The sequence below is a fragment of the Lytechinus pictus genome, chromosome 1 (genome assembly GCF_037042905.1).
Source record: "Lytechinus pictus isolate F3 Inbred chromosome 1, Lp3.0, whole genome shotgun sequence".
Taxonomy (NCBI): Eukaryota; Metazoa; Echinodermata; class Echinoidea; order Temnopleuroida; family Toxopneustidae; genus Lytechinus; species Lytechinus pictus.
The window spans coordinates 14380329-14452417 of NC_087245.1; the positions used below are offsets into that span (position 1 = coordinate 14380329).

A 72089-nucleotide genomic window follows, 5' to 3' on the forward strand; every position below is an offset into this window, starting at 1 on the left:
ACTCGCCGTACGGCCGGCCGCCATAGAGCAAATGTGACTGAGGTCTAAGTTGTGCGTATAACTGCTTTGTGGGGAAAAATAAGCTTTAAAATGTCATAACATTCTTATTTTACATCCGATTTTGATGACATTTTCAGCGTTATGTTTTTTTTATATTCGAATCGAAATGTTTCTGGGATGGGCTTGACGAAATGTTACTATGTGTGTGAGAGAGAGAGAGTGAGGGGGGAGAGAGGGGGAGAGGGGGGGGGGAGAGGGGGGGGGGGACAGCAGACAGACATAGAGACAGACATAGGGGAGAGAGAGAGGGGAAGGGGGGATAAGATGATAACCTCTGGAAAACCCCGCAAAAGTGCATTCTAATTTAACTAGCAATTATGAAAGTGGTGGAGTGAAGCACGGAGTGAAAATGAATTATCGATACATAATTAAGTAGTCTGTTATGTTAATTGCGTCATAGCATCATATTCACGTAAAACCGATTGTTGGGGTGATAATTAATAATCTGATGATCACTTCACTCTTCACTGCCATACATTCCCACTGTATTGATTCAAAAGATGTTATTTGGGTTCTGTTTTATGAATGACACTATTGAATTTTTTTTTATCGAAAAATATGAAGAATATGGAGATAGAAAGAAAGAGAATTCTACAAACTGAATCTCATGAAGAGATTACAGTGATTAATAACAGATATATGTAAATATTATGATCGTATTATGGCACCGCTTAAGACAGGAATTCAATACACTATCGTAATAAAAACAAATATATTCTCTGGTTTGATAAAGCTTTGCATTGTTTTTCAGCTTTTGTATTTATCAAATTGTAAACATCCTGAAGTAGAATGTCTGTTAATAGTGTTCACTAATTGTAGAAGGTCTATCTATGATTTTTTTTTCGTAACCATTGGTTCTTCATTCCAAAACAACGCGAGCATTTTGGAAAGTCGAATTCGAATCATAATTCAAATTCCAGTGGTTTACTAGTGCAAATCTCGGGTATAGGGCGGGAGTGAAAAGATAGGGATACACCCCCACCGTAACTTTTCAGTTTAAGAGACAACCTCTGTGAAAAAAAAAATACATAAATGACACACTTTTCAAGAAAGAAAGAGGGTTTTTATTTTACCAATTTAATGATATGGATAAATTCATTTGACTTTTTCTTTGAACATACATTTATATGTATAAGCCTGTATGGGCTAAATTTCACATTAAATGATTGCTCTCGCTCAGACGCTTCGCTTCCTCGCACTCATCACCCCCCATAACTTGAACATATCTCGGCCACTAAAAGATCACATGGCCTTATTAAATAGGTTATGTCAATTGCATCATCAGAGTGTGGTAACAAATGGCAGTTTGTTTTAAATGGTAACTTGAATCGCATATATCGCTTTACGGAAATAAAATCAGTTACTGATGCTGATCCAGATTTAAGAATAGCACTTGATTTATTTTGGTGTCATAACTTCAAGTTTCAGCTCACAGTGTAAAAGAATGGTTTCTGAGATTTTCTGAAAGTGTTAAAAAAAAAACTTTTATCAGCCGAGATTACAAACGTATCCAATGTGTGTATTATGTTTTGTCATATTTCGCGTTATGAATCTCTTTCAATTTACCACAAGCATTATTTCATTATCATCACAGACTCTGTGCTACGTTGCTATTGGTGCCGGTGCATTCCTGTTTTTCCTCGGTGAGGTTTTTCTAGCTTATATTTTGTAGACTGGTCAATTCAGTACACAACATGTTACACAACAATCAATCTCAACCTAATTATCGTTCATCCAACAGCGTGAGGATTATTACATAATGATTGACTGTCATAGTGCATCATTCTTGGAAAGAAGTTTCATATTATGATAATGACTATTGTTGTTATTATTATTATTATTATGATTATAATGACGATGATGATGATGGTGATGATGATGATAATGATAATAATATAGTTTGATATACTGTAGCGCTTTTCCCATATACGGCTCAAAGCGCTTTCCAGCAGAAAGATGATTTTTATGATGATGACGATGATGATGAGGATGTGGATAATGATAATGATAATGATGATAACAATGTGTATCACCGCCATTCTCTAATCTTAGGTCTCGTCGGATGTTGTGGAGCTGCATATCACAATGACTGTCTCTTGAAAACGGTAAGTAAAACTTGCTTTTTAATGTAAAAAAAAATTATAAAAAGCACTCCTCATAATGCATTTGGTTAAACATAGTGATGGATTGTATAATCAAAGTTAAAGGAGAAAAACTGAAAAAAAGTGATAACGTTGATTGCCACACTGACCGTCTTGGGGTGTGTTGCAAAAAAGAACTGTGTTTGATAAAATATTAATATGAAATCACTTCGAATACGGGGTTGGACTAGTTACTAGTAGTTTGCCCAAATTCTTTGGCGGCGTAAGCATAAATACTTAGGGGACGCCAATGGGGAGGGAGGGGATCTTCATCATTTTTGTCTATTATATTTTTTCTTGTAGTATAATTTTTCCCGGGAAAGTCTTTCCAGAAATAGCCTTTGACCTCTTTTTCTTGTCAGAAAATCCTCTTTGTTAGCCGAGATCCTCCTCAGGCAAACCAAAAGTATAAATTTGGATATAATTTACCAATCTTACTCTTTACACCTGATATATTTTCTACACTTGAATATGATTTGCAACAATCAAGTTTCTTGGGTAAAATATCGAAAAATACAACGGAAAGTTTGGGCAATAATACGTAAAATAATACCCATATTTTTTACCTGATATTTTACACAACGAACATACTTCTTCCAAACACATCCAAACATGGAAAATCGAAGGCCTTTGGGGATATAAGTCTTTGGAAAATGGCATCAAAATAATTTATTGTGGAGCATGTGTAACAGCCTACCTCATATCAGCTCAATAACAGTCTTTGACAAATTCAAATCTATAAATATCTTTGTATTAGTCCTACAAAAAAAAAAAAAAAAACCCATCATACACATGGCATTATGCGTCTCTATTTATTATTATTATCATTATAATTATTATTATTATTATTTTTATCATCATGATCATTATTATTACTACTATTTATATTATTATTATTCTTCTTGTTATTACTATTATTATTATCATCATCATCATCATCATCATTATAATGCTTGCCGCCCTTCTTACTCAATATTGAATATTTGAAGTTAGTTTTTCCTGAATCCTAAAAATGTGTTTAAGAGTGTAATTGAATTAAACTGAAGTTTACTTCTAACTTGCTGTGCGATTAAATCATAATTATGTAATAATTTGCTTTCCCGCAGTATATTTTTGTGTTGATCCTTTTGATATTGGCGGAGATCGGAATTGGGATCTACATTGGACTGGGCTTCGGTGAAGACCAAGTAAGTAAACTCCTAATCTAGATGATAAAATTCTTAGGGATGGAGGAGTGGGGTGGAGGGGGGGGGGGTACTCACATTTGTTTCATGCGGCCGGGGATGAGCCAGTTGATCAGCCAATACTCTACCAACTTTCTCTTTGGGGACAAAAGGTATTGTTATTATTATCTGAATCATCATTGTATTGATGATTGCAATTCGTCTTTAGAATCATCGGACCTTTCACATGCTCACTCGAATACTGTGATTTGAATTCAAATTCCCGAGCGAAGGCGGTATGTGTCCTTGGTAACTTGTCAATCAAAGCACTGCATCGATACGATGAGTGCATGACAGTTGTATTATCTACGGAAGTGCTTGAAAGGACACGCGTAAGCTCCGCCCCCAAAATATGTTTAAGAGGTCGAGCCTTTCACACGTGAAATTCGTACCGTAATTTGAGTGGAACTTAACTTGAATTCAACTCTGGAGTAGAATTTGAAATTCGTGATTGTGATTAGCGTTCGTGATTATAGTTTGGTTTCACACGTGCAAAAATTCGTCATTAGCCTTATTTTTTTTACTGGAATCATCATTCAAATTACGATTTTTTTTCCCGTGTGAAAGGGCGGGAAATCAAGTGAATTGCCCATGTTTGATGTAAAGCAGGCGTAATGTAACGTACTTTCACACGGTAAAAAAAAATCGTAATTGATGATTCCAGTGAAAAAATAAGGCTATCGAATTTTTTAGTACGTGTAAAACCAAACTAGAACATGATTAGAATCACGAACGCCTGCAATCATCATTACAATGATGATTCAAGATTCCGGTGTGAAAAAGCCCGTAGTCCTAAGATTACTCAAGAAGCCTGAATAGTTTCTCTCCCTTGTCAAGAGCCGATAAAAATCTTCGGTGGTCTCTTTGGTACACAGATACAAAGGTGTCGTCTGTTCTATTTACACTACGATATACTGGTATTTCTGCAGTCCTTTGTCACAATTGTCTTCAAATATGTGCTCTGTATAAATATAGGGCCTTTCACACATGAATCTTGAATCATCATGATAATGATGATTGCAGGGGTTCGTGATTCTAATCATGTTCTAGTTTGGTTTCAAACGTGCTAAAAATTCGTCATTAGCCTTATTTTTCACTGGAATCATCATTCAATTAACGATTTTTTTCACCGTGTGAAAGGGCGGTTTATTAAAAAGGCATATATAGTACTCGCAGAATAACATAGATATTCATCTTTTAATTTTTGGCATTGTGACTCACAGACTAGCAACGTCTCCATAATTATGTGATTTGATTTTTTTAATGCCATTTTCTGCAAAAGAATGAAAGTGGTTGTATTTGCGCGGTAGATATTCAGACACACAGTTAATTCCATACCCCCTTCTTTGAAAAAATAACATTTTTCTTCATCATGTTCCTTAAAATAAATGTAATTCATTAATTTTATATAGAGGAGCTGTTGGCATTATGAATCGATCACGTGATATCTCAAAATACCGCGCACGTGAAACTAGCGAACCCACCCCCCCCCCCAGCTTCTCTCGAAAAGATATCCGTTTTCAACACAACCCTTCAAGACAAGCGGGGAAGGAGAGATTTCTCATATACCCATATCATTATCATCATGTTATTTAAAAAACAAAACAAAACATATTCCTTTCATTCTGAACTTTAGGGGAGTCACTTCATTCATGTTTTATTTCCACAAATCTGCGACGTTACAAAACTTTGATATGATAACATAATTATTCTACACAGCCCTTGCATGCATAATATAAATATGGAAAATAATTAACAAGCATTCTCAATTAGTATGCTAACATGAATGAAGTGCATAAACGGAAATGCGGAGGGAACTTTAAAAGCATAATGCTTGTAGATTCCCTTATCTATTTTTTTTTTACAAATGATTTTTATGACATTCGGAATAAAAACCCTGATGGAATAATCGAATTAAAACTTATTTGGTGCATGTACAAGAATGGAATTTTTCATTCTAGGAATAATTATGAAATATAAATGAATTTTATTACGTGCTTTCTAAATTGAATTATTCCTTCAGTACTCTCTGTAACGTGTATGTTCTAATATGTACTGTAGTTATGACACTTGTTGAAATATTAATAAGACATTTCAGGGAGTGTAAAAACTAAAGAAAATGCCTCCTTTATGTTGAAAATTTGAAGAAAAAAAAGGCTTTTCTTAGTCCTTAGTGTAGAACGCTCCGGATTCTACGATGTTTCAAAGCAACTGATAGATATTTTAAAAGTTATGTTTACATAATATTACTTTTCCAACTGTAAAATTAGGTAAGAAGCATATGGAACGGCATCGATGAAGGCAGCAAAGAAATTGTCTATGCCACGGTAAGTCTTAAAAAATGATATTTCGATTATCTTACCCTTAATAGATTGGAAGTGGCTAGTAAGATCACACTCCGCGATTCTTTTGATTAGAAACATGAATGAATGTCGTATTTAGATCCAATGAAAATGACGATTGTCACTTATAATACATCCAATGATTTTATTGCATAATGCGATTTCGATTTTCAAACACCAGGGCTAGCATTCCCCCTTTACGGAGCCCCTGACATGGCAATTCTATTTTTACTCCTACCAACGAATTCGTTCCTCCGAATAGATAACTCGTTCCCTAACGCGTTCCCTCGAGTTATCGAGGTAAATATCGAGGGCCCGTCTTACGTTTTATCCGATCATGGACCTATTACGAATAGGTCCATGATCCGATCGACCTCAACCATATGGAAATCCATCCACATCTTAATATTTTCTGCAGGGAATTTACACGATGTCCTTTGTAAACAAAGAGAAGCACACTATATTTTCAAGACATCGATGACTGTATGAGTGCCTACATCATATCCAGAAATTTCCGAAACAAACATGCATTTTATATGTTGACATTACTGGCTTTCTATAGCTGTGGTTGATTGGCTCACGGGCCCCTGGTCTGGACGGATGCAAAAGCGCAGTTTCATCCAAGTCCAGGATGGACGTTGTTATAGGGAATCTATCTTTCCTAAATTTTACGTAGAGGAACAGACTCCCAATAAGTGCTAATCTTCTAAGGCCACCCACAATTATTTCTCCATAAGCTAATGTTAAAAAAATGAGATTGGATAAAATCACTAACAATCATTGTTAATAATGCCGCGAATCATACCTTGGTACCTGATAGACCGTCAAATGTGCTTCATTTCCTTACAATATAAGGATATGTTTTTCAGCCCCCCCCCCCCCGTAGGGGTTGAATTAAACTAAATGAGCTGCAGCAGAAGTATTGATAGGTTTTCTTGAACAACTAACTACGTCCCAATAAAATACTCAAAGGACCAAAATATGATCCTACTTCATTGGGCTTATTTGAATAAGTCCCAACGTATTATGTTCATGTGATAAAAAGTTCTCAGATGTGCATTATTGATTTTATATGAATTCATTTCTATGTACTACGTCGATTAAGGTACGGGTCGGGGGAATCCCTGATAATGACCGGAAGTAATTAGTGATGGTGTGCATCCCTAGGTTAAAGAAAATGGGAATCGGTCCCTTTAAGTAAGCTGTGTGAAAGGTATAGCTTCTTCTTTTTCATCTCCCAATCTGCATTGATATAATCCCGGAACAATATAAAAATATATTTTTTTAAAAGTATTATTGGCAATTTTCATACCCTTTTATCATGTTTTATAACACAGGTTTATTTTCTCCCCGTAAAACATTCTCTTTAAACAGTTCAAATGTTGCGGAGTAGACGATCAAGCATGCGTTATTGCAAATCCTACTTATGAGGTAAGAAACGCATTGTTTACAAATAACTTCTTTTAATTTTCGGCCAATGATGATGTTTCCCCCTGAATTTATTTTTATTTATTTTGTCTATGTGGATGAGATCTGTCATACACTTAAGGTGCAAATGCTGATTTAAATTCGGGGTTATATAGATAAACTTCCAAGTTTACATTATTTTGTTAAACTTATTCATTCCAATTTTGTGAACAAATCGCTGTTAACTAACATCGTTATACCACCTCCCCCTTTCTAAATAAATAAAATCAATTGCAGGTTGGCTGTATTGGAAAGCTTCGGAGTGCTTTCAAAGAACTAAACATTGTGACCATTTGTGTGGCAGTTGCGGCAGCCCTGTTACAGGTAGGAACCATGCATATTCTTGAAAAAAAAAAAACTATAAAGGCAAGGTGTGGAGCAAATCCTTCCCAATACCATGGATGTATGACACAAAACCCAAATTTAATATATTTTTATGAACAAATTTTAAATCAATTATGATAAAAACATTGACTTAAAGAGAGTGAAGGCTAGCAGATGGTCTACTGCACTTGAAGTAAGCAAGTTATTGTTTTTTTTTATATTCAGTTTCCCATACAAGAAGGACGATTCAGATAGCCGAATACCATCGGCTTTTCCCATTTTGATCTACTATCCATTCGGTCCAATTGCCGAATGGTCTACTACGTACTTTGTCTAATACCCACTTTGTATAATTTTCACATAGTCCAATGCCCATGCAGTTGGTATAACTATATATATTTACTAATAATTATCAATTAATTATTTCATTTTTACTTTGACAATATTTTGGTTCATGAACAGTTCATCTAACTATTTGGACTAAATGGTGTTAGACCAAATGGATATAAGAAAAAATAGCCTAACTGTAAATTAAGCAGGATGAATGGGTTAATTGGCAAGTAGCCCAATTTTTAGTAGACGAACTTTTTGAAGGCAGACTAGGATCATGTGGGATGTGACTATTATTTTCACTATTATTTTCATTATTGTTATTATTATTATTATTGGTATTATTATTATTATGATTATTATCATTATTATTATTGTTATTATTATTGTTATTATTATCATTATTATTATTATTATCATTATTGTCATCATCATCATCATCGTCGTCGTCGTCGTCATCATCACTCGCATTACAAGTATCATTATCATTACTCTTGCTAAAATACCTTTTCATAATTATTGTTAACTTCTTTGTCATCTTCCAGATACTTGCTATCATCATGTCATGCTTTCTCGCCTGCAACAGAAAGGAACACGTCGAAAACCAAGTCGTACCTTTGCGTAAGTATTAGTTAATCCACTCCGTTTCAAAAACTTATTTAATCGGTCACTATGTAAAGAACAAAAGGAGACGCAACTTTTCTTTCTTCATTAGCATATTGTGATGCATTTATTTAATAACAATTACCTTGACTGTTATGTATCATGAATGTATAAAACAATAAAATGATAAATGGACGCTATCGGGGAGGGTCAATTGATATTCGCAAGATCCTCCCTTACCGAAGACATTTTCGAAATACAAAATTAAATATTAGCTGTTTGCTACAATCAAATATGTTACTCTATGCGGCTGTGGTGATTTTTAGTCTAGATGGGGGTACGGTGAAGGGGGGGGGGGCAGGGAGAAATCGCCTGGCAAACATATCGATTTGCCCCCATCCCTAATAATTTGACAACTTGGAAAATAAGATAATATAAGATGAAAACATGTTTTTAAACAGTATTGGAAGCACTTTAAACTATAAAACTTGGCTTAAAATGCTATTAAATCTATAAACTTGTCACTTTTTCGGCGTGCTTTTCGCCTGAAATTCTGTATTATAATTCGGCGTAAAAAATTTTCGACATTTTTTTTCTCGGACAAATGGGTCGCAATTATCCCCAATGAGGTCTAAAATACACTAAAATGCAGTCCTTTGAAATTTTCTATTGGGGTTGAAATCGCCCCCATCCTGTTATATTGCTTTAAAAAAATAAACGTATGTGACAAAGATTTTCAAGTTCAGATTGATTGCAATGTGATGACATAAGAATTGAGACAGAAAATGTTTGTACTTTTTATGGCATTACAAATTACATTATTATTATTATTATAGTAATAGTAGTAGTAGTAGTAGTAGTAGTAGTAGTAGTAGTAGTAGTAGTAGTAGTAGTAGTAGTAGAAGAAGTAGTAGTAGTAGTATATAGTTAATATAATAATAATAAGAAGAAGAAGAAGAAGAAGAAAGTGAATTAAAGAATTAATAGATAAAAATAAGAAATATTCTTGCTCGTTCGAAAATATTGCACTGTGAATAATCTTTGCATGTCAATCATGTTTGATATGCCTTTTCACAAAAATTAAATCTATAACTTTCATTTCGAGTTTAAACACTTTTAATCGTCTCATTTTTTTGGTTATACAGAGCCACGTGGAGGATATCGGTAAAATACGCAATGGAACCAAAACAATAATAAATAATTATTTATGAATTAACTAGTTGCGGAAATTAATACAAATAAGAAATAATAATTCGGGTAATTTATGCTTGGTAAGTGGATATTTTTTCGAAGTTCAATGGTGAGAAATATCACAAAGTTAGAGTTTCAAGGTTAGTTGCAGTGAATGAAAGGTTTGAATATTAAACATGAATATGAAAGGGGAAACTTCTATATTCAATGATGGTGTGAAAATGACCTTGAAGATTGTGAAGCAAAGTTAATATTGCGAAATCATAATATCTACTAAGCAAAAAGTTTACAACTAAACAATTGTAATTTAGAAATCAGTGATGAATGATATATATCACTTTATGAAAAACTGTTTTATTCCAAAATAATTGGTATCATTTTCACCAGGAGATACTGTTTTATACAAGAGATCCAAAATCAACTTGCGCCATATATTGCCTCTTTCATTAATTTTTTTTTTAATTCATAAAAACACGAAGAGCAGTACCGTAAAATGATACCAAATTGTTTGGGATGAAGTTCATGGGGAAGTTTTCTTTCAAAATTATGATGTATAATTATTTACAGTTCATCTAAAGTAATCGGCCATTAAGAGTTACCTTTGTTTTAAACTCCGGCGCCCGAAATGTTTGGTATGCAGTCGAGATTTTTATTTTTTCGGATTTGTGTATAGTGAGTGAATTAGCAGAACATGTTTGTGCAATCGTCTTTGTTTTTTTGTTCGAATTTCATATTCTTATTATGAAAAGTCCCTTACAGAGGTATGAAATTGAAAAAGATTCAGATAGTTCTACTGCAATTTTTTCGCAGGATATTCAACACAAGAACCCCGGATTATTATTCAAAGTATGATTATAATAGCTAGTTGCTTGGTGTACCGTCAAACCGCTATATACACTCTTTCTACTTCACCATGGAAACCTTCAGAAGTTTTGTGATATTTTTTCCGAGCAACATACATCATCCTTATTCTATTTAATAGGGTTTACAATGAAAATATCGTGAAAGAGTGCTGGTTTTAAATTAATCAATAAGCTCATACAACAAGCTGGGCTTATACCAATTGCTTTATAAATATAGATTTATTTTCTTGCTGCTCTCAGGGGCGAATCCAGGATTTTCCAAAAAAGGGTTCAGAAAATTCTGACAAGCAACACACAAAAAAAGGTCTTCACTTTATACGTATGCCAAACATTTAACTGAAAATATTTTCACGGCTCTCAATGGCGGGGGGGGGGGGGAGCACGAGCCGGATGAGCCCCTCCCACTCCACCCCCTCCACCTGCATCCGCCACTGGCTGCACTGATTTGATGCTTATAGCTGTGTGTTAATGCATTACTTTAAAAACAGAACCACAACAAATAAAGAGTTTCAATGGGTTATAGAATTTGTCGCATTATGCCGCCAAATCTTATTGGTCTTTTCTGTGCTTGTCATGCATGTATATTGCAGCTACTTGATCATGTTGATGTTATGCTTATCATTGGTTCTTTATTACATATGAAAACTACCAAACTCAATCCCCCCTCTCATTTTTCTTTACAATTTTAATTGAATTGTTATAATTATATTATTCTATGTAACTTTTCCGGCTGACATTATATTTTGCATTTATACCTTATCTTCGGTACTGTATATTGTAAATGGCTGAACAAATATTATTGGAGATTTATTTTTGACAATCGTCGAGTTTATTTGGGCGTGTGAAACGATAGTAAACAATATATTGTGTCCTCAAATGGAATAATTTTGTGTACGCTCTTCTGTGTGATAGCGAATATCGTGTAAATAATGTTGATTTATCATGTTTATATGAATGATAAAATAAATTATTGTAAATTTGTTGAAAATCTTATTTGCGTAAGCCTACTTGAGTGTTTTATAATTATACATTATGCAAGCGTGTGCTTTGAAAAAGCCCCTAAACAAACAGATACATTAAATACACGTATATGCACATTCATGTGTATAGGGCAGGAGAGGAGATTAGCCAATGACCAAACAAAAATCGTTATAATTTTTAGAAATTCACGTTTTCACTTTTGATCCGTTTCTTTGATCTAGGATATCAAGTATATGTATTAAGACTATAGCAAATCTGAAATTTTAATAATTTTACCTATTATTCGGTCCAATTAGCACGGCAATGTTGACTTTACATAAGGCTGATAAACACAACAAATACAAGATATTTCTCGTTGTAACATTCTTTTGATGTCGCTGAGCTTTTTACTGTTTTCATAAAATTACATTGATAAAAATACTTTGTATATTATATTTTCTGTTTGAATAATAAAATCTGCAGTGTCTTTCTCATGCTAAAATGTTGTTGTTTGTTTCTTATATTTTAGCTTATAATGTGCTTGTTTTTTTTTTTTTTTTTTTTTTTTTTTTTGGAGGGGGGGTCTGGCGGGACTTGGGTCTAGGAGGGGAAGGAGACAAGTGGACGGGACGATCGAGACAAGATAGATATATATATATTCATCGCTAATAGGTATTAGGGCCAAGGGTACCAGGAGCGGGGAGGGGCAGAGGGCGGCATATATGGGCGTGGATGGGTAAAGGATTGAGAGGTCCAATTTGAATGGCACAATGTAAGTAATGCTTGGGCCATTATTATGGCAAATATTTACGAATAAATCTGTGAAATTCATACAGGATTAAACAACAAAGTCTAAATTGTCAATAGAAAAGAGTAAGAGGAGATGAATAAGTGTAACTTTTTGTTGTTAAAAGAAGGTATAAAGGCAAGGGGGAAATGGGGAAGAGAAATGGGCTAAGAGAATAAAGTGAGGGGCTTGTCAAAAGATAAAAGGTTTAAAGAACAAGAAGGCAAAGAAGAAGAAGAAGAAGGTCGTCGAAGATGAAGAACAAAAAGGAGGAGGAAAATAATAAGAAGGAGAACAGAGAGAGAGAGAGAGAGAGAGAAAGAGGGAGCAGGGTGCCAGAATTGAAATTGAATTGAATTAAATAAAAACAATCGATGCATTTGCGAGGTACATTCTAACTTCTGCCATATCATAGCAAAGACAACGCACCCAACAATTTAATGAGATTGATTGTGCACTCATATTTTTCTCATTTCGGGGGCGTCGTGGTCTAGTGGTTACGACTCTCGTCTTTCAATTTGAGGGACGTGAGTTCGATTCCCAACCATAGCGTGTTTTTCTTCAGCAAGAAATTTCGCTGCTTCGCTGTATCCTTTTTAAGATTACTGAAAGTGCCTATAATGTCCAGTTATCAGGTCTGAATTAAAAAAAATTAAGCCCGCGTTTCGAACGCGCATGATTTGATAAGTGAGACATGTATCCTCTTGATGAATTCATACAAAAATCTTTTCAAAAATATTCCCTTTTCAGGTCAATATATAGTCAAAATAGAGGACTCGCGCTTCACGATCGCAATATTCATTTAGGCCTTATGAAATATGTTTTAATTTATATAAATACATTCATATTCTTGTCGATATTGAATTGAATATAATTCAATTGAATTTAATTGCGATTAAAAAAGAAAAGATTACAGCCAAAGTGTTATCGAAAGGAGGAATTGGCTTAAAAAGGAAAGAATTAGGGTAGCAAATTCCCCAGATGTAATCAAACTGCTGATAAATATACAATCACTGAAACGCAGATCACCAATGAAACAAAACAGCGTGAAAGAGCATATACTAGAGAAAGAGAGAGAGAGAGATAGAGAGAGGGTGGGGTAGTATAGCAATATATTTTATTTATTTCCATATAAAAATCACTAGCAAAATACATGAAAATCAAGAAATATTTGCGGCGGAAGTCCATTTTTAATATAAGTGGAATTTACTGAATGGCATTGTTCTTTTGGGGTCCTAAAAATGAGGTATAAGTATATTGCCTCCCCCCAAAAGAAAGACTCAAGTTCGGAGTGACGCCCATATGCTTCATGGTAGAACTTTGTTGAGTGGATGGGATATGGTCGAGAGGATATTATACCCCCTCCCCCTCGCTCTCCCGACCTCGGCCAGACCTCAACCTGTATCGTCGAAAATGTTTCCCAATGGGCCCTAAGCCAGTGCCCTATACCTTGGGAGTGTTGACATTTGCATTTAAAATGCCTATACAGTGCGTATTAAAAAAAACGGGACAGTTTTGAAAAGTCTATCAAAATTTTGTTTCAAATTATGATGTGTATATGTTAATGTTAATAGATGCTCTGATTTCTTATCTTTCAAATGCCATTAAAAAAATGAGTTTCGTTCATGCTTGAGCGAACACGAAAGTTTTTGTAAGGGGTTAAAAAAAAGGCTTGCACCAAATGGCATAAAATTAGAAAATATTGATCATCAGACTTCTAGCTAGTTTTTATTCAACTTGCTCTCATTTTTTTTATTTCTTCATCAATTATGTTCATATTTGGAATATATGATCCTTAATATGTGTCCATGAGGATGATGAGGTCGAAGGTCATCTAGGGGTCAAAAGGTCAAATGATATTTATTCATGTCCATCCTTTTTTGAAGTTTTTGTTCAACTTGCTCTCATTTCTTTATTTCTGTATCAATTACGTTCATACTTGGTACATATGATCCTTGGGTAATACTACATGTGTATCCATGAAGATACACTTTCACTGCTGTAAGATACCATATAAACAAATACAGAACAATTCAAGTAAGATTTCAAAATGAATAGAATTCGAAAATCTTTTTATGGCAAAGATAATGAAAAGATTAACAGGAGATTTACTGATTAGATTCAGATTTATTTCCAACAGAACATAAAGAATAAGCAATTAATTAGCAAGAATTCTGATGATCAATATTTTATGCCATTTGGCGCAAGCCTTTTTTTTTGAACACCTGACAAAAACGTTTCGTGTTCGCTAGCTCAAGCATGAATGAACGAAACTAAATTTTTTAAATGGCATTTGAATTAAAGATAAGACATTAGAGCATCTTTTAACATCAAAATATAGACATCATAATTTGAAACGAAATTTTGATAGACTTTTCAAAACTGTCCCGTTTTTTTATACGCACTGTAGTCAGGCGCTCCGGAACACTTTCAGTTTTAGGGGGGCAAAATCCCGAAGGGGGCACAATATTTTTGACAGCGTGAGTTACCGAAGCGATCGAGCGGGAGAGGGTGTGGGACCCCCCACGGTAAGGACTTTGTGTAAAAATGGAGTATAAAAGTTGCGTTTCTAAGAGCATTCAAAAATAAATTTCTTGAGAAGTAAACATAGAATTCACTACGAAAGCCTATACTCATAATTTATGAGAACCTATGATATCTACGCGCAAAACGATCGCTTCGGAATGTGGTTTTCATGTCTGATCAACTAAATTACGTATTACGCTTATATTGACTCAAACTACCAGAAATTACATTTTCATGCAATATCCTTTCAGAAACATTTATTTGTGTACATTTACATACACGGACGACGCGAGAGAGCACAATCATCATAATTTTCAAGTAATTCATGTCAGAACAAGGAGTGTATTAAGCAGAAGCGTAACAACAGAAGCAAAAGAAATTCTAATTAATGTCTTTTCAAATTCAAAATGTCATACTGTTCTGACGTGGCAGACGTCGATAAGCGCTTAAATCCCCAGTCTATGCAAATCATTTCTGACATCAGCATTAGAGATAGTCCCTGATTATCCATGCATGGGCAATACGTTTCATATTTTGTAACTGGAGGAAAAAGAAATATGACAAGCTTAATTGTCTAACAATTTAAAACTTTTCTGAAAATCATTAAAGTTTAAAACATTACTCGATTTATGTGTTTCCTTTTTGCATGTTTTGTATGGCTGGGAAGCACTTTTGGATGACTCCTTCAAAATCTTCTTTTTTCTTTACATATTTTCTGGGGAAAATGTGACCATAACTAGGAAATGATGAATATCAAATTCCAGGAAATATTCATTTGTAAATAATCATGAACTGATTAACAAACTACCGCAGTTCATAATGTACATTATGTAACATTATTTAGAAGAAAACAATTACATTCCAATAGCGGATGTGGTTGACGGTACACCATGTGGAGTTTTCGAAAAAGTGGATAGAGGAAGAAGTGAAATTGATATATATAGGGGAGGAAGTGGACAGTTGATAGTCGAGTAAATTTTTTTTTAATGAGCGTAGTCCTGAAAAAGACAGTAAACCAGAAAAGGTTGAAGAGGCTTGAGTAGTTGATAGATGAGTACTCCTGCTCTGCACTCCATTCGCCGACTCAAGCTAGCATCTTCTCATTTATCCAATAATCCAACTACTCAAGCCTCTTTAACTCTTTAACCTTTTCTGTTTTACAGTCATTTGCAGAACTACACACATTTTCAAGAAATATTACTCTAGGACCTATACTCTCAATATTCCAATTTCCCGCCTCGAGATGTTATGGTTTCTGGGCTTGACAGCTATGACATAGATTCCATATAATAATAATAATAACAATATAGGGTATTTATAATGATATTTATATCCACCTTGTTAGGTGCTCAAGGCGCTCAAGGCGCTCCTATATTACCCGGCTAAGCTAGGCGTTCATAGCGCACACAGCTTTTTAAGGAATTACTTCCTACCGGTACCCATTTACCTTACCTGGGTTGAGTGCAGCACATTGTGGATCAGTTTCTTGCTGAAGGAAATTACGCCATGGCTGGGATTCGAACCCACGACCCTCTGTTTCAAAGTCCGAAGACTAATCCACTGGGCCACAACGCTCCACACAATGTTGCTCGAGTAACTAGCGTTCACGCGCGTTAGTGATATCGGGTCCGGTCTGAGCGTTTCTTGGCGACAGCGCTTCCGGCGCCCATGACTGTAGTACATCAATACCCAATCAGTAAACCGGTCAATAAAAGGGTAAATTGCATAAGAGATGATCAAACACTGAGCGAAGGACGCAATTTGCATGTCGGCTCGTGATGGTTTAATAGTAGGTCCTATGAGCATAGGCCATAGCTATGGTATGAGCAGGGAAGTATAACACTTCCCTGGTATGAGCATTGCAGGGCTGGGTTTATTGCAAGGAGATGAGCTCTGCACGCAATTACAGCTGGACAACCGATTTGGAAAATGGCAACTTTTGTCACTGCCCGACAGTAGTTCATCAAGGATGGATGCGTGGCGGTATGTTATTGTCGTAGCGAAGTTCATGTGCCACTTCATAGCCGTTGGACTGGTCAAGTCACTGTCAGTTCTCATCCCACCCTTGGTCATCCAACTCGACATCGAGCAAGCGACCGCTGGCCTTCTCGTTTCAGTGCAATTTGGAGTGTATTTGATGGCTAGTAAGTAATTCAACTTTCACCTTTTCTTTTGTTCGGCAATCAGCAGTATCCTGTACGTAGCTGTACTGGCTGATTTGCTGCACAAATTGGAGAATATATATCTTTTCTGTAGTGATATGCAATCTTAATCACTATTGGTGATGAGAAGGAGGTGGGGGAGGGGAAGGGGTGAATTAACAAAGGAGATACATCAACAAATTAAAGCCATGCCTTCCCTGAAACCGTACAAAACTGGTAATTGCAAGTTAAAGAATCATTGTTCCGATTTGGCTGAATAGAGCCAACAACTTGATGTTGATGGTACACTCATTAGACCATCAGAAAAAATACGAAACCTCGGTGTCATATTTGATTCCCGCATGTCAATGTCGTACCATATCTCTCATATCTGTAGCACAGTCACTTTTTATTTAAGGAACATTTCTAGAATCAGAAGCGGGATCAGAAGGTTCATTGACCAGTCTGCCTGTCACAATGCTGTTCGTTCATTGGTTCTGTCTCGTATCGATTATTGCAGGCTCCTTTCTATATATATATACAATTCCCTCTAATCAATTAATCCGTATTCAACGACTACAAAATTGGGCAGCACGATTAATTTTACATGTTTCCCGAGATCATCCTTCCCAACCACTCTTTAATTCTCTTCACTGGCTTCCTTTTAAACAGAGAATTACGTTCAAATTACTCTTGATTGTCTACAAAACACTGAATAAACAGGCTCCACAGTATTTAAGTAACTGCTTGAATCTGTATACGCCAACTAGAGCACTTAGGTCGGCCAGTGATCACCTTCGCCTCACATATTCATTAACTCGTACACAAGCTGGTGACGGAACTTTTACGGTGTCGGCTTCAAAATCCTGGAACGACCTGCCACTAATAATTAGACAGTCTCCAACATTAGCAATTTTCAAAAAGTCATTAAAAACTCATCTCTTTCGTACTTTGTAGTTTTTAAAATATTACATTTAATTAATTCATTGTAAGCGCTTTGGGCCTAATGGGAAAAGCGCAGTACAAATAATAATTAATAATGATAATAATAACACATATCATGATTGATTTGAAATACGTTTACTTATAGCGAAAAAAAAAGAAAAGAAGCGATTTCTTTAAATGAATATAGGACATTTTTCTGAAGATCTGAAGAAATTCATGCATGCCATCCCCGGGGCAAGCTCGTTCGTAGGCAAACACAGACCCTATGGGTCTTAAGACGAGTCCAGCACCAATTTCATACACACTGGTCAGTGGTCAATAATTAATTCCCAAGTAGGCTTAAAATTCAAACCCCTTAATTGTTAAAGAAAACGAATATCCGGGGTTGTACTTCAAGCTATACTAATGAGTCACGTTACCAAGTAGCGTTCGTTCTCAACCGAGTGGAAATTCAAAGTGATAAGGAAATGATTATTGACCTGATAGAACAGCTATAATTATACGCATTAGATTTAATTCACAGTAAATGGTGACCTTGTGTCGGATGGTAGCCTACTCATGATTATACCATAGAGCTATTAATAGCTCCATGATTATACAAGAACGTAAGTTTTTCTTATGGTCAGACCACTGACATCACACCTATAATAAAAATGTGGTTTCCATGTGTGCTTTCAACTTGAACGTAATTATTTATTTATTTATTCAACATATTTATACAGGATTAATTTAAAGAAACAATTATCGATGCAGCAAGGCTGTTTTCATCGATGTCATGTTAAAAGACATCTATACATGCATACAAATCATTTCCAATTATAACAATAGAGATCTAAAAAATAAAGTAAAGTATATATGAAGTAAAAAGCTTAAGTAGATTCAAAGAGGATTATGTCAGAGCAGTATCAGGTTAAAAATAAGAAAAGGACAACATACAAAGCACATGTGCGACCAAATACGCACTCTTGATAACACGCACCGTCACTCAACATTAAACACACCCTCCTTTCTCTCACCCCCCCCCCCTCTCTCTCTCTCTCTCTGCACCCCCGCCTTCCTCGTTCTCCCAATCTCATCCTCAGTCACACGTAAGACACTCCCATACTCAATCAATGGATTCTCAACAAAAACATTCAAAATCAACCACACACATAAGACCTCAGCGGTTTAATAAAGTTATGAAAAAAAAAACTTAAGATGAGTGGAGAAAAATATGAGGATTGTTGATCAGGGGAATCTCACCTAAAACAAATAATAGCAGATTAGTAGATTAGTATTATTTGTGATACATGAAGGCATTTTGCAGTTGCAATTGCTTTCAACGCTTACCGAGATTTGTAGTTCGTAAAAGTTTGAATTGTGTAGCCTATCCCCGCGAAAGTTCTCGTAATTTTGACAAGTACCTACTATTTAGTGGGTTCCTTTTTGGGGGGAGAATACGCGTAATTTGCTTTCATTCTTGCCAATATTACCTGGTATTTCCCGATAAGAAAATACCTGGAACTGACGAACTTCGAGGCGGTCTAAAACCACCTTTTGTATAAGTTTGAAAATTTGTGCTATCTTTTTTGGTTAGAGATTTCCAGGATACATTCTTAAATCACATGAGAGATAAGATCATGCAGCGGATGGCTTAATGTCCAATTGTCAAGCGTAATTTGCAAGGGATTTCATGCAGTAAGTGGGTTATTTGGCACAATAGGTCCATGTTTGGCATGGGTTTCATTTAGAAATGAAGACAACAAGGACTAGGGCTCGTTGTCTGAAAAAAGTGCTATAAATTGCAAGAAAACTCTTTATTGGTGCATTATGCGTTATTAGGCATTGTACTTCTTGCAATTGAAGGGGTTTCTTTAACATCTTTCCTTCTGTTATCACGGATGCTTTTCTTTACGTACATCAGGAATCTGTTAGGAAGCAGGGGCGGATCCAGCTTTCGCCAATAGGGGGGGGGGGGGGGGGGCCGAAAAATATTTTCATCAACATTTTTCTCGATTGGCCGCTATAATCTGATTTTTTGTTGGTTTTTCAGGGGGAAGTCCTAAGTAAAGACTGAAGTTTTAAGGTATATGTCAGTTTTTATTGTTATAAACAAGATAAGGTATCTCATGTGGTTATATAATGCGAGCGCAAAGTGCGAGCTCAAATTCTTTGATATTTTATGTTCTTAGACCTGAAGATTCTGAGGAGATTTTATAATCATGAAATAAGATAAGTATCCAACTAAACAATGCAAGCGCGAGTCGAAATTTTATTATAGTAACGTGAAAAGGGACTCGATGAGGACCGTTTTTTAGTAATTAATGAAGAGGATATAAGTATCACCAATTAAATAATGAGAGTGCGAAGCGCGAGCTCAACATTTTTGATATTCCGACCTGAAAACTGGACAGTCTAAGCGCGTTTTTATTTAAATAAAGAACAAGCTGTGTGTCTCAAACAATTAAATGCGAGCGCGAAGCACGAGCTTAATTTTTTGATATACTGACATGATAAAGGAGCATTTTGACAAATTTTGGTAAGAATTTCCAAAGAGTATAGGTAACTCACAAATCAAACAATGCGAGCGCGCAGCGCGAGCTGAAAATTTTGATATATATAAACAATTTGTGTAAATCAAACAAAATAATGAAAGCTTGATGTGCGAGCTAAAATATTGTGTGCAAATTGATTTCAGAACTGAATATATATGTGCCATTTAATCCTCTTGAATGGGATTCATTACACAGGCAATGCGAGCGCGAAGCGCCAGCGAACATTTTTATATAAAGTCTATTTTCCAATTCTTCCCCTCACCTTTTTCTTGTTTCCTTTCGGGGTCGGGCCAGCCGTTACGAGGCTGTAAATTACCCATCATGGGTATGATACCTCTTTCTTTTCTTTCTGTTTTTCATAGTTTCTATCAAGTCAAAGTGTACACTTTTTTCTGCAGGTTGTCAAAAAATAGGGGGGCCGGGGCCGGCTCGGCCCCCTCATGGATCCGCGCCTGGGAAGGATAATAGTAACAATAATAATAACGGTATATTCACCCAGGGTATACCCACTTCAGTTCCGTTCACTCCCAGCGGGCCCTGCTATTATGTTTAGGAATATACCCGCCTAGTACCAGCCCATGTCTGGTTGTTTGTTTGCTTTATTTTTCACCATGCATAACAAGAAATAAATTGACAGAATATAATGATACATGGATAATAATAATACACAGTAGGAACTAAGCATAAACAAATAAGTGTTTGAAGTGCGGGACCCTTAAATAACATCGTGTGTATAAGTAACTCGTTTAACTAAAACATGTCTCGAAATAAGCATTCATAAAAACCAGAACAAAATTAAATTAATACAATAACTAAAATAATGCTCCTAAAGCATATTAAGATATGGACATCATTATTTGGAGTATTTGGAGAGACATAAATCCTTTATCCCGGGCCTTTATCCTTTTTGAATGATAAAATATTGTTACAAATTGGTATATTAAAAGGTAGTGAATTACAAATGTTAGGTCCTACATATTTTATTGATTTATGAGCTAAGGCACTTCTTGGAGTGAATAAATGAAAACCAAAATATGTCTAGTTGGATAGCTATAAATGTCTCTATTCAAAGTAAAATCATCATGAAATTATAAAGGTAACTAATTTTAATTCAAGTGATTCATTATGAATATCAGTAACTTTCAATGTTTTCAGTCTATACAAAATAAAGGATCAGCATGTGCAAAATATCCCGACCCAGTACAAAGCCGCACGGCTCTCTTTCGTAATCTTAAAATGCAATCTGTATTTACTTTCTTGTAATTGACCTATGCTATATTGCAATATGAAATCCTAGAGTGAATGAATGAATTCACGTGACGAGCCGACGATAAGATTCATTAATGTCTTCCAATACAGACATGTTCATTTGGCGACAGTTTCTCGGACCAACAAGATAAAAGTCTAACTTGGCTTGTCCAGTTAATCATGCATTGTGCGTTACTACGTTTAGTGGGCATAAAATGTATCTGCAAAGAGAATTAATAACTATAATTCGAGTAACATTAAAAGTTGATTACCTAAGATTCACGCAAGAACGCACATTATAGGCCTACACGCACAGTGAGTGAGCTCTAAAATAGCACGAATTGTCAGAAAATGCTGCAATTTATCAATATTGTAAGTAGTTAAAAAGTTGTTTATGTCTTTTTTTACGATTCTTTCATATTATGTTGGCATGAATATATCACAAGGGCTTCCTTTTGGTCTCCATAACCAGAGGCATCGTTCCGGGGGGGGGGGGGCGATCGCCCCACCAATGAAAATATTGGGGGCAAACATAATTCCGTATGTGCAAAAATAAAATAAGATTGTAATGCTACACAGATATCGGCAAGCGAGATCGAGATACACAACTCGTTCTTTATTTAAAATCGTGCTCAAGATGTCCGCTTTTCAGATTGGAATATAAGAATTTTCAGCTCGCGCTTCGCGCTCGCATCATTTCTATAGCAAAATCCCATACTTTTCATGATTAAATATATAGGTGAATAGAATGTCCCGTTTTTAGTTCTCAATCTCAAAAGAACTCCCGCTTCGATTTGCAATAATCGTTTATTGGATATACATCTTGTTCTGTATTAAAAACGTCATTTAAATTGTCAATTTTTTAAGATCAAAATATCAAAATTTTTAGCTCGTGAGCTTCGCGCTCGCATTCATTGTTATTTTAGATACCCATCTTAATCATTTTTGCCAAAATGCTTAGAATATCAAACTTTCAGGTCAGCATTTAAAGAAATTTCAGCTCGCTCTCTGCACTCGCATTATCCGTTAGTGAGGTATGTATCCTCCTCATGAGTTACTACAAACAGTCCAAAACAGGTACCCTTTTCCTGTTTTCAGGTTAGTATACTAAAAAAATTCATATATATATATATGTCATATATAGACTATGTATATATATATATATATATATATATATATATATATATATATATATATATATATAAGCATACATAGGCATATATATTATATATATATATATATATATATATATATATATATATATATATATATATATATATATATATATATGCCTATGTGTATGTGTGTGTGTATGTGGGTTGGTGAGTGTGTGTGCGTGAGTTAGTTTGTTTTGTGTGATCGAGCGCCTTTGGAACGTTGATTCATGATTTGCCCCCCCCCCCCATCTGAAAAATGGATCGACGCCCCTGTCCGTAACTAATTTGAAATTTACAATAGAAATTGATCCAAAACGATGCTTATCGCCTCTTCAGAAACCAGTCGCCTCCGACATGGAATGTCAAATCCCCATGGAATGCTTTGTCAATGATTGGGATTCTTTTGTATTCCCTATATAATTTTGTATTCAATTTAGAAAAGAAAAATGTTGTTAATAAAAGAATATGCAAATTGATTACCAATGAAAATAAGGAAGTAACAACACATGAGGATATTACATCAGAAATTGTTTCTTTTTATTCACAACTATATGAAAGGCACCCTGTTATAAATATTGATTTAAATGCAATGATAAACAAAGATGAACTAAATAAATTAACAAATGCTATGTCACGGAATTTAGAAGGAGAGCTCTCCACCGACGAGGTTTATTATGCCCTAACAAATATGAAAAACAATAAATCTCCTGGTCTAGATGGATTCACTGTTGAATTTTTTAAACATTTTTGGAAGGAAATCCATATATTTTTAGTTAGATATTTAAACTATTCATTTTTATCTGGTATGCCTTACATACAGAAGTTAGGAGTTATTACTTTAATCCCCAAAGGAAGTAAAGATAGACACTATTTAAAAAATTGGAGACCCATATCATTATTAAATGTTGTATACAAAATAGGATCTACTTGTATAGCTATTACATTGAAGAATGTACTCCCTCTTCTTATTCATGAGAATCAGAAAGGGTTTATGTCCGGACGCTTTATCGGAGAAAACATCCGCTTGTTATATGATATATTATTATATACTGAATTAAACGATATTCCCGGTTTATTGTTACTTATAGATTTTGAGAAGGCATTCGATTCAATTTCTCATGACTTTATTCGCAATGTACTACACTTCTTTAAATTTGGTCCGACCATTGTTAAATGGTTTGATGTGTTTTATGAAAATGCTCAATCTTGTGTTTTAATCAATGGAAACCTATGAGGCGCCGAATGTACCAATATTATATAGAACAATTATTTGTTATATAATCATTATTTATTAAATAATAACTATTATTTATATATAATTTACATTTTATTTGTAAATAACTACTATTATATAAAATAACATTTCTAATTATTTATATATAATTCCAAGTAATACTTCATTATTTGTAAATAATAATAGTTCGACATTCCATTATTTATAAATAATGATTATTTGTTTTTCATTATTTATAAATAATGATTATTTGTTTTTCATTATTTATAAATAATGATCATTTGTTTTTCATTATTTATAAATAATGATTATTTGTTTTTCATTATTTATATATAATGATTATTTGTTTTTCATTATTTACAAATAATGATTATTTGTTTTTCATTATTTATAAATAATGATTATTTGTTTTTCATTATTTATAAATAATGATTATTTGTTTTTCATTATTTATAAATAATGATTATTTGTTTTTCATTATTTATAAATAATGATTATTTGTTTTTCATTATTTACAAATAATGATTATTTGTTTTTCATTATTTATAAATAATGATTATTTGTTTTTCATTATTTATAAATAATTTGTTGAGTTTTCCATTATTTATAAATAATGATTATTTGTTAAATAATGAAAACGTCTACTTCATTATTTATAAATAATTTTTTCGAGTGCACCATTATTCTCATTATTTATAAATAATCATTATTTAATGTTCGAGTTTTCCATTATTTATAAATAAAGATTATTTGTTAAATAATGAAATATCTACTTCATTATTTATAAATAATAATTTTGTTTCAATATCCCATTATTTATAAATAATCATTATTTATAAACAATTTTTACAGTTTGCCATTATATACAAATAATCATTATTTATATACAAATAACCATTATTTATTAAATAATGCCATTATTTATTAAATAATGGAAAACTCGCTATAACATGCAAATGTGTTTACGCGCGTCCTGCTCCCCCCAACCCCCCCCCCCCCCCGGAAAAAATTCTGCGTAAGGCCATGATGATAATGAGATAAAAATAATGAAAATGAAGTATACATAAATCAATGTGCCAGGCTCTTTAGAGCATGGCCGTATACAGAATTTCTTTCGGAGGAGGGGGGGGGGGAAGCAGACGCGTAAACGTTCTCAAGTTGAAAGCGACACAGCGAAGCGACCAAGCTTGTCATTTGGGCACTTTTTGGAGTTTTAAAAGTGAAATACGAAGGCTTTCGTGCACACTTTTGGTGAATTTTGTGATAATTTTCAATAGAAAAATAAGTTTTAAAAAAATTAGGGGTCATCATGCCCCCGTATTGTCGTTGCGAGCATTTTGGGGCCAGGGTGAAATCGCCCCAAACGCCTCAAACAGACACTCCAAAATGTATTTGAAGTGCATTATTAGAACTGAAACTTATCTCTACACCAGGAAAAATTAACTTAACAAAAAAAGCAACAAGAAATATTTATAAAAAGTAGAAGGGCCTGTACAAGTACACTGATATTTCACTCTCTCAGCTCATATGCACTTGATCGACTTCCATCGAGGATTCGGGCTAAATTCCGCCCGCCACTTCCGGGGACCAACCAACGTAGTATTTCGATGAAGAGCACTCCGTCGATTCACCGGTTGTCCCTACCGTACACGCGCGCCTATGGGGATTGTGAACTGTAGGAAAAATCGTATAAAATTACACTTTTTGATATTTCTACGAAGACGAAGTTATATAGAAAATGAAGAATATTACAATCAGACCATATCCCTAGAAAATTGCTTCAAGAAATGTCATTATGAAGAGGAAATGGACAAAAATTTGTGAAGAAAAATCACGAAAAAGGAAATCGCATCATGAATATTCATATCATGGGCGGTCCCACATTTGCATGTTATAGCGAGTTTTCCATTATTTAATAAATAATGGCATTATTTAATAAATAATGGCATTATTTAATAAATAATGGCATTATTTAATAAATAATGGTTATTTGTATATAAATAATGATTATTTGTATATAATGGCAAACTGTAAAAATTGTTTATAAATAATGATTATTTATAAATAATGGGATATTGAAACAAAATTATTATTTATAAATAATGAAGTAGATATTTCATTATTTAAAGGAGAATGAAACCCTTGAAACCAGCTGAATCCATATCAAAGAGAAAAATCAAAGAAACATATTGTTGAAAGTTTGAGGAAGATTGGATAAATAATAAGAAAGTTATGAGCATTTGAATATTGAGATCACTAATGCCATGTAGATCCTCCTATTGGCAATGCGACCAAGATCTGTGATGTCACCCACGTACAACTCCCTCATTACTTTAGTACTTATTTCACTTATATTCTCACTTTTATAGAGTCTATCACAAGGTGAGGTGTTCTCTTTATGAGAGGACAAGTACAGAGGTTTCACAACATTATATCATTGATGAATCGTTTGTCATATGATTAGAATGAGCAAAAAGAGATGTTTTGGGGTATATTTTCAGTGTCCAAAAGGGGAGAGTTGTTCATCTGTGACATCATAGATCTTGGTCGCATTGCCAATGGGAGGATCTCCATAGCATTAGTGATCTCGACATTCAAATGCTCATAACTCTTCTATTGCTAGTCCTATTATACTCAAACTTTTGTTGATCTTATTCTTTGATTTGTCTGCTTTCACAAAAGCTAACTTGCTCCAAGAGTTTCATTCTCCTTTAACAAATAATCTTTATTTATAAATAATGGAAAACTCGAACATTAAATAATGATTATTTATAAATAATGAGAATAATGGTGCACTCGAAAAAATTATTTATAAATAATGAAGTAGACGTTTTCATTATTTAACAAATAATCATTATTTATAAATAATGGAAAACTCAACAAATTATTTATAAATAATGAAAAACAAATAATCATTATTTATAAATAATGAAAAACAAATAATCATTATTTATAAATAATGAAAAACAAATAATCATTATTTATAAAGAATGAAAAACAAATAATCATTATTTATAAATAATGAAAAACAAATAATAATTATTTATAAATAATGAAAAACAAATAATCATTATTTATAAATAATGAAAAACAAATAATCATTATTTGTAAATAATGAAAAACAAATAATCATTATATATAAATAATGAAAAACAAATAATCATTATTTATAAATAATGAAAAACAAATAATCATTATTTATAAATAATGAAAAACAAATAATCATTATTTATAGATAATGAAAAACAAATAATCATTATTTATAAATAATGGAATGTCGAACTATTATTATTTACAAATAATGAAGTATTACTTGGAATTATATATAAATAATTAGAAATGATATTTTATATAATAGTAGTTATTTACAAATAAAATGTAAATTATATATAAATAATAGTTATTATTTAATAAATAATGATTATATAACAAATAATTGTTCTATATAATATTGGTACATTCGGCGCCTCATAGAAACCTGTCTCCCAGATTTTCAATAGAGCGGGGCTGTCGCCAAGGAGATCCATTGTCTCCATATATTTTTCTATTATGTGCTGAAATACTTGGCGTTTTGTTTCGACAATCAACGTCAATAGATGGTTTGAGGATGCCCTCTGGTAAATGTCATAAAATATTACAGTATGCAGATGACACTCTTCTGACATTAAACGGTTCAGAAAGAGAATTGAGTAGTGCTTTTGACATCTTGGAAAAATATAAAACAATATCAGGTTTGACTGTTAATATAACCAAGACACATGCAATATGGATTGGAGGATATAAGAACAAGAAAGACTGTATTCTTGCCAATAGGAATTTGAATTGGGTATTTGATGAATACTTCAGATATTTAGGTATAGATTTTTGTACAGATCTTCAGAAAATGACGGTGCATAATTACAATGAAAAGTTTAAAGAGATCAAAGGTCAAATGACTTCATGGTTAAGACGTTACCTGACGGTCCTGGGAAGAGTTACGGTTGTCAAGTCATTGTTTGTGTCTAAATTGAACTACTTAATTCTTTCTCTCCCGAATCCAAGTGAGTTATTTCTAAAAGATGTAAATTCCCAATTTCATAGATTCATATGGGGAGAGAAACCAGATAAAGTAAGTAGAAATCAAATGTCTCAGAGTTATTCTGAAGGTGGAGTAAAAATGATAGACATAAATCTGCATTGCCAGTCATTGAAAATTTCTTGGATGAAAAAAAATGATAAACGGTTCCATTGACGGTAATATTATTTGTCTTCTTCAGTCTTTTTTGCATAAAACGCAAAACTTGGATCTTTATATGGGAAATAGCTATTTTTTTAGACTGGCACACGAAATTAAAAATCCCTTTTGGAAAGAAATGTTCTTAGCTTATAGCACACTGTTATCTATGCACTGTAATGATATACCTTGCCAACCCTTATGGAATAATGATTTTATCAAAATAGGTAATAGCTCAATTCACAGTAGATCTCTAAATAATAGGGGTGTTCGTTTTGTTAATGATATTTTAGATGTACATGGCAATTTCCTCTCTTTGAATGACCTTAAGGAAAAATACAATGTTCAAATAAATTTTATTTTTTACCGTGGATTATGTGATGCTATAAGAGACGGTTTTAGCAATGGCACACACTTTAGCAAGTTCCAAGAACCTATTATCCCTGATACAATAGCACTTGTTATGAAATATAATAAAGGTTGTTCACACATCTATACGATTCTTAAAAAGAAAAGAAAAGTGGAATGTAAAAGTTTCCTTAAGTGGAAGTGTATATTCGATATGAATGACAAGCAATGGCAATCGTATTGCTCTATTGGATTCAGTTGTACTACCGATGTGAATTTACGTTGGTTTCAGTTCAAAATAATGCAACATATTTTATATACAAATGAAATATTGTTTAAAATTAATTTAGCTCAACAAAAAGAATGTACTTTTTGTAATGTACACCGTGAAACAGTTACTCATCTACTTTGTGAATGTACATGTATTAAACATATATGGGACAGGTTTGAACAATGGATATTTCTTAAAACTGGAAATAAATTTTTTTTCTCTAATAAAGAAAAATTATTTGGTTTAAGAGGTTCAAGTAATTATGCATTAAATTGTTTATTGATAGTGATACGACAGATGATCTATACTTCCAGAGTAAAACATCAATTACCTGTTTTTGATAATATCAAATTTGCACTTCAGAATTATTTCAAGAATGAAAAATATATCGCAGAGTCAAATTGTAAAATGGTAAAGTTTACAAAGAAATGGTTTCAATTACGTGCCATGTTTACATGAAGTGATCTGTTCAGTTCCCTTTCCATGTACAATGATACATATGAATATTATTGTTCATTTACTCCTTGCTTGTTCCTTAAATTGTTTACTATTATGTAAACCTGACAGTTCAATTTATATATTTGTTACAATTACTGTTGTATTGTATTTCGTTGTTATTAATTTGATTTGTCATTGAAAAGATATCTTGTTATGTTTTGAATAATAATAAAATCCCTGTGGAGGGGAAACAAATTGAAAAAAAAAAATAATAATAATTTTGTATTCCTATCATTCCTAACACATCCCTGCGTACATGAAGTAGAAGGGAATTCCGTAATCGATATGGTATAGTTCCTTTGGTTCCAGCCCGATAGTCCGCGGGTCTGTTAGTCCGCGGGTCCGATAGACCGCGGTGTGTGTAAAATTATGATCAGGATATAGTGAGATCCAATGTCATCAAGAGGTCAAAACGCCAATGATACGAGTCCATGGGGTTCTATAACGATGACACAAAGGACAATCGCCCCTGTGACATCTTCTTCAAGGAAAATATTATCCCCATATTTTTATCGTCGGGGACTGTTACTCCCCCCCCCCCCCCGTAAATTTACACTCTAGACGCCATACGGAGCCTTTAAATGCCATCGACTTGACGACATGGCGAGATACTTTATCTTGCCATATCGACTAAATAAACTTATTATGTCCGCATGGCGAGATATGTTATCCTGCCAAGTCGACTTAAACAAGTTATATGTCAACATGGCGATATATCGGGATTCTCGTCGGGACTTGTACACTTCATATCTCGCCATGTCGACATATCGACTTGACAAGATAAAATATATCGCCATGTCGAAATAATAAGCTTATTAATTACATAGGCGGCGGAAGCGGGGGGGACGGGGGGGGACCTGTCCCCCCTAAATTTGAGGTGGGGGGGGGGGACGGTCCCCCCTCAATTTTTAGTTGAGAACTTTTTTTTTTTTTTTGCTTGTCAATTTGTTTTCTACGTCTCCCCTAAATTCAGGTGGAACCCCCCTAAAGTTTTGGTTGATAACCTTTTTTTTTTTTTTTTTTATCTTGTCAAAAATTTTGGTGGTCCCTCCTAAAATTTTGCTTGATTTGCTTGTCAATCTTTTTACCTGTGTCCATCCCAAAATTTCAGGTGAACCCCCCCTAAATTTTTGGCCTTCCGCCGCCAATGATTAATTAGACATGGCAAGATAAAGTTTCACGCCATGTCGTCACGTTGATGGCATTTTCAAGGCTCCGTACTAGGGGTAATTGTTTGGAGGGTAAATTTCCGGGGGGTAACATTCCCCGGCGGTAAAAATATGGGGATAATATTTTCCTTGAAGTAGTTGTCAGGGGGTGATTGCCCTAATTGGGTTATTGTTATAGAACCCAGGCGCGGATCCAGGATTTCGTGGGGAGTGGGGGGGGCCCAAATTTGACCTGATTTTTGGCGCCCATGTGTACTTTTCGAAAAATGGCGCCCACTCCCTCCCGGCCAGGCTTACTTAAGTGCCTTAGATGGATTTTGAATTATCTTATAATCACATTAAAAAAAGACAATTAAAGACCACTTTTTTAATGTGTTCTTGAACAAAAATCCATGAATATATAATGTAATATCAATGGGAGCGCGAAGCGCGAGCGATTTTGGGGGGTTTCAATTTGGTGTAACTTCTCACCAGAGTAGGCCCTACTAGAATATTGTGTGAACGGGAGCTGTAGTTCCTTTAATAGTTGTTTTAGAATACCCTTCAATCATATTAATGATAACCTCTTGGGAATAATGCAATCTCGAAGCAATCGACTCATTCTCATCAGTGGCGTATTTATTCAGCATGGGTGCACGGGGGGGGGGGGGGGGGGCTTGTTGAACTTTTGTAGAGGGCACCAGGATAAAAAATGAAATGGGGGGGGGGTAGAAGTTAAAGAAAATCTGAGATTTTATTCTTAAAAACACATTGAGGTATCTCACAAGGCCTAAATAAATAATAAGAACGCGAAGCGCGATCTGATTTTTTTTTTCATGTATTTTATCCTGAAAGCTTAAGTCAGGGGCGGACCCAGCTTCCGCCAATAGGGAGGGGGGCGATTTTTTTCACCCATATTTTCCCCGATCGGCCGCTCAAAGTTTTTTCTTTTTTTTCTTTGAAGGGGTTGTCCCAGTGGCGTAATGAGCCAACAATTTTGAGGGGGCTCGATATGGCGTATCGCATAGAATTAATAAGAAGTTGCCAGTGAGCGAAGCAAGCAAGCAAATATGCTGACATTTTTATTACAAAAATACAAGGTTGTGATAGATTTTGACATAATATTTGGAAAATAATATTATATTTCATCCTCATCCCTTTCCTTTTCTCTCTTTTTTTTGGTCTTGATTCTTTTTTTTTTTTTTTGGGGGGGGGGGGAGCAAAACGCCCATGTCCTAACAGTCATTTCCTAGCTTTACTTTATAAACAACATAAATGTGTAATAATCTCATAAGCCCTTATATGCAAGCTAAAAAAAAATGAAATTTCATGTATTTTGTCCTGAAAATTGAACATTCTGGGCAATGTTTGTGAACCTGAACAGGACGCGTATGTAACTACATAATTACCACGAGCGCGAAGCGCGAGCAGAAATGTTAAATATGCGTTCTGGCCTGGTCGAAAAGGGACCTGTTAAGGACGTTTTGCAGTTAGCCATTAAGACGATACATATTTCAACGATTAAATAATGCGAGCGCGAAGCGCGAGCTGAACAATTTTGATATTCCAACCTAAAAAGATGAGATTTCAAACCCCCAACGGAACACTCAATTTATGTTTTGTCAATCATGAAAAAGGATGGGTAATTTTTGGTATCCTCCTACATTAATAATGCGAGCGCAAAGCGCGAGCAGAAAATTTTTGATATTCTGATCTGAAACTGGATAATTTTAGCACGTTTTGAATAAGATCAAGCTGCGTATCTCAAAAAATATGCGGGCGCGTGTTTTAGAGTTAGACAGAATCTGGGCATTCTGAATACATTTCATTTTTCATCATGAAAATCAATAATGCGAGCGCAGAGCGCGAGCTAAAAATAATATTTGAAATTCCGATATGAAAAGGGTCAATTAAAGCACTATTTACAGCACTGTTTATATAGAGAAATTGTGAAGTGGAAGTGGATAGCACTAGATAAATGATGCGAGCACGAAGCGCGAGCTGATATTTTATTATTATTTTAACCTAGGATCGAGACATTTTAGGCCTAAGGACATTTTGTCATCATATAAGAATGATGACTATCTTCTATTTATTTTCCTAAAACTTGTCGATATTTATTTCTGAAAAAGGGACAAATGAATTATTATGAATTCATACAAATTTTATTTCATATTAATCTAATAAGCCTAATGAGTGTGTGAAATTTGTTGACAGTGCATGAGGCCTGAAAACTGGATATTTTAAGTATTTTTGTAACCATGAATAGGATTCTTTGGTTGATATATTTTTAGCAAATAATGAGAGCGCAAATCGCGATCCGAAATTTTTAAATGGGGGAATTTAAGAAGTTTGGTATAGAATTAATATATAGGTATACATACCTCACCAATCAAAATGCGAGCGCACAGCGCTAGCTCATAGGCCTTCATTTTTTACGATCGAGACACATGAAAAGGGATATTTAGATAATCTTATATGAAATACAAAAAGACAATAGGTAGGCCTACTTGGCAAATAATGCGAGCGCACAAAATGTTGCAAATGTTGATTCACACCATAAAACGGACATTTCCAGAGCACAAAATAATGAAAGATCGATGTCCGAGCTGAATTATGTTTTGTATATTGACTTCAAAACTTGATATTTTAAACTACATATCAGCCTATTGAGCAAGATATGTATCTCATCGAACAGGCAATGCGAGCGCGATGCGCGAGCGAAACTTTAATATAGTGACATTAAATATTTTCAAAAATTATTTTCCAAGTCTTCTCCTGACCTTATCTTATTCACTCGTCTTACTCCTTTTATGTTTCGTCTTTTTTTCTCCTTTCTTTCCCCTTCTTTTTTCTTTCTTTCCCCGTTTTTCCCAATTTATTTGCTCCGTCAATAGGGGGAGGGGGCCCTCGGGCCCCCTGAATCCGCCTATGTTAGTAGTTGTTATGATGAACACGATGCATATCTATTAAGAAATGAATGCGAGCGCGAAGCGCTAGCTGAAAACTTTTATAATGATGAAACGAAAAGGACATTTTCAGTTGTCAGGTTAGAATACCAAATATTTTCAGCTTGTGCTTCTCTGTCGTGAGGTGAGGTCGGGATGCGTATATAACTAAACAATTAATTGATGCGAGCGCGAAGCGCGAGCTCAAATTTTTTATATACTGACTTAAGAAGGACTCTTTTAAGGTAGAATTCCTATTCTAATTGCTTGTCCTTTTTTTTTTCTGTTTCTTACCCTTTTTTGCGCCACCATGGGGGAGGGGGCAAAATCTTTGCCCCCTGGATCGGCCTATGTATGTTAACTTGAAAAACACTAACACTTATGTACGTGGGATCGATGCAGAGGATACACACCTCATTAATCAAATATTGCTAGCGCGTAGCGCGAGATGAATTTGATATTAACCCTTTTTTGTGACCCTAAACAGGATATCTACTTCGCTTAACAGACTTAAAACTCGAGAACATTGTTTTTGTTTATTATCGTAAAAACGGGATATTTTAATTTAGCCGCATTAATTTAAGCTTTTTGGGCAGGACATATATTTCACTATAAACAGGCAATACCAGCAATGTTGCGCCCCCGGTCGAAAATGAATTTGCATGAAGCCCCCTAAGTTCAAGGTCAATTTGGCACCCTCGGTTGAACATAAACTTGGCGCCCCCATGTGAAATATAAATTTTCCCTCCCCCCCCTCTGAAACATGTATTTGTCGCATTATGGTCAAAATTCAAATTAGCGCTCCCCTAGTTCGAACATCAATTTGGTGCCCCGCTTGATCGAACATCAATTCGGCGCTCCCCTAGTTCGAACATCAATTTGGCGCCCCCCTCCCAGTTCAAACATTAATTCGGCGCCCCATAGTTCGAACGTCATTTTGGCGCCGCCTAGTTCGAACATCAAATCGACGTCTGTGTCAAATCTCTCTCTTTCTATTCCCATCTCCTTTTCTTTTTTTTCTTTTTTCTCTTTTCCTCATTCCCCTTCCTTTCTCTTTCTTTCCCCCCTCTTCCTCCCCCTTTTTCTTCTTCTCTTCTTTTCCTTCCTCCTCTCTCTCTTTCTTTTTCTTATCTTCATTTTCCCCTTTTCTTCCTCTTTTTTCTTCTTGTCTTCCTTTCCCCCTTTTCTTATCTTTTTTCCCCATCTTTTCTTTCCCCCTTTTCTTCTCTTTTCTTCGCCTTTTCTTTCCCTCTTTTCCTCTCTCTTTTCTCCTTTTTCTTCTCTTCCTTTTCCCCCTTACTCTCTCTTTTTTCTTCTCTTCTTTTCCCCTCTTCCTCTCTCTCTCCCTTTTTTCTTATCTTTCTTCCCATCTTCCTCTCTCTTTGAATATTCTTCTCTTCCTTCCTCTTTTTTTATTCTTCTTTTTCCCCCTTTTCCTTTCTCCTTTCTTTTCTTCTCTTCTTTCCCCCTTTTCTTCTCCCTTTTTCTTTGTCTTTCCTTTCCCCCTTTTTTTTCTTCTCTTTCTTTCTCCCTCTTCCTCTCTCTTTTATTCTCTTCTTTTCCCATGTTCCTCTCTTTTTTATTCTCTCCCTTTTCCCCTCTCCCCCGCTCTTTTTTTTGAGCTGGGGATGGGGGGGGGGGGGTGAGGCAAGGCCCCCTCGGCCCCCCATGGATCCGCACTTGATAGAACCCCATGGTCTCGTATCATTTGACCTTTGGACCTCTCGATGACATTTGATATATCTGATTATAATTTTACACACACTGCGGACTATCGGACCCGCGGATTAACGGACCCGCGGACTATCGGACCTGCGGACTAACGGACCCGCGGACTATCGGACCCGCGGACTATCGGACCCGCGGACTATCGGACCTGCGGACTAACGGACCCGCGGACTATCGGACCCGCGGACTATCGGGATGTCCCCGTTCCTTTGATTCATTCCTTGGTCTAACATTTCTTGAAGTACAACATTTATCAGCACCGTTTATTTGTCAATTTTCTTTTCATTTATAATTTCTGAGGGGCAGAAATCAAATTAGATAAAAATAAAAAATTGATGAAACTGTAATGAAAAATTTTCTACAGAAAAAAATAAAATCTCACCTTCTTGTTCATATAGAGAGACAATGAAGAACCAATGAAAAAATCGAAGATACCAGTCCTCAAATGGGACAGCAGTTATTTAACAAGTAATATAGACCTTATTATTTCAAAATTCTTTAAAAATTGGTTCACGTACGGGCCATGATTTTCGTTCAAAAGAATAGTGCTGCACTATCTTTCCAATAGTTTCAACAGTTGCCAAAGCTTCTGACCAGTCTTCTAACGTGAGTTTGTTTTGAGATATGGTAGAAATATTTGATGAAACCAATCCTAACATATGTATTAAGGCCACCGCACACCTTACGACTGGTCTGCGACCCAATTTCAGAATAAAATGTAATAGAATTTGATGCTGATATTGGGACTTGGAATATCTTACTGTGTAATGTTCTAAATCATCGTACGAATACCTATGATAAAATTCGTGACTATGCTGTCATCCTTCTTAGAATAAAAGCGAATTTAATATCTAGTCGTAATGACGTCATAGCAGTCGTACGATTGGCTGCGATTTGAAACTAATTTGGACTTTACTCCAAAATAAGGACTTGCAATCTTTCAAAATTGTTATAATATTATTATTTCAATTAATTTTAACCTCAAATGAAATGATATGTTCCATTCACATCTTCAGAAAATGAGCAAAATGCGATTTGTTCCAAAATCGGGTCGCAGACCAGTCGTAAGGTGTGCGGTCGCCTTTAGATGTAATGGAGCACTGTAATGTCAATCTTTATTTTAAAACATACTTTCCGCGCTAAGTAGATCCTTACTGCGTCATTACAACGCACTGGTCAGATGGCGCTCCTGCTACTTTTATTTGGATATGTTGAGAGTCCACGTAGCGGAAAATGGGTCTCGGGAGATCATGCAAACAATGCTACAATTCTCGATACGCTCTCAGTACGCAGTGCTCACTGCGTCATGGCCATTTTTCGTTGACGTAGCGAGGACTGTATAGACGTTGCGTTGGTGTAAAGGGGCGTATATAAAGACGCTATGAAGTTACTGAAAACGGTAAACGACTCGTCAGCTTGGCATAGTGTGATAACTCTTGTGTTTACAATGGCGAAAGTTGCGGGTTCGAATCACGATTTAGGCAAACTTAATGTGATTTTTTAAAATATAAACTGAGGTAATACTTTGAACAAAATACAAGTCAAAGTTTTGTAGTCTCATTCAAAGACTCCAAAAACGTTTCATTGGTGATACGGGGGCGTCGGGGTTTAGTAGTTATGACTCTCATTTTCAATCTGAAGGACGTGTGTTCGATCCCAGCCATGGCGTGTTTTCCTTCAGCAAGAAATTTACCCACAGAATTCTGCACTTAACTTAGGTATAAGGTGAATGGGTTCCCGGTAGGAAGAAATTCTCGAATGCTTGAGCGCCTATACATGGGCAGCGCAGCTAAAGCCGGGATGATAATAACAGCGCTTTGTATCATCAGGCGCCTTATAAATCCAGCTATTATCATTGTCATTAATGATGTTATTACGGAAAGATGAAAAGTCCGAAAAGTTATAGAAACACAAGTAAATTTTCGCCCCCCCCCCGCCCGCATCGACTTCTTAGGGATCATGAAGCAATATCTCGGATAATTGTTATTGTTAAGTCTAATCTCCCGTATTTCCCGTATCATTGAAATGTTTATAATGGGTTTTATCATGGGGAGAACCGTCTTGATTTTCTTCGCCTCCCTCTAGCGATCCTGAAGACATGAAAAGCAATAGTAAAAGACAGCAATTACTCTCTGCTCTCTCCCCAGGTCCGATCAGCCTCTTTTTCGGTCGGAAGTTTGGTAATCGTCTGGTCCCAACGGTAAGCTGCTTTCTGTCGACAATCTCGCTCCTCGCAGGAACATTCAGCAAAACAGCCACTCTTTTTGGTTGCTCCCTATTTTTCACAAGTGAGTGAATGTAGTCGGTATATTTTTTGTTCTTAATGTTGTTCTTGTTATTGATAGTTGAACAAGTTCTAGGCTTACACAGTCATGCTTAATGATATATCTGTGCTACATTACACATACATTAATGGACTGATGGTACTGTACACACTAAGAAATCCCGATGCAAATGGGGTGTACGATACGTGCGTACACCCCTTAATACCATCGAGGTGCAAGTTAGCTCTTATGCGAGAGTTCGTGTCTGTTGTACACCCCTGTACTCTTTGCGTGCACCCCACCAGTCTCGCTGATAGACGTATGGTATAGATAAAGATTTGTGATCGAAGATTACCCGAAATAACATTACACTAACACCACTAGTGAAATGATTTGGTAAATATTTAATATTTATGTGATGATAATTGTTTCAAAAATACATTTAATTGATTACGTATACATTTGGAGAAACAGTAAATAGAGCTACTTGAATCACAACCATCAGAACAAGTAAAAAAAGAATCGACTCATGTCGCTGTAGAGACCTCATCCAGTCTCAGCGCTTCTCGCTGGCATAGCGGGAAGAATCTTGATTACAGATTACGAGGTGAGTTCGATGCCCAACTAAGGTAACTAAAAAATCGATACAGAGAGGGAATGGACCAGAAGTCTCGACAATTTTTTGGCATTTTAGGTGGGGTGTACGTGTGCACCGCTAGGGGTACTCGTATAGGGACAAGCCTGTGCACCCCTAGGGGTGTAAAATTGAATCCGAATTTCTTAGTGTGTAACAGGTAATAAAAAAGGATCATGACTCAGGAAGGGATGCCAGTTCCGAGCTGCAAGTTGACAACCAGTCGGTGAGTCTAGTCTCCAACGGATCCAATTCGTTCTTTGCTCTTTCTTTTCAAGCAGGTATTACGTCTTTGTAATATATTCATGTTGCTAGAGACTATTATGACTAATATGAGTCTTTTATATTGCGAAGATAACGCAGAGACCGGCTGAATACTAACATCATCGCAACTTAAGAGACCACTCACGTCTCGGGACTAACTTGTGAATTTGGATGTTGCATTGTATATTAGATTCTACGTCTATAAGAAAGTTCCTTCATGATTCGTCAAGGCCGGCACGCGTTATCAACAAAAGCAGCAACACGTGCTGTTGTTTAGATATCCTTTTTAAACCCATTTCAATTTTTTTCTTCATACGTAATCTATGTTAATGCATTATTTCGATGTACACTTTATTGTCCTAGGTCTTTGCCTTTCGCCATGGAGGCAGATATCAAGTGAAATCCTTCATCAGCACTTCGGAGAAGGGTTTGGACTAGCTACAACAATTACCCATCTGGGTGACCACCTCGGGAATTTTTTAATGCCGTTCCTGGCCTTGAAGTGTTTCGATGCCTATGGACTCAGGGGATGTTTATTGATCCTGACTGCTATAGTTTTTCACGGGGTACCTATGGCAGCCACATTGCGACCTCCACGATATTCAGAGGGTAGATTTGAAGAAGATAATGGTAATCGAGAGGACGATACTAAAGATGGCGTATTTGAGCCGCTTCAGCCACATTGTAGCAGTACTGCGGACAGTGCCAATCAGACTCGGAATGAGATATTCCCATCAGACTCCACTGATTTATCCACGAATATTTTGAAGCAACCGGTGAGGCATGGGTTTGATCAAGATGTTGTTAGTGACTGTGAAATTGATCCGCTTAAATCAGGTAGCTATGAGATGGACAGTGCCAACCAACCTGAGAGTGAAGGAATCACAGTAGATGCAGATTTTATGTCCCCTAGGTCGAATGAACCAAATGAAACGCGGAATCTCCTGCATTCAGCTTACAACTTAATATGTAATGTGGTACATGATATGTTCAGCTTCGCGAAGAAGGAATGTGTTTTTACATTTCTGTTGCTTCCCTGTCAAGTTTTGTTCGATATATCATACTGCTGCTGGGAAGTGTTTCTCTTCTCTTATGGAATATCCGAAGGATTGACTAAATATAAAGCCGCCTATCTTTTGGTTATGGGTTCCGTTGGGGGTATCATGGGACGACTTTTACTTATCGCAGTCCTCTACAAGCATCCATTACTGACCACGCACCTCCTGACATTCAATCTCGCAGTATCATCATTCGCACTCCTAGCCTATCCTATCAACTCGTCTCTGACATACTTGTTAAGTATTTCCTTCGTTGCCGGCTTTGGATTTTACGCTTCCTACTCTGCACTCTTCGGTACTTTCCCACTGAAAGTGCAAAAGGAGAATTTTCCTACGGCCATGGCGTGCTCTCTGATGCTGTGCGGAACTGCATATCTTATCTCAGGATTGCTCGCAGGTAAAGATGAATACTTGATCATTGGGCAGAGGAGAGGGCATTCAGTAATACAGTGGGGGGGGGTGTATTGAGGAGTGCGCATGCACCCAGGGGGAGTAATGTCTTGTACAAGATTAAACCGATTCTCAAGTTTTAAAATACAAGAAAACACTTGGATCACAGCAATTTATTGGGTGCTCAAAACCAGTGTCATGGCGGACATTTTTAAATTCATCCATATTTTCATATCTACGATATTCGTTACTTTTCCCTTGCTGGTGTAAGAAGGTTTATCATTATTTTTCATAATAAAGCCAATTAATTAAAGGGAAATAGTCCTATCGTATTAATGACCATGTACATAAAAATTGTCCGTCCTTGAAAGGAACAAATGCCAAACATTAATTTTCTCCACCCTCGTGGCAGCCAGATATATCACTATTTTTTAAACAATGGAATGATTACGAAACTCTAATAAAGTTTATAAACATGAAATTGATAATCAGATTTGTTCTCATGGAATTTGTTAAGAATGCTTGAAAAATATTACCGATGCAATTTAGAGGTTTCTTAAGCATTCTCATGTAAAAAGTATTTTACATATATTCACTAATTTGATGCAACTGTTTTGGTAATATGAATATACAAACTTACAAAAACAATTTTCCAGATGATCTTTTACCGTTCTTGCTTCATTTTCTTTATTATTATTATTAGTAGTAGTAGTAGTAGTAGTAGTGGCAGTAGTAGTAGTAGTACTATAGTAGTAGAAGTAGTATAGTAGTCGTAGTAGTAGTAGTAGTAGTAGTCGTATTAATCGTTATTATCATTATTGTTATTTGTTATTATTATTATTATTTTATCATTATCATTTCAAATCATCATCAAAGTTAATACCATCATTCACTGCTAATAGTGACAGGCTTTCGTGTATCGTTGGTAACGTAATGCTATTTACCTTTTCTCTTTTTATAACAGGTTTCCTGTACAATATGTTCGGTTCATACCGGGTTGTCTTTCGCATCTTAGGTATCAGTCTTGCCGGGATCTGCATGGTCATCTTGATTTACATCTTCGTTGATTCGGTACGAAGTAAGAAGAGAGCACGGTCAAGATTAGAGAGGGAGTAGAGGTCATTTATTACGCGATCAGAACATTATCATCATATGTTATTCATGCTCTTGACTGTTCGAAGAGGACTAAAGATATTTCAGCATAATCATGATAATACAGGTGCAATAGTTTCCGGGGTTGGTAGCGTCATAAAAAAAGGAGGATTGTGATGAAAAGGTCGTTGACGTCATTCACTTTCCATGCACATATTGCTTTCTGAACGAGTGTTATTGCCATATTGCTGCTTGAGACAATCGAGAAGTTCATTCGTTGTCATTTTTGTAATCATATTTCATTAATAAAAACATAAACAAAAAATTGAATGTGTGATGCCATCGACTTTAATTTGCACATCGACCAAGATTTGCATAGTCATTATTCTTTCTTTCAGCAGTCCTGAATTGATGAAATTTTCATTATAACTCTTAGTTTCTGCATTCATTCAATTCAGCTTGATGTTTGGGTGACTTAGGATATTTTGTAACGAGGGGGGGGATAATCACCCCTCAGAAATTATGAAGAGCGAAAGAAAGAAGTAAAATTATAATGATTAGTATTGGATCATCCTATGCAGCCATCAAGTAGTATGAAAATACGATATTTGACATAGATTTCCTTGTGTAGCCCACACTCTGGAATAGTCTTCATTTTGGAAGTCGGGGTTATAATAATTATTGATATTTCTATAGCGCCTTTTCCATAAGATACAAAACGCTTCGTGATGCAATCCTTGGTCGGTTCCCTGATATTTTGTTCCTGCGAAACCCAACTTCGAATCCAACTTTCCTCTCAGTTCATCGTCACCGTCACATGATTCTGAAGCATAGAACCCTGGAACAACCCGAATCCTCACCCATAGGCGGATCCAGGGGGCGAGGGCCCCCTCCCTAAAAAAAGGGGAAAAAAGGAGGAAAATGAGAGGAGAAAAAAAAAACGAGGAGGAAGACGAGTGAATAAAATAAGATGAGGGGAAGACTTGGGGGAAAAAATTGTCACTATATGAAATTTTCGCTCGCGCTATGCGAAGGCATTGATCAAATACATACAGCCGAAAAAGCTGTCAAAACGTCGAAGGATCAAATGTAAATCTCTACCAGAAGCCAAAATTGAAAGTGCTTATGACACCATCTGTGACCTCACAACGCCTAGTCCTCCGGATGAAGTGATTCTACACCTTGGAACAAATAATATACCTAGTGATAACAATGACGTGATTATTGCAAAATTATCATCCCTGTGTGATGAAATTATCACCCTCTGTGACGTCCCTAAGCTCCCATTCCCGACCTTTCGTTGGAAGAACGCGAACGCTTATTTACGACGTTAGTTGATTTTAGAAGAGACTTTTGGGCCCGTCGTCATGGTCTTAAAACTTTGTCCTGCAATGCAAATTGTGTGACATGAGATTTTTTTTTGTTTCGCATCTGGAACGGAAACATTCAATTTGCGTTTCGTGTGCAAAATTCTGGTTGCTACTATGGTAACAGCGATATATCCGATTTAGGACGACTTTCCAAATCCACATTTGGTTCCTCCCAGAGCTTGAGAGGCCGCCCGGGGGGCCCACTTTCATTGAAGGGTGGATACCAGGCGCAACAACGCGTAAAAAGGGAAAGAGTGGGTAAGTACGTTACGTATAGGCCTATGTAACGTTATAAAGGTGTCAAAAACGATGATTAAAATACTGAAAAAAGGGATATATTTCCAATACTTGTAGGGTTTCAGAAGACGAATAATTGTTAAAAGATGCATTTTCATAATCTGGAAAAGACTTGCTTCCCTCGTTTAGGGTACTTTTCGAAACCCCATGGTCGTGCCTGGTATCCACTCATCAATGGAAGTGGTCCCCCCGGAATTTGAATCTAACCCCCATTTCTGGGGAAAGTAAAACATAATACCCTTTACATCGTGTGCTAGAGGCGTATCGTTTGTGTAGAAAGAGTGAACAAAATAAACAAAAGAAACCCGCATGCAAACGTATTGCATAGTACCAGGGGCGGATCCAGCTTTCGCCAATAGGGGGGGCCGAAAAATATTTTCATCAAAATTTTTCTCGATTGGCAGCTATAATCTGATTTTTTTTTTTGGGGGGGGGGTTCAGGGGGTAGTCCTAACTAGAGACTGAAGTTTTAAGTATATGTTAGTTTTTATTGTTATAAACAAGATAAGGTATATCATGTGGTCTTAATATATAATGCGAGCGCGAAGCGCGAGCACAAATTCTTTGATATTTTATGTCCTTAGACCTGAAGATTCTGAGGAAATTTTATAATCATGAAAAAGATAAGTATCCAACTAAACAATGCGAGTGCGAAGCGCGAGCCGAAATTTTATCATAGTAACGTGAAAAGGGACTCAATTAGGACTGTTTTTAGTGATTAATGAAGAGGATACAAGTATCACCAATTAAATAATGAGAGTGCGAAGCGCGAGCTCAAAATTTTTGATATTCCGACCTGAAAACTGACAGTCTAAGCGCGTTTTTATTTAAATACAGAAAAAGCTGTGTGTCTCAAACAATTAAACGCGAGCGCGAAGCACAAGCTCAATTTTTTATATACTGACATGATAAAGGAGCATTTTGACAAATTTTGGTAAGAATTTCCAAAGAGGATAGGTAAATCACAAATCAAACAATGCGAGCGCGCAGCGCGAGCTGAAAATTTTGATATAAACAATTTGTTTGATGTGTGAGGTGCGAGCTAAAATATTGTGTGCAAATTGATTTCAGATCTGCATATATAAGTGTCATTTAATCCTCTTGAATGTGATTCATTGGCACATGCAATGCGAGCGCGAATCGCGAGCGAAATTTTTTATATAAAGTTCTTTTTCCAATTCTTCCCCTCACCCTTTTTTCTTTCCTTTCGGGGTCGGGCCGGCCGTTACGAGGTTGTAAATTACACATCCTGGGTATGATACCTCTTTCCTACTTTTCTTTAGTGTTTTTCCTATAGTAAACTTTTTCTGCAGGTTGTCAAAAAATAGGGGGGGGCCGGGGCCGGCTCGGCCCCCTCCTGGATCCGCGCCTGCATACGCTGTGTTCATATGCGAAATGGGTTCGGATAGAGAGGTGATCTGACCCATGGAATCAATTGCCAGAGATCCACCAATAATCCACAATAAATGCAATATTGATTCGATGGACTGTAATGATCTATATCTAAGCCTTAATTTAGTAAGTTTTTCCTCACTCAATATGTACTCGATTTGTTTGAAAAAACACTTTCTTATCCATGTCATATTCTATTTTAGGTCCTGCATTTCGAATATCTCCAGCCATCAGTCGTAATACATGCATGTATGGCGCGCGGGTGTCGCGGGAAAGAATTTTACACACGAAATGCAGATCTGTAGGGCCTGTAACCCCTCTGTAACACAAATCTTAGCATTGATTGTAGGGCAGTTTTCTACGTTTGATTCTTTTGACTATAATGTACAATCAATCTTAAAAATCAAGTGTATGATTAAGCGTCAACTTTTGTGTTATGGGACCCTAATATTAGCGTCCGTGATGATTGCGAAAAGTGGCAATTATCGACCATCATACATCGATATGGTGAATCCCCCAGCCAACGCCAAAGAGTTGACGAAGTTAACGCCCACATCAAACTTTTGGCCAATCAACGCGGATGGTCGATCATAGACAATGACGCGATCCGCACATTCATCTCTCGTCAGACGCAGTCAGACCGCAGGTCCCTATGCTAATGAGCAAAAAGGCCAGATTCATCCAAATCATCTCGCGGCTGAATCCTCCTCCTTGCAAAATCTCATGATTTGTGAGATTTTCTTTCTCTAAGAATTTACCTGTTTTAACCTCAAGTTAAATGAAATTCTATTGCACCACCAGGTAGAGTAAAAGTTACTCTTTCATATTGGTCATTTATTTTGTATACAACGTTTTGTTCAATAAGTAAATTTCTGGCCTGAAAATGTGCCTCAAAACTGAATTTTCTTCCTCTGTTTTCTTTTGCAAATTGTGCAAAACTTTTTATTTTGAGCCTCAATGATATCTATATCATCATAAAGCTGAACTTCTGTACTTTCTCACAATGCCACTCTTGATATGCGGCACCTTTTAATCGGGTCAAGATCACACTTTTCCCACCAAGGTACAAGACGAGATTTCTGAAATTTTGTACTTGCAAGAAATCCAGAGTTCTGATTGGCTGGATAAGGTTCACAGAACAACAGGCGCGGGGTATTTGAGGAGATTACCACATGGGAAGTGTGACCTTCCCACGAACCCAGGCACTGGGACCGTTGGAATTTGCCATTGTGTGGTCTCTTTGACCAATCAGAGTGCAGTATTCTTGTTTTCAAACTGTTTTATGTACTTGGCAAATGAAAAGTGTGATCTTGACCCGATTAAACCAATTCTTATTTTGAAACCTATATCATTTCAAAGCATATTCAGCTTTATCATGATATAAAAATCATTTGGGCTCAAACAAAAATAAAGTGTGAAAATAGCAGCTTTTGTCAGGTGAAAATATTTATTTTGTAGCATATTTTAGATCAAAATTTTAACCTATATTACAAAATCTTTGAATAAATCCAAACACATGACCTGAAAGAATGATTCTTCTTCTTTACAATGGTACCAAATTCATGAAATTCGATGCACAATTAGAGCAGCAATGACCGATTGAAAAGAGGTGTTTTGGTCCGCATCAAGCTCATTAAATATGCAAAACATCTCAAGTCATGAATATCACTTGGATGAAAGAAGCCACTTTCTTGGGACCTGCAGTCTGACTGAGACGGCATTCATCTGAATAGGAGCGGTATCGTCGCCTATATGCTCGAAATATCATACGCCATCTACGGCATTACTCCTCTACTGAGCACAAAGATAATTTATGTAAAGAAATGTCGAATGATGACTGCATTAATGACGATTTTAACATGAATGAAATGAAGAGTGTTTTCCAAGATTTGAAAAACTCAGCGCCAGGTAAGGATGATATTCATGCGATTATGTTAAAAAAACTTACCCCAAATAGCGCTTGATGTCATATTAGATCTGTACAACGACATATGGAAAACTTCACATTTCCCTTGTCAGTGGTATGAATTTGTTCAAATACCTATTTTGAAACCTGGAAAGGATCATAGTTTAGTGTCGTCCTATAGACCTATTTCTTTATTATCGACCCTGATTAAAGTCATGCAGAAAATGATTAAAAACCGTCTGAATTGGTTTTTAGATAATAAGAAAACGTTAAACCCACTTCAATCAGGATTCCGCAAATATCGTAGTGTCAAAGATCATTTAGTCAGGCTTGAAACAGATGTTCATTTAGCATTGAAGGAGAAAAAATATACCGTGGCAGTTTTTCTATACCTGGAAAAGGCGTATGATTCGTTATGGAAAGGAGGTCTCTTGAAAAAATTGTCAATGTTAGATATAAGTGGAAAATTATTTTTCTTTATTAGAGCTTTCTTAAGAAATAGATATTGTAACGTGAAAGTTAACAATAGTATGTCAGAAAAGTATGTATTCGAGCACGGAATCCCGCAAGGGAACTCAATAAGTCCTGTCATTTTTACATTGATGTTAAATGACTTAAAGATTAAAGAAAGTGGAGTAAAACTATCATGTTATGCAGATGATATCGCGATTTGGTTTACTAGCTCAAACTTAGATCTGGTTCGCCATAAGCTGCAAGAAGTCCTCCATGAACTCGAAATATGGTGCTGGAAATGGAAATTAAATATTTCTCACACAAAGTCTGTAGTTTTAATTTTTACCAATAAACAAAAGAAAGATATTACTTTGAAAATAATTGGGCATGTTTTGCCTCATTGTGAGCAGTTCAAATTTCTTGGTATGTGGTTAATCTCGAAACTAACTTGGTCTAGCCACATTAATGCGATTATTGATAAATGTAAGAAAAGATTAAATTTATTACGTTGCGTTTCGGGTACATCCTGGGGGAATAGGTATGAAATTTCGATAATGATATACAAAGGACTTATTTTATCTGTTTTAGACTATGGAAGTGAAATGTATGATTCTGCCTGTACATCTCTTAAGAAAAAGCTTGACTCTATACAATATAGAGCTTTGAAAATCATTACAGGAACGATATACAATGTATCATTAGAGTCTCTACAAGTTTTGACCGGTGAATTACCGTTGTATCTTCGGAGAAAACTGTTTAATGATAAATTTAGATATTATTTGTTGTTTAGCACTTCATGCCATCCAAGTAGAGAAATTTTCATTGAACATACGAACAGACACGAATGGAAGGAAGGGGAAAGACCTTTCAATCTCCAGCCTGTAGTGATAAGGTACTTGTAGAGAAGCAAGACAACTTATTAACAAAAATCCCGGAATGGCGTTTGTCCCGCCCTCCTGTGTCATTTTATGCTCATCGTATAATTAGAAAAAAGGATATGCTAACGGCCGAGATGAAATCTATATCGTTCTAGAAAGAATTGGAATTGTGTGGAATGGTTATTTACATATATATACTGATGGATCCAAACAAGAAAATTTTAGAACGGGGGCAGCATTTTATGTTCCTCAATATAAAATAAAAAAGTATTTCAGGTTATCCAATGTATAAGTATCATGAGAGCGGAACTCATGGCCATTTTAAAGGCACTTGAGTGGTTAGACTCCTTTAATAAACCATGTTCAGTTGTAATTTTTTGCGACTCTTTGTCAGCACTGAATATGATTGATTCATATTTCATAAAATGCACTATTGTTAATGAAATTTTATTTAAAATTCATAAACTCAGTTTGAAAGATATCTGTAATAATTTTGAATGGTTTCCCTCACATTGTGATGTTAACGGCAATGAGATCGTCGATAAAGCTGCCAAGAAAGGAATGCCAAGTAGCCGCGAAAAATTGTATAGACATCGTTTTACCAACACTATAAATGAACTTACATGCTCACGCATGACATTTTATAAAGGTGTCTGGCAAGCAGATTGGAATGCGTCTAGAAATGGTAGATTTTTATATGCTATTCATGATAATGTTTTTAAGCAGGCATATAGAAAAGGTTTTTCTCGGAAAGAAGAATGCCTCCTTCCTCAAATCACAGTAGGTAAGTGCAAATTAAACTATTATATGTTTCAAATTAAACAGCACTCTTCATGCCTCTGTGAGGTGTGCAATGTATTTGAGACTATTGAACATTATGTTTTATTTTGTTCAAAATATGTAAAGGAGAGACGCGTTATGTTTAATAAACTTAAGATGAATGACCCGAATCTTAAACAATTGTTAATTAATCCCGATTATACACGGGAACTACTATGTTTTATAACATGCCACTAACCGTTTTGACAGTTAGGTGCATATGTGTCTTTTTTTTTCTTCAAACACAAGACATGAAAGAAGGATTTATAATTCTTATTAATAAGAAACTAAGAAAAGACAAAACAAAAGAATAAGAAGGACGTAAAAATCTATGTGATTTCACATTTGAATTGTTATTTGACGAAGATTTTAAGAAATTCTATAAATATTTAACTAGTAGCCGATTGGTTAGCTGGTGTGCCCTTTTCCACGAACAATCATTTAGCACGCGCGATATTTAATTTCTCTATTTGTATTAAAGTGTTATTCCTCGAAGATGTTTAATCTTGTAGGACCTACTAATATAATAGGTGGATGGGTGACTAATCTACATTAATATGTCATATAATCGTCACCAATGGTTTGACGTCGTATGGAACGCCTTTGCCAACGACGTCCTACGTATACGAAAGCGACTGGCGCGTATAATCTGGAGAGATTGAAGAGCGCCATCATATTCAACAACAACGACCAGCCGCGTTTCGGATGGTGAAGTCTTTCGGATGGTGACGTTAAAGGTCGGTCCCAGACGTAAATAATCATATCTGATTGATACACGTCTGACAAAACTCAAATACACACACACACACACACACACGTTTAACAGATCACCGGATGACCAATCATTGGCGTACACCCCGCGGCCGGGAGTTTCCCCGCGATTGGACGGACCCGACAGGAAACTGGTGGCCGATGAACGACAGTTAACTCTCGCAGAACTAGTTTAGTGATAATGTTGATGATCATGATATTTGCTCAAATTTGAACATTACGTCAATTTCTGACTCCAATGATTATGATGTATGTATAAATAAACTCAAGAAATACAATGGTCTCAAACTAGCTCACTTAAATGCCTGTAGTATGTATGGGAAACTATAGAAGAACTGCGATTTCTCTTGCTGAAAATTGATCTTGATGTATTATGCATTTCTGAAACTTTAAGTGACAATCTGGTATCAATAGATGGATATGCACTTTTCCGTAGGGATAGAACAGATGGTCGCCGTGGAGGTGGTGTTTGTTATGTTAAAAACACATTATCATGTACTCAACGCGATGATCTCAAAAGGCGACATGGATAGACTTAAAAATATCCTTATCTGATGATCTGTTAATATGTTGTCTATATAGACCCCTGATTCTATAATACTGATTACTTTAACAATATGTTGGATGTGTTTCAAAAGGCAACCGATGATCCATCTGATTTAGTAATCATGGGTGATTTTAATATAGATTATAGAGTTGATGAATCACTCCATGAAAATCACATAAATCTCTTAGAAAATTTATTTCTTTTAACACAGATGATACGTAAACCTACTAGAGTAACGTTGACTTCTTCAACCTGTATAGACCACATATTAAGCTCAATTCCTCAGAAACATGTTATATGTGATGTAGTAGAAATTTCTATGAGCGACCATTATTATGATATATACATGCATTGATTTCTCCACCGAAAAAAAAACAACACAAATGTCGTCGTTTTCGTGACTATAAATCATTCGATGTAAATATGTTCATTGCTTCTGTGGAAAATGCTGCAATATTCAAAGAAGAAACATGGAACACCTGGAAGGAATCTTTTCTGACAATATGTAATGAACACGCACCTATCAAAAAGCAAGAGTAAAATATAGAATATGCCCTTGGATGACCCCTGACATTATAAAACTCATCTACACTAGAGATTTTCTCAAAAGAAAGTCAGTGGCTTCTGATGAATATGAAATACGCACTGAATATAATGAAAAAATAAGAAGCTGTATTTTCCAAAGGAAAATTATCTAATATTAAAAAGCTTTCTATTGGAGTACCGCAGGGCAGTGTTCTGGCCCCCATTTTGTTCTTAATTTTTATTAATGATATATCTGAATGTATTACTGAAGGTACTTGCAGCATATTTGCTGATGATGTAGTAGTATTTGCCTCCGACAGTAAATTGGAAGATGTCACAAAGAAATTACAGAAAGATGTAGACGCCTTAAATGACTGGTATAACCGAAACCGATTACGCATTAATACAAGCAAAACCAAAACAATACTAATTAAATTAAGATCATCCGATACATGAAATGTATTCATTAATAATGATCTGATTGAACAGGTAAAGTCTATAAGGTATTTAGGCATTGTGATAGATGAAAACCTGAAGTGGAATGTATATTTAAGAGAATTATGTAAATCGATTGCCTATAAGATCTACTCTTTAGGCAAGTTGAGTAAATTCCTGACTTCACATGTACTAAATATCCTATATAAACGCATAATTCAGCCCTGTATAGACTATGCAATCTCTGTTTGGGGCAACTGTCCAGCAGCCTACAAATTGCCCCTAAAAAAATTGCAAAAAAGAGCTGCCAGATATGTATCTGGAATTTCTGACTATCAAATTGCGAGCGGGAGTGCATTGATAAATCAACTCTCCTGGCAAACTATTGACCAACGTCGAGATTATTTTCTGGCAATTCTCATGTACAAGAGTATAAGGGGCGTTGCCCCTCCCCGCTTATCAAATGAAATTGAAATGTACTTCGATCGCCATGGCATGAACACTAGGAATGCAAATTCACTAAATGTAGTATTACCCAAACCTAACATATCCCTATTTAAACAATCCTTTAAATATGCCGGAGCAGTAACTTGGAACAAACTCCCGGAAGATATCCAGAATGCCATTTCTGTTGAAAGTTTCAAACATCGTTACAAGAAATTTCGCTTAAATCTATAACAATTATTTAACTGTTCTATTTTTGTCCATATATATCTATAGTATTGCCATTATTAGCATGATTACCAAATAATACACATCTACTTATTATCGATTATTATGACTTCCTATGAGTATTTAAATTGTTACAATTCTTTAAATTGAGACCCATTCCTGTCTTCATATCGATATATAAAACCTCTTTCCTTTTCCTTCACATCTTTATCTTACTATGAGATAAATCTTGCTATTAGTTCTTTTTTTTTCTGATGTATCATTTTTAGCATTATTTGTATTTTAGTTTTGCTGTATATAATAACATGTATTTCTAATTATTTGTAATCTTTCCTTTTAATATGTGTATATTTTCTTTATGCAAAACCATTATGTGAAACAGCCTGCGAGCTGGTTAAGGTTTTATCATGTTGAAAGATGTTTTAATAAAATAAAATAAATAAAAATGTAGGAAGATCCCCAATTACTCACCCTTTTCATGATTTACAAAACATGCATAATGTCCTGTTTTTAGGTCTAAATCTTGAATTTTCCAGCAATTGTTTACTTGTATACCTATTCTATTCACGATTACAAAAAGTGGTTAGAATTTCCTTCCTTTAAGGAGAATTAGTTGATTGTTAAAATATGTAACGTCTTCATGGCTAACTGCAAGCAGTCCATAACATGTACCTTTTCGATCAGTTCAAAACGTATTAAAAATTTCTTCTCGCGCTTTGCGCTCGAAGGAATTATTAAGGTGCAATGCATCCACATCTTGTTAAGAATCACAAACATTGCCCAGAATTTTCAAATTTTAGGACAAAATACATATATTTTTAAAAAATTTAGCTCGCGCTTCGCACTCGCATAGTTTGAATAAGGTTTATGAGATGATTATGTGTTTATGTTGATTTATACGAATAAAGCAAAGCAGTGACTATTAGGACTACCCCCTTCAAAGAAATAAATAAAAATCGACTTTGAGCGGCCGATCGGGGAAAACGTGGCTGAAAAAATTCCGCCGCCCCCCCCCTATTGGTGAAGGCTGGATCCGGCCCTGCCATCAACCTTATGTACCCGATCAGCTGAACAAACTCTCAAACCCCCGGTCTAATACCATCATTGTGCAATTACAGGGCAGGGTATTTTGTATATTTTTCAATGCAATAAATGAGTACAGACAACTGAGCGAATAATCCCAGATGTTACCAAAATTCGCTGTCAATGGCCTGTAACATAATTATGGCATATTTGGTAAATTACCAAAATAAACAGTTACCAAATCGTGCCGAAGTACGGTAGCCCATATGGCGGCAGAGAACTTAGAAAACGACGAACGTATTGGCATTGTGTGTTGTAAGGATTCAATGACGCACGGATTGAAGGTAACTGATTTTAACACAAACCCACACTCGTAAAAGAACTACGCTGTCCGTTTCAAAGTTGGTTTCGTATGTAATACCTTAAATAAAACAAAGAGTTAAACTCCCGAAATGTGTTTTAGTAAACTTCACTCATCGTATGTATGTATAAACCATTCTTAATATTTAGCTAAAATTATAGCACACTAAAAGCCAGGGACTAAAAGTCAACAGGTCTATCCAAAAACAATAAGCCCCGGGCATCTTGACATATTTCTTTTTTTGCAGAATTCCATCGTTCTTTTCACTTGAAACTAAGTTTTAAAAGAATCTAATGTGTTAGCTCTTTATTTTCATTCCGTACTTTTCCAATTCTATTGAATAAAGATAATAATTTGCAACATTTATATAGCGCTTAATACAAATGTTGCTAAGCGCTGCATATAGGCCTATACTTACCCCGGCTCTAGCACGGCTATACCCTGATCAGACGCTGGAGCATTCAGGAACTCCTTCCTACCGGGTACAATTTAATGCTTTGTACATATTGATATCTAAGCAATATTTCTACGTCCAGTTATAGTAAATATTATATCCCTTATTGATTATTTTTGCTATTTAATTGGTCGAGTCCCTTCACATGACTAATCATAATTTCACCAGAAAATGCATGAAATCGGAGATCAAAACAGTTCGTGACGTCAGAGTAGAATAGACAAAGTTTATTTTATTATTATTATTTGATCCGACTGAAAACCACGCAATCAAACGGGCACAGCGCACGCATGGCAAGCAGTGTTGTGGTGCCTTGATGCTCGGCCTTGGCCTTAAGGCCTATTTTTTCAAAGCCTTGAACATTCAAGCCTTGGCCTTAGGAGGGCCTTGGCCTTGATGATTTTGAGCCTTGAAATTCCAAGGCATTTTCAAGGCATTTTTTAGGCTTTTTCAAGGCATTTTCTATTTTGTTCTTTCATTTGTTTTTATATAATTAATTATAAATGTTTCAATTGTTCTGTATATTTAATGACACTAATGGTCAATACTACCAGTCACCATGCAGTAACAGTAGCAGCAGCAGTAGTGAGTGTACTAGCAGTGTCATCAATTGTAATTATTAAATCATCATTATCAAGAATTATCATCACATATGTAACAAAGAAAACAGCAGTGATGAAAAATAACATTATTTATTGGCAATGTGTTGTAATCATGACTAATGATGATAATGACAATGGGCGATTCCATACGTGTCGTACGGGACATTTAGAGAACATTTGACAGTTTTTTTGACAAGAAAAACAAAAAATATTCCAGTAACTAAAGGTGATCATCAAGTACTCCCAGAGTGTTAGGAAAACCAAGACTTAACATGACTTGAATTCACATCCTGTATAATACAGATTTAAAATAGTAATTTGTCGTACGGACGCAGAAAAGTGGCTTTTTTAGAAACCTTAAGTTTGTACTCTAAAGTCTGTGAGTTGGACAGATAATTTTCATAGAAACTGAACTCAAATTGATATTCAATTACCCAAGAACAAACACATCTACGAAAGAAAGCAAAATAAACATCCATGAATAAATAAAGCAAATTACAATTTTCGAGAACATTGTGGCGTACGGGACACTCAAAATGTGTCGTACGGGACATCTCCAAATTGAAGCCAAACGTTCTTACTTTATGTCTCTTTGACTTCTTCGAACAGACACTTGCGTGTTGTACTGGACAGCCTGAATAAAACAATGAACTTTTTATCAATCAGAATGGGAGCATTGCCCCTAAAAGCCTTTTACATGTAATAAGTAGTCATTCAGGACAAGATAATTAAGTAACCTCAATATATACAATCGCGAGCAATATATTATCTTTTTTTTCATGATGGGAAATGTACAATGGTTCACAACATTTTGACGAGCTGAAAAACTTGAGGTTTTGTGTGAAGTTATATATTAGTGAATTAATTGATGATTTCCAATACACTATTTAAACAATGAATGAATGAAACTGTTTGTGTAAATAATGGGCTATAATGTTATGATTTTTCATATAAAATGTATATATATATGATATATGTCACTACTGTCACTTGAAATTCCACAAAATATTTTTTTTTCTAAAAAAATGCGATTCTACTTTTTTCAAACCTTTCTGCATTTCATGAAACCACATGGTTTGTCTTATTTTCCAGATTTTTTTTTAAAAACATGGTTTGTGATTTTTTTTACAACTTGAAAAAAGTAAGGAGTTTCAATACTGTATATAAAAAAATTAGTGATCATCAAGGGAAGTCCAAATAGATGATTGATAGGTAAATATTTTTTACATCTTAAAATAATTTCACATTAGCATGCAAGAGGAAGTCATCTTCCAGGCTAAGGTGAATCAATTATAAAGGTTTTCTTTCAATGCTCAATGACAAAGAAATTAACCTGCTCTGACCAGTGAAAATCACCACTTTAGCTGAAGGGATTCACAAAAGAATACGCCTACATGAAGTCAAATAAAATGGTTAGAATCACCTTCATGTTCTATGCATATAAAAAAAAATACTTTTTCAGTTAACTTTATGTCAAATCAATTACTTAAATTAAAATAGGCCTACTATTTATATATTCTGAATCCAAATCCTGCAATTAAATGCAGTATATATTGTGTGTCGTACAGGACATGTCCCGTACGACACACACTGTGTCGTACGGGACATCTTTTAATGGGACAATTATTGAAAAATGAAGGGCAGTAATTAGATCCTTATGGGATCAATCGATCACCCATGGGTCAAAGATAGAGAAACTGATATTGTGAAATTGCAGCATCAAAAATAAAATTATAGGAAAAACTTTTGCATTTTCATGTGTCGTACGGGACATTGCCAAAAATAGGTTCGGAAAAATCAGGGCTGCCCCCATTATGGATCATGGAAATGTAGATATTATTTGGAGCCATTAATGATATATTATTCCACTGACCCGCAATATTTTCAATCTTCTCGTGCTTTGCCAATAATCGTTTCAGGCAGTGTTTGTACTTGACTATTTATTTAGCAAAATTATTGAAAATTCAATTGTTTCCCCCCCCAAAAAAAACTATATCAAACTTCCTTTTTGGTTAAAACTCATAATTTTCATAAAATTTAGGTATCATAGTAAAATATTACACTACTTAATATGACTTATTGAAAGCGTGTTGAAATTTATGATATTTTTTAAGTTCTAGTGTGGAATCGCCCCAATATTAATAATAATGATAATAATGACAGTAATAAAGATTATGATCAAGATTATAGTGCTTTGATGACAGGAATAATTCTGACAGATCCGACTGCAATTTTCGCAACAATTTTCATACTTTAAACATAGCTAACTCTAAAGAACGATTTATAACAAGGTTGATTTCTATTCCATAAGGATTTTCCTTGTATTATTTTCTTTGGCCAACAATAATGTTTTAAGTCTTAATGATATTCTGTAAATATTTGGTAAACTTGAACACAGTCTTCAATTTTGTCATATCCAAATGGGCTATGTCAATGGCATGATGAGCCAAAAATTTTGAGGGGCCAAGCATGGCATATAGAACAAAATTTCTGCCAAAAAAGTTGAAAGCGATTGAAGCGAGCGAGCGAACAAAAATTTTCACCCTCTTGCTATATTAAAAGAAAAGCTAATTTTTTGATAGATTGTGACAATATGTGTAGAAAATAATATCACATTTACTCCACCTTTTCCTTTCCCTTTTCCCCCCTATTCTAAGTTTATTCTTGGTGGTGGAACTTCTTCTTCTCTCTCTTTTTTGGAGGGAGTTCTGATATATTTTTAAACAGACGAGGAGGAATGGGAAGAGAGAGAGAGAGGAGAACGGGAGAAACATGTAAGGGCGTAAGAAAGATAGTGGTGGCTGGTTAGGCAGAACATACTGCAAAATTAGTTAATAATGATAGGCAGTATATCTTTTCTAAATTGTATACATTTTGTTTTGGGTCTAGTGTCTCCGATCGACAAAACAAAGGAAAAAATGTTTACTTCTTTTTAATAATATGGTTCGACAGTGAATTTCATTTCTCTACAGTCATGACAGTTTCAAGGAAATAACGTATTTGTTTTTGTGTAAATATGGTTTCAAGAAATAATAATTAATAAAAATAATAATATGTAATTAATAATTATTAATATTATTAATAATTATTAATAAATAATAATTAATTAAATGTTTCAAGAAATAATTAAGATCTACCCCCCCCCCAAACTAAGGGTATGGGGTGCGCCCCGTTATTTTATATCCTTTTGAATATAACTTTATTTTGTTAGTATTCTTTATTCTGTTTTTTGAGGTAATATAGGTGTAGAAGATACAATAAATGAAAGTTGAGATTTAAAAGTGGTTGTAAGCAGAAAAAACCATGAAAACTGGCAAGAGTCCTAAAAATGTCTCATTTTCAGGTCAGCATTTAAAAATTTCAGCTTGCGCTCTGTGCTCTCTTGCCCCCCTAAAAAAATTCCCTGTAGCAAAAAATGCCTCTTTTTCCAAAGTCGAAATTTTTTTTTTTTTCAAATGAAATTTTTCAAAAAAGAAATACCTTCTTTAATAGTAAACATAATACATTTTAGGCTCGAAAATCACAAATTTTGAATCATGCTTACATCAATTATTATTTAGTACAGTACTAATCCTGTTCATGGTTACAAAAATGTATGTTGTTTTCTGGTTGGAATATCACAAATTTTTGGCTCGCTTTCTGCACTCGCATCAATTATTGTACTCATTCTATTCCCGTTTACACATAAAAAAATGCTTAGAATGTCCAGTTTTCAGGTTGGAATATCACAATTTTTTTTTAGCTCGCGCTTTGCGCTCGCATTACTTTGATTGGTGAGTTATGTATCCTATTTAAAATGCATTCCTTAAATGCTTCCTTTTCTGGTCAGTATATTAAAAATTTCAGCTCTCGCTTTGCGCTCGCATTATTTCTTTAGTTAGATACACATATTTTTCATGATTACAAAAACAGTTCAGGATATTTAATTTTCACTTTATTACACGACATGTCCAGAAGTTTGAGCTCATGGTTCGCGCTGGCAACATCACGCAACAGTGATTAAACAGTGATTAGCCCCATTATTGACCAAAAATCAAGTTTTTCAACTTCAGAATTGATTTTTTTTTCAAAACCGATTGTTCGCTACGCTTTCTCGCTGAGAGGTAAAACCTAAATCAAGATACCTATCTTATCAATTAGAAATCACTTTAAAAGGCTTTGCTCCACTTAAACTACAAAACACACAACTACTTCACGCAGTTGATAATCTCATTTTGAAAATACATGTATCTGTTTGCACCAAAATGCCCATTTTTATATATAAGTGCCTTTTTGGCTTTGACCCCTCCCCAAATAAAAATAGGTTCTGCCACCCCTGTCTCAGGGAGTGAAGAAAAACATACTTTGAAAATGCCAGGATCAGATGACCGTGGTAATAATAAGCAATGTAAATCGCCTAGAAAAATTATGTATTAAATGTACAAAGGTCATTTGACTTGAAGCTGAGGTATATTATTGCAAACATTTTAAAGATTATATTCTTGTAAGTTCGATTATTATCCTTAATTGTCAAAGATATTAATTGCTCTTTTCCAAAGTGGATGTTGCTTAGTATTAACTTTTGCTTGTCATAATGTAACTAGAAATCAGAAATTGTTTTATCATGTTTATGGAAATGGCATGAGGCTGAATATTCTTGATTGTTCTTGTGATATATCAGATATTTATAGTATAAAGGTGAAGCTTGTGTTTTGTTAGGGATAGGTAGATTTTATGCATTGGTATTTTATTATCTGTAGATGGCGTTGACGTTGATGTCGACAGTTTTAATGATGTCCATTGAGTGAAGGCGTTTCTCAAGCATAGAGGTGTAAACCCGATGTAAACTACAGTATGATGTTAAGTCTACACTAGTCAAGTTGAGTCAGTCAAGGCGAACGTCGATGGACTTCGGCCATGTTAGACGGTCAACGAGTTGATTCCAATATTTCCAAGATGTTCTTCAGATCAGGTTCCATATTTTAAAGAAATGAAGATATAGAAATAAAAGAACTTATGGACTTTAAGCAGTAACACAGTAAACTGTTTGGTTATATTAAGATATATTGATCATTTATATAATGAATTGATCAGGAATAGTTAATGGTTGCATTACTAGATTGTATTGCAAGGTATGATCTCCGTTGGATTTGATGATTGTTTTATATTGAATACTTTTCCATATTTTATGTTTTGAAGTAATGTAATTGTTGTTCCAAGGAACACTTGAACTTGAAGATTGAAATTAAATCTAATTTCCTTAAAATATTGTCTCCATTGTTACTTTGTCTGAGTTCTGTATTTAAGAAGTCGCCACTGGACCAACACATAGGCGGATCCAGCTTTTGGCGAAAGGGGGGGGGGGCGCACTGCCGAGCGGCGCACATATTTTTGCACTTCACCGGCGCCATAAAAGAAAATGTTGAAAAAGGGGTAAAGTCTGACCCTGTCAAATGCTCTTTTCAAAATGTTGGATTTCCAGTCATGCAATTTTGCATGACCACACGCAGATAATATTTCCGGGGGGGGGGGCAAGACTCGAAAATTTGGTGCACATCTCACATTTGCAAATTTTTCATAGTTTTCATGAAATGTTAAGGGAAAAAAAATTGTTTTTCACAACAGCAGATCGCGAATGTGCCCCCCCCCCTCCTTTCCCTTGCTGCGTACGACCATTCCCTGAAGTCCACTTAAACATATCTCATTATAACAGAAATATACATCAATTTAAACATATAATCTTTCTAAAACATATATAGAGAGAGATTGAAAAACTTATTAAATAAAGAAACAAGCAAAAAGTAACACAAATTATGCATGTTATGTGCGATTTCAAAATCTCGTGTATTAACCCTTTTATTGCGATGAGGCCAATACTTTTGTATATTAATAGAGATACAAGTTTTTTTTTACTATATGTATATATATATATATACACAGGGGCGTCGATCCTTTTTTTAAGATTTGGGGGGCAAAATCATAAATCAATTCAATTCAATTCAATTCAATTCAATTATTTATTCAACCATCAAAAGGATAAAAACAGTACAATATACAGTATTAACAAAGTATCAGAAAAAAAAAACAAATAGATGGTTCGGAGACCCCGGAGAAGCAATGCTTATAAAAGGGGTCACCACGATACATTAATACATTACAAATGACAAAATTAAAGAGTAAAAATCCTAGATCAAAATTAAAAGAAACACTCCTGCAGCCAAAAAAAAAAAAAAAAGGGGGGGGGTGAAGCACTAATGTAAGATGTGAGATCACATGCATTCGATCAATAAACGGAAAATAACATTTTCCTGCATAAAGATCTAAATCTTGATAAAGTAGAACTATTTTTTATATCATTTGGAATTTCATTCCATAGTTTGGGGAAGTAAGTCTTAAATGAATTAAAAGCAATGGATGTTCGAACGTGTGGAGGGCGTAGGCATTTGCTGTGACGGGTATTGTAAGAATGGATTTGAGAATTTGAAACAAAAATGTCACTGAAGAGAGGCGGTAAGATTTTGGCATTAAGCTTGTACATAAAAACTAGTGAATTTAATGATATCAGATCTTTTAAAGTTAATAAATTTGATTGTAAAAGCAAAGGCTTTGTATGACTATTAAAAGGAGCATTTGAGATAAGTCTTATTGCTTTCTTTTGTAAAATTGTCAATTTATCCAAGTGTGTTTTGAATGTATGACCCCATACAATGTTACAGTAATTTAAGTGAGGAAGTATGATACTGTTATAAAGAGTAATTAAAATTGAATGGGGAACAAAATGTCTAATTTTAGAAATAACTCCAATAGATCTTGAAACTTTGGTATAGATTGAATTGAGATGTGGTTTCCAAGAGAGGTGTTCATTAAAAATTACTCCTAAAAATTGAAAATGTTTTACTTGTTTTATATTATGTACACCAAGAAAAATATTTAGAGAATGAGGAGGGTCCCTCCTGCCTCGAGTTCGAAAAATGATATACTTTGTTTTGTCTAAATTTAAAAACAGTTTGTTGCAAACGAACCAATCATTTAATTTTCTTAATTCATTGTTTGCTGATGAGACAAGATTATTTATTTTTTTATGAGATAATGTGACTGTTGTGTCATCAGCAAACAATGAAAAGTTTAGAATTGGGGAGCTATTAATTATATCATTAATGTAAACAAGAAACAGGAGGGGGCCCAACACAGAGCCCTGAGGAATTCCACAAGATATGTCTCTGTGTTGAGATTTGACACCATCAATCACCACATGTTGGTTTCTATTAAATAAATAATTAAGAAACCACTGAAGGGGAATTCCTCGAACTCCATAATATTCTAATTTTTTTAACAATATGTGGTGATCAATGGTGTCAAAAGCCTTAGACAGATCCATAAAGACACCAAGGCAAAAATTACCGTCATCTATTTCTTTTGAAATTATGTTAAATAAATTTAGGACACCAAGGTCAGTAGAAAAGTTCTTCCTAAATCCAAATTGTTGTGGTATTAAAACATGATTAACTGTTATTTTTTCTTCAGTTATAATACGTGACTTACAATGATGCAAATGAATTGGAATAGACTTGGTGTCAGTAATATGAAAAATTGGAAAGTGATCCGAAAGATCAGAATAAATTATACCACACTTATTGTTCATATCAATACAGTTAGTAAAAATGTTATCTATTAACGTAGCAGAGTGCCTTGTCACACGTGTAGGTTTGTTAATAGATGGAAAAAGGCCACATGAAAAAAGAGTATTTAAGAATTCATTTGTCTTGTTGTCAATGTTATAATTGATTAAGTTAATATTGAAATCACCTAATAGATAAATGTCCTTTTTTGAGTAGTTAATGTCAGTAAGAATATTTGAAAGTGTTTCGTTGAATAAAGTTATATCAGTATTGGGTACTCTGTAAATGCAACCAACTACAAGAGATTTCTTTTTTGGTTGATTAATTTCTACAAAAACAGTATCACAGTGATCTTTACTTAATGATATCATATTGCACAAGTTATAATCAATGCCATCTCTTATATACAATGCTACTCCTCCTCCATTTCTACCAACTCTATCAGTGTGAACAAGGGAATATCCATCAATATTATACATATCAATTGAAACATTATCACGAAACCATGTTTCAGAAATCCCGACAGCGGTAAATTTATAATCTAGAGATTTCAGAAGAAGCTGTAAGTCGTCAAAATTACGAATAAGACTTCTGGAATTAACATGTAATAAAGAAAAGTTGTCACAAGTAGAATGAAACTTAGGGATAAATTCATCAGAAAATACATATTTACAGGAAACATTGTTTGCATTGTTTACATTAAATGGAGATTGAAAGCTACTTATATCATTATAGTCATTCTCAGATTCATTCAAAGTAAAAGGATTAATAGCCAAGGCATGAAAATTGTCCTCATCAATAGACTTATCTAAATGAAAGAAAGTAAAAATTGAGAAAACAAATTCTTCATTGCTTAAATAATGGTTAAAAGGGAATAATATAGTATTGCAGGAATCACAAAATGCATTTTCATGATGAGATTGAGGTTTGGAACAGTTACTGCAGGTGAATAAATTACTAATCATAAAAAGCGTTCAATAACAAGGAATACAAATACAATCAAGTACATGGGAAAGAAATACTCTATAGACAGAGAGAAAAAAAATTGAAATCGGGGGAGGGTGGGGAGCTGCAGAGAGTGTAAAAAAAAAAAAAAAAAAAAACTTAACAATCAAAGTACAACAAATCAATAACAGTTTTAGACTTCAACAGTAAAAACAGTGTAGTAAGCTTTAGAGGTGAGTCAATGCAGGCAAAGTTTGTTTCAAGTAAGCCTGGATAAGTGTGCGTTGAGTTCAATGAGCTGCTCAAGTTCAGTTTTGTTCTTTATCAGATGTTTCTTTTTAGTGGTACCATTTGACACAAGTACAAAGATTCGTCCATCCACTGACCAAGCAGTTTCCACTACCTTAGATGTCTTAGCAGCATGGAGAAGTTGTGCATTTTGAGCAGTCAGATCTTCCTGAATCGACTGCCCCTTTCCAGCGAGCTTCCGACGTTGCCTAAGAATCATCTGGCGGGTCCTGTACGAGGCAAACTTGGCAATTATCTGTCGTGGAGGATGGGATCTTTCTGTGCTTTCAGCCACTCCAGATCTTGATGATTTAGTTCTTGAAGTAATCCTGTGGCTCCTCTCGATGTCGTTCCTCGCCAGCTGAACTCCAAGAACTTCAGAAGCGAGCTTCATGATGATGTCATCTGTATCTTCTTGGGGAGACTCTTGAAAGCCAAAGAACCGAAGGCAATTTCTGCGAGAATATTGTTCCTGGGCATTGAAGTCATGTTGTAGCTTCTTGATACTTGATTTCTGGGTTTCTATCAAGGATTTCATGTCGTTCATATCATGGGTGTATCGTTCGACTTTGACCTCAAGATCAAATAACCTTGACTCCTGTTTCTCTACCTCAGTACGTAGTTCAGATAGTTGTTTAGAAACCTGACTCTCAACAAGAGCAAGAAAAGTTTTATCCAACAAAATGTCTTTAATAACAGATGTCACTAAACTCTGAGTGTTGGATTTTTCCTTGGAAGCCTGTCTAGTTCTAACGCTGGGAGATGTCATAGTTGATGGGTTAAACTACCAGTTCAAAGACTAGTTCAAAGACTAAGTTCGATCAAGGTTTAGTCTATAGTCTAGAGTAGTAGAGGTGAATAGACCATTCAATGAATACCAGACAGGTCAATAGGAGTCAACTGTATAATGCAATCAATAACAATCAGGATTGAAGGAGTCATTTACTGCTCGAGTAGATATGAACGACTGAAAATCCAGGTCAGTCCTTTAGTGCTACATACATTAGCTAGGTCTCTGTGTACACTTTAATCATAGCAAGACATTAAGGTAAGTACATGGGACCGTACCAAAAATGTGGAGAGCAATCCTGTGCACATAGCAGACAAAGTTCACCAATATTTCTCAACGAATAAGCAATATAGTTACCTGCAAAGTCCCTCCTAGGTATTTATAATCCAGTTAAAATATCACATATTAGCAAAATTACGGTAAGAAGTGTACAAAAGGTAAAATTTCCAAGAAAAATACACCCAGTAAACCCAGTTTAGTCCAGCAGTCCAGCAGTTTTCCAAAGGCGCTCGATATCACACAAAACAAACAAACTCACACAAACACACACACACATATGTATATATATATATATATATTTATATGACTCATGGGATAACACATATCTCACCAACAAATTAATGCGAGCGCGAAGTGCGAGCTGAAATTTTTTAGTATACTGACCTGAAAACAGGAAAAAGGTGCCTGTTTAGGACTGTTTGTAGTAACTCATGAGGAGGATACATATCTCACTACACAGTTAATGCGAGTGCCGAGGGCGAGCTGAAATTTCTTTATATTCTGACCAGAAAGCTTGATATTCTATGCATTTTTGGTACCAATGATTAGGATGGGTATCTACAAAAAACAATAGATGCGAGCGCGAAGCGCGAGCTTAAAATTTTGATATTTCGATCTGAAAAAAAAATGACAGTTTAATGGACGTTTGTAATAAAGAACAAGATTATATCCAGCAAAAGGTTATTGCAAATCGAAGCGGGAGTTCTTTTGACGTTTAGTCCTGAAAAAGGAATATTCTATTTACCTATTTAATCATGAAAAGTATGGGGTTTTGCTACAGAAATGATGCGAGCGCGAAGCGCGAGCTGAAAATTTTTATATTCCAATCTGAGAATCTCAATATACGACTGGTTGCGTAATTATACACTCCCGGTACTAGCAATGGGTTTTAGCAAAGTTTTGGGCTAAAATATCGAATCATCTTCATAAAATACTATAGTATCTGTCTTAAACTAAAGGCCATAGAGGTGGCACAATGTAGAATGTGTAAAGAAGAAAAGTGACTGACCTTCTTTTTATTAAAGCATTGGAAAATAAGATCAAAATTAAAGGATTTGCTCTACGCTTTTGTATGATTCTGGGATTTTTAAAATAAATTAAAGATTTCATGACATCTGTCATTCTGTGGGCAACTGCCCCGCCCCAGTCCACTCTTTAAGGGCATGCGATAAGCTTTGTTATGACCATTCAACAATAAAATGTATAAACAGATGCCGCTGATCATTCTTGACCGGCGCCAATCTAGATTTGGTTGGCAATAGGCCCTTCTTCATTATTCTACCGGCGCCTATTTATTGGAACCAGGGGACGCTGATTATTCTTGACCGGCGCCGATTTAGAACAAGTAGTGCTGATTATTTTTTACCGACGTCACGTAAGATTCAGGCAGCGGCAATTCATAATTGACTGGCGCCGATTTAGAACCAGGAGGCGCTGATTATTCTTGTTCGGCGCCGATTTAGATTTAGGTGGAGCTGATTTTTCTTGATCGGCGCCGGTTAAGACTCAGGCAGCGCCGATTTATAACCAGATGGCGCTGATTATTCTTGACCAGCCCCGATTTAGAAATAGGTGGCGCTGATTATCCTTGATCGGCGCCGGTTACGAACTCAGGCAGCGCCGATTTTTCTTTACCGGCGCCGATTTATAACCAGATGGCGCCGTTTATTCTTGCCCGGCGCCGATTTAGATATAGGTGGAGCTGATTATTCTTGATCGGCGCCGGTTAAGACTCTGGCAGCGCCGAAAAAGAGATGGCGCTGATTATTCTTGTCCGGCCCCGATTTAGATTTAGGTGGCGCTGATTATCCTTGATCGGCGCCGGTTAAGAACTCAGGCAGCGTCGATTTTTCTGTACCGGCGCCGATTTATAACCAAATGGCGCTGATTATTCTTGTCCGGCGCCGATTTAGATTAAGGTGGCGCTGATTATTCTTGATTATCGCCAGTTAGATGCAGGCAGCGCACTGCTGATTATTTTTAACCGGCGAAGTTGTTGGGAAAAGGGTAGTTAAAAGAAAAGATAAGGAAGATGATGTGATTGTGCTTTGCTGGGGGATAGTCTTTCCTTACTGTTGCTAATATCATATCAGTGTATAATTTTTTTTAGCGGCGCCTTTTCTTTTCTTTCCTTTATTTTTATTTTTTCAAGCAGCGCCTTTTCTTTCTTTTACTTTTTTTTTTTTTTTTGAGCGGCGCCTTCGGCGCCGCTCAAATATTAGGGGGGCGCGCGCCCCCTGCGCCACCCCCCTGGATCCGCCACTGCAACAGGTCATCACACCCTCCCCATGGCTGTGATACTATTAAACGTAATCATGATGTCATGATGACGCAAGTCTTCAAGAAATTAATCATATAATGCATATGCTTCAACTCGGTATCGACAGTTGAATGTTTAACTCCAGACTCAACGGGAAGCCAACCAGCTCTCAAGCAGATTATATAGTGGCTATAACACACACGTTGATAATTAATTATTTTGTCATCTAATATTACCAGCTTTGCAGGTAAGATTTGTAATGTTTATTTTATCTGATATGACTACCTCGACATTGAAATATCACAGAGACATTCAGCTATCCTAGAATGTATTTTTGTTTTTACTTCTACAATTCTTCGTTTATTATCCACATTCATAGGCGGATCCAGGGGGGGGGGGGGGGGCGAGGGGATCAAACAAAAAGAAGAAAAGGGGGAAAGAAAAAAAGAAGAGAAAAGAGACTGAGGAGAAAAAGAAGGAGAAACATAAGAGGAGGAGGACGAGTGAATAAAATAAGATGAGGGGGAAGACTTGGAAAATTATTTTTAAAAATATTTAATGTCACTATATCAAATTTTCGCTTGCATTTCGCGCTCGCATTGCCTTTAAGGTGATTTACATATTATATTGCTCAATATAGAGCTGAAAATTCTTTGCATTAAAAATCTTTAAGTCAATATACAAAACACGATTCAACTCGGAAATTGAACTTTCATTATTTTGTTTGATTCACAAATTGATTTTTAAAAAGTGCTTTGTACAAATGTCTGTTTTATGGTCTGAATATTATTTTTTTTTTTCATTTGATGTCATAATGTTCATAGAATGCCCAGGTCCTGTGTCAAAACTCAAGTAATAATAATGAAACATATCAGCTCTTTTTTAGCTGTGATCCATATCCACCTTACAATTTTCCTACAAAGTGCTTGATATGCAGAGCTTAAATTGACCCTTTTTCAGATCGGAATATCAAATGTTTCAAGCTCGCGCTTCGCGCTCGCCTTATTGATTTTCATGATTAAAAAGGGTATTTAAAATGCCAAGGGTATTTAAAATGGCGCAGATAATCTACCAGATTGAAGAGCGCCAACTAAACTCCAACACCAACCAACCAACCCAAGATTCTTGGTCGAAATCTGAAACGCGCGCGCATGTTTATTCAGATACGCAGCTTGTTCTCTATTTAAATCAGTATCAAGTTTCAGATCACAATATCCAAAAACAAATTCTGCTCGCGCTTTGCGCTCGCATTATAATATAAGAAGATTTTCCATTACTTATCCTTTTCATGATTTACAATACATGAATAGAGTGTCCAATTCTTAGGTGTAAATCTCGAATTTTTCCGCTCGCGCTTCGCGCTCGCATCAATAAAATGTTTAGCTATATACTCATTCTTTTTACGATTACAAAGAGTGTTCAGAATTTCAATTCTTCACGTAGAAATGTCAAAAATTTCAGCTCGCGCTTCGCGCACGCATTGTTTGATTGTTGAAATACGTAACGTCTTCATGGCTACCTGCAAGCAGCCGTTAACAGATCCTTTTTTGATCAGATCAAAATGAATACAAAAAATTCTGCTCGCGCTCGCAGTAATCATTTAGTTGGATACACATCTCGTTCAGGATCATAAACATTGCCCAGAATGTTTAAATTTTAGGACAAAATACATGAAATGAAAAATATAGCTCGCACTATTCAAATAAGGCTTATGTCATCATTATATATTTATGTTGATTTATAAAAAAAAATTAGAAGTGACAATTAGGACTACCCCTTCAGATAAGAGAAACAAACACAAATTAACTTCGAGCGGCCGATCGGGGAAAATGTGGCTGAAAAATCCACCCCCCTGTTGGCGAAGGCTGGATCCGCCCCTGCACATTTTACTATTTTTTTAAATGAAAAAGTAGGACCTTTGATGTTTTTATTCAGCATCGGGTTACATGATTCATTCGGATGGTTTAAGCATGATATAAAGCTGACTTCTAGCATCAATGTGTATATTTTGACCCCCTTCTTTTATTTGTAATTTTTCAACAGGATGGAGTTTCCAACGATCTCTCCGATGTTGAAAATTAGCAAGATAGGACTTGACATCCACAATATATGCGACATGGGTATCAAGGAACAGTCGTTATATGAACCGATTAGCAGATCTACAAAATTGCAATCCAAAGAAAAGACAATATGTAAGCGGGTAAGCTACAGCAATACGAGTGACGAATCGGTCACGTGTAAGGAAACGAGATTTAAAAAGAAAGATGTCAATTCAAATCGGTACAGTCCTACAATTAATACGACATCGTCGATATTCATACACAATGGAAACAACATTCCATCGTATATCTCGGATTGCCCATGGCTACAAGAATGTTATTATACGAGTCTAGGGCCAGGGGTATGTCAAGCTGGCACCAGGGAATGCGAGTCATCTGATTTTGAAAGTGATCTCGATCAAAATCATGAAGACTATGAACTTACAAAACCTCGCGTCAATGACATTCTTATAAACGTTGCTTCCATGGTCTCGCTACCTTCGGAAAAAACGAAGAACGATGGGAAAGTGTGTAATGTAAAGTATAATTCTTGCCCACCTTCTACCGCTATTACTTATACCAAAGAAAGAGATCGGTGTCCAGCTCAGCATGACGTCGGGAGGCACTTCCTCTCCGATCACGTACTTCCACAGGAAATGAAAATGTCTAAACTCACTTGCACAACCCAGCCCACCCAGCTTCTCGTTTTGCCTCAAATTGACGTAAAGAGTAATTTTCACTCCCGTACACCAAGAGAAAGTACATCGAAGAAGAAGAAGGCTTGGGGATCACCGGAATCACCTGTCAAGAACTTCCAACCACAATTCCGCGAAGGGGCAAATGTTCCTAAGATTCAGAGTGCACCCAAAGACCAATTTAAATCCGGGTTAATGTGTTCAACACGTGAAATTAATGGCGGAAAGAATGTTAGTAGCAACGAGACGGGTTTCGTCAAATGTGCAACAAAGAAGGATAAATCCCTACAATATTTCCGGGAATATAGAGTGAACAAACGTGACAAATATAGTGCCAGGTACAGTAGCGATAGCATACTTGCTTCTATCAAGACACAGTATGGTGAGGATCAGACCGTGATAAACGGATCTTCTCTGATGGGGATGACCTCATCAAACCTTCGAAAAACATATGCTTCAAGGGCAGAACGTCTGGAGTACTCGCCTTTGACTAGCCTTAACACTGATTTGGCTCGTTGTGTGAGTACACCGACGATTCGTCTGCCCTCGGGACCATGTCCTGAAAGAAGGTTACAGGGAATGACCCTTCGTGAATCTTGTTGCTCAAGCCAACCGAATGAACCGAAACGGGCCTCTAATAAGTGATGATTTGTGAATTGACTGGGAATAAGAAACTTTGTGGTCGCGGAAACTTGAAAGAACGGATGAATAAAAACATGAAAAGGGTATACCATTGTACACCAACATCTCTAGGCGATCACCATGTTGATCCAGTGGTGGCGTAACTACGAGGGGCACGTGCCTATCGGCCATATTCAAAACAAAACAAAATTCGGCTGGCAAAAAAAAAAACCGGGGGAAAAGAAGTAAAAGAGGGAGAAAGAATGAGAAATGTAGTGGGGGTGAATAAGAAGAAAATATTGTATATCATATCACATTGTGTTATGTAATATTATACATATATTACATAGTATTTTTTCATATTCTTTCAAACATAGTTTGCTTAGGGCCTATGTGTTCATCACCCCCGGTGATCGCATTGTCTGTTTGATAAGAATCCTGTTCAAGGGGATTAAATGGTACTAAAGCTATTTCATGTAAAATTATGAACCAAGTTTCTTACGATTGGTCAGATTTCATTAACCATGTTAACCGTTTCGACTAATGTCGATAAGATTTTTTAAGCGGTTTGTGAGATATGGTTTTGCATCTTTATCTCTGGTTTTCTACATAAATTGTAATTATGTTTTTGTTTATGTTTTTTTGTAATGATGATGATTCATTTCATGACAAGATTGTATATTTTCATCTATTGTTGTATACCTGTTAAACACTTACTAGCTGATTATTTTTTGTACATTGACTATGAAAGCAAATGTAAACTGAGGCTATATATTGAACAAAACGCCCTACTGTGGGGTGAAAAAGAAATTGAAAAAAAATTATCCCATTGTCAAGTCAATGTAAACCAAATATATTTTCTCGCACTTCGAGCTTTTATCATTTTATGTAGGTGACATATGCTTCTTTTTTGTGACTACTAAAAGTGTGATTGCCCCCTTTTTCGGTCTGAATATAAAACATTTCCAGTCCGTGCTTATGTTCGCATGAGTGGATTAGTGAAATATGTCTGCTCTTCATGAATTCCTAAAAACGGTTCCTAAAATTCTCCCTTTTTCTGGTCTAAATATGACAAATTTTCGGTTCGCGCTCGCGTCATTTAATTAGTGAAATACGTATTGACGCTCGCATTAGATGACTGGTGAGATATGTATGCTTCTCATGAATTCTAAAAAAAACCGATCCTTTGAATGTCCTCGTTTGGGGTCAATATGAATATAATTTTCCGCTCGCGCTTCGCGCTCGCATTGTCTGTTTAGTGAGACAGTATTACATGATTACAAAAATTTCGTATAAAGTCCCTTCTTTAGGTCTGATTATCGAAAATTTTCAGCTCGCGCTTTGCGCTCGCGTTATTTGATCTGTAAGATATGGCACAGTCCTCGAAATATATCTATTAGATTAGTATACCTGGCTGTTCGTGAGCGCGCTTCGTGTGCGCCCACTAAGGGTGCGTTTATCCGCCACTTTTTTACCCTAGAATCATGATCTGAATCATGATTCAAATCATGATTCTGCAGAATCACGATTGCGTTTAGTCGAAATTGAATATAATCATGATTAGAATCACAAACATGAAACACGAAAAAAGGGGCGTTTGGAAAGACGTTTCTGCAGAATCACGTACGAAAATGTTCGAATAAACGATATCGTGATTACAATCATGATTCTATGACGTCATTGTGTCGGGCTACTTTAGGTTTGACTCTTGCCAAGCTCAAGACGCACTATATGCTCAGTGCATTTATACATCATATGATATGCATGCTTTCCGTGTTGGGCATCGCATCGTCCACTTCTTTTCATCTTTTTTTTGTCATGTCTTCAACTTCAAGTGAACTAGTAAATGAACTAACTGAACAGACAATGATATCAATTGTTGTTGAGTTAACAAGTGTCAATATGAAATTGGATCTACGCTAAAATTTACATCCGAACACAATTTTCGATAAACCGACAAGAAGAATAATAGGTAAACAAATTGTGGTATAATAGACTGAATTCGGAAGGTACAGGATTGATTTTTCGGGAGCCAAAACACGTGCGAAAAAAGTTGACCTAACTTCCTCTGTCAAACTGCGCACTGTGATGCGCACTGGATCGGTCCGAATCCGAGGAAAAACAGCTTTAAAATGAAGGTCGTCTGAACGCTGATTATGTGGTATTGTGATTCATGTTTGTGTTTTGAATCATGATTCAAATCATGATTAGAATCATGATTCTGACTTGAGGTCGCATAAACGCAGCCTAAGTGACTCCAAATTTTTGATGGTCACCCCCCCCCCCCATTCCGTGACCCACGGTACGCCACTGTGTTGATCTTTCATAGCGTCAATAAATGATTTCACTAGATTTTTCCTCTTTTTTGAAGGAGTAGTCCTAATAGTCACTTCTTAGCTTTATTCTTCTAAATCAACATGAATATATAGTAATCCTTATTTAAACAGTGCGAGCGCAAACTGAAATTTTGTTATATTTCTACCTAAAGAATGGAAATTCTAAACACTTTTTGTTATCATGAACAATTAAACAATAGATGCGAGTGCGAAGCGCGAGCGAAAAAAAAATCGAGATTTAGGCCTAAAAGCGGACTTTATTCATGTTTTGTAAATCATGAATAGGATGAATGATTTGGATCTTCCTACATTAATAATGCAATCGCAAAGCGAGCGGGAAATTTGAAACTGTTTATTTGATACCTTAATGACAGAAAATGGTCAAGAGTAAAAAGGTTATGTTCCCTCGAAACAATGCATGTATTTCCATAATTTCATTAAATAAACGTGTTTTCACCGGTTGCCCACAGAAGCTATCGCTAGGTTAACAAAAGACTGAATGCTTGGCTGATCGTCAACAAAACGGAGTGTCGAGTGAGTCTGAACGCTAGCCTGTAAAACCTCTTCGTTTGATGAAATTATTGAAATTCAAGGCTTATTTAAAATAACCAGAACTTTGTTATTTCTTGACCATTTTATGTAATTGAGGTATCAAATTAAAGAACAGATATTGAACTTTTTCCAAAATGTGGTTTTCTTTTTGAAACCCAGATGCGGCCCGCCAAGTGACTTTTTGGTATCCCCTCTTCAAATTGTTTTTGCTCACTCATGCGTGAATGAGAAATAATCTAAGTAATTTCA

General features: G+C 35.6%; 2 protein-coding genes across 3 annotated transcripts in view; both read left to right on the top strand.

The window, feature by feature from the left end:
- Positions 1-12006, top strand: part of LOC129257876 (23 kDa integral membrane protein-like) — a 22704-nt gene extending 10698 nt beyond the window's left edge. For both annotated transcript variants that reach the window (XM_054896317.2, XM_064096719.1), the window contains 8 exons: positions 1655-1703; positions 2113-2165; positions 3308-3388; positions 5695-5751; positions 7141-7197; positions 7471-7557; positions 8433-8508; positions 9636-12006. In XM_054896317.2, the coding sequence (XP_054752292.1) occupies positions 1655-1703; positions 2113-2165; positions 3308-3388; positions 5695-5751; positions 7141-7197; positions 7471-7557; positions 8433-8508; positions 9636-9658 (483 nt within the window). In that variant the 3' untranslated portion in view covers positions 9659-12006. The remainder of the gene's footprint in view (positions 1-1654; positions 1704-2112; positions 2166-3307; positions 3389-5694; positions 5752-7140; positions 7198-7470; positions 7558-8432; positions 8509-9635) is intronic.
- A 25377-nt stretch (positions 12007-37383) lies between these two features.
- On the top strand, positions 37384-42883 carry LOC129262004 (uncharacterized). The gene is made up of 3 exons (XM_064096726.1): positions 37384-37518; positions 38756-39847; positions 40805-42883. The coding sequence occupies exons 2-3, from the start codon at positions 38875-38877 to the stop codon at positions 40954-40956; spliced, it is 1125 nt and encodes a 374-aa protein (XP_063952796.1). The 5' UTR covers positions 37384-37518; positions 38756-38874; the 3' UTR covers positions 40957-42883.
- The last annotated feature ends 29206 nt before the right edge of the window (positions 42884-72089 follow it).

What these genes read in the sequence shown, in the direction of transcription:
- LOC129262004 (XM_064096726.1), top strand. Translation starts at nt 38,875, where the DNA reads ATGCCGTTCCTGGCCTTGAAGTGTTTCGATGCCTATGGACTCAGGGGA. An exon ending in TATCTCAGGATTGCTCGCAG is followed by an intron (nt 39,848 to 40,804) that starts GTAAAGATGAAT and finishes TTTTTATAACAG; the next exon opens with GTTTCCTGTACAATATGTTC.